Consider the following 72,089-nt stretch of genomic DNA (forward strand, 5'->3'; position numbering starts at 1 on the left):
GTTAATTTTTCACCATATTGGACAAGGAAGCAGAAGATTATTAATGAATGTAAAAGACTGAAAGTCCATTAAAACATGCATGGCCCTTGGTGAGGGAGTGCTACTAAAAAATGTTGCCTGTTCCACTCTGAAATAGTTATCTAGCCAGAATCTATCTGGAGACAATTAGTGATCTATCCTGATTGTATCAGCAATGCATTCTAGTGACTCTTGATAGTCTTTGTTGAGCCTGCTAACCCCATGCATTTGCCATCCATACTCCTTTCAGCAGACCAATATGAAGAGATCCATGTGTTATGCATTGTGGATTTCTCCTGATTCTCATCAGAGTTCCTGCAAAGGCAAATGAGGGATTGCAGGATAGGAGGAAGCCATGGATTATGCAGCAGATAATTTCAAAGAGTCTTGACAGTTCTCATACTGTCAAATGTCTGCATGCTGTTTTAATTACAGCGATTCCGCTCCTTTAGAGTTCCACGACAGATTTTCCCTCGGTTTATATTCTGACATGCATTTTACATTTTCACCATGGTAACTTCAATGTGCTACAACTCTGGAAAATCCTTCATTACATCCTCATTACCTTTCTTTAGAGTGGTACAAGGGAGGGATAATGTCATTCGACAGTTTCCATGAATAGTTGTGCTGGGCTTCAGGCCCCGTCTTTCAGTATTGAAAATGTTCAAGGGGAAACTACAAAGCAAACAGCAGGCATTGCCAGACCTCACATATTTCTTTTTTCTCTTCTCTTTTTAATGTGCATTTTTGAACATCATTGCATGGAGTACTTTGTATTCATTTTGGCTTTGCTGGGAATGGTGAGAATGGTGTTGTCCACCATGATCTGAGCAATAGTCCAAGTGCTGCACCAGTTACAACACAACTAATCATTGCCAGCTGAAAACACTGCAAAGTGATGCTCAATAGAATTAAATGTTTTTAAACAAAGTTACTAAATAATTTTCTGCACTGACATGGCATGTGGACAGTTTAGTAGACATTTTGTACATGTTCTCAACTTTTTTCTGTCGATCTGCGCAGTGCTGTATGATATTTGGAGATGAAGACCCCAGATGACCAGTGGTTAGTTAAGGATAATGATCTTTCAGCCCTCTGTCCATGTAATTTCTAGGCTCTGGAACAGCAATGTCCTTGACTTAACGACACCTTTCATCTGTTTTGCAGTCATACGGTTCCTTGATTAAACCCGAATGGGATTTAAATTGGCTCAAGTAATAGACATATATCGGTTTAATTTAATTTTAATTAATTTCGTTTATGATTTCCTGAAAGACACAAACTTTGATTTTTAATCCTACAGTTTGCAGTTAGTGAGTTGTGGTTATTCTGGAACAGCGAGACAGTTACACAGGTGATTGTATCAGCGTGTCCTACATTTTCAAAGAAATTATATAAATCTTTAAGCTTTCCATTAATGTAACCTGACTATGTTTGTTGTGCCGCTGGTCTCACACTCTCTTTCTCAGAAATCATATTAAAGATTGTTGATATGACTAAACATATTGCAGCTTGTGTCATGACACTCATGTCAGCATCAGCCATTTCTCAGTGTCTTTTTCCTTCAGAAATTTGCCTTTGGTTTGTTCTTCATTCTTTCTGTCAAAAGAGAAATGCTGAAACTCCTCTGTTGCTGGAACTGAGTGCACTGACTGAGAGATGATTGTTTTATTTTACATTTACTTTTACATTTATTCATTTAACAGATGCTTTTTCCAAAGCAAAATTCGACTCCGAGTAAGCAAAAGTGCATTTCACCAACAAAAGGAGAAATACAAATGCAGAACTAAAGCACTTGTGAAAGCAGCTTCTCTCCATTCAGTTTTTAGATTTCGTGCAGCCAGTTGCACAGTTTACTTTGGTGTATAAACTTCAGGTGAATGACTTTTGCCAGCCAACAGCACCTCATCAATTAATAAAACATATTTAAATGTGCTTTTTACACCAAAATTATTTTTGTGATCTGGAAGAAAATGGAATTATTTTTGGAGAAAGTAAAACACCAGTATGGGTAAGAATCACAAGTGATTGTAATTAATTTTCTTGAGCTTTTGAGTTAATGACAGCTTTTATTCATAAAAGGCAATGCCAGAAATGATGCTGCTTATGATGATTAAGATTTTTGTGTTGCAATGGATTTATTATGTCTGATTCAGCAATGAAGTATAATGATTCCAAATGTTAATTTCAATTTCCCCACTGAAGCTTTTTCTGAAAAAAAAAAAAAAGAAAAACAATTCTTCATATTCATTTGATCCACTAAATCATTTACAGTTAACATTATGATTTCTTTATGTATTTTTGGTTATTTAATTAGGGGTTAATGTTGGTTTCCATCTGTCAGTGAGTATATTTTGGGGAATTTAAGACAGTAATCACTGTATGGTGAGACAGCTTTTGAAACTTCCCAAATCACCAGGAATGCTGACTGCCGAGGCTCAATGCCTCTTGTGTTCATTATCAAAAGATTTATTATTCTTCTGAAGGCTTTAACCGCAGGTTTGTGACTCAGCCATCGTGACCCCGTACTGCGGCTCCACCAGGCTGCTCAGGATGGCGGACTGATGACATGGGCGCCAGCTGGATAAGTTGCAGTTGCTATGGCCTCTTTGAATTCTTGAGATTTTGCTAGCATCACCCCAGAATTTTATTGTAAACAAATAAATAAATCATTGAAGACTGACCGCAGCCACTCGGGAGGTCTATTGGAGGTCCCTGGAGTGGAAACCTCGAAGCTGAACGACAGTACAGTCACATGTTTCTTCTTTGATGTGGAGTGCAGTAACCTTCATCTGCTTCCCCTGCAGGCACTCTGTGCTCTTTTCATGGAGGGCTCTGTCTTCTTTTGCATTCTTTTTGCTGAACTCTTGAGTTCACAGCGTGATCTTATTTAATGTGCACATCCCCTCTCAAGCTAGGTCCAGCTGTCACAGGTGATAGCTCGTCCATTGGCTTTGACCTTCCAAGGCAGCCATTATAAATGCGATTGGACATGGCCTCGTGTGTTACTAGGTTGGGGGCACGGACAGATCTCCAGAAGAGGACCGAGCAGAGGCCATCTATTCACGGCGCACCGCGGGTCATTCTTATGTGCTTGGTGCTCTGAAGCTGCACATTGGTGGCTTTCACGCTCAGGCTTTGTATCGCTTGGTGGTCCAAACAATGCAGCTTCAGGGTAACAATGTGGCAGAAAGACAGGAAAAAGGGGTTGTGAGCCCCACAAGTGGCGAGTGTGCCTGCGCAGGGCTGCCGCTCTGGCTGGGATTCGAGTTCCGTGTGGACTTTTCCACTGTTGGGTGGGTTTTTAATCCCATTGAGAAGGTTTCTGAAGTCAGATTTGTGCTGCTTTTACTGCCGAACAATGGCATAAAAGCACGAAACTCCAGTGCTCAGCATTTACTTGGGACTGATGGTGTTTGGAGAAAACTATTTGTATTTCAGAAAATGACTCATAATTACGACCTAGCAGCATTCTAGGAAAGAAACTAAAATATCCATAAACATGTAAAGGTCAAAAGGGATGTGTTAGATTATAAAAAACTGCTTATGGCTGAACAAGACCATACATCCTGTTAGACATTTACACTCTTACACACACACATTTTCAGAACCGCTTGTCCCATATGGGGTCGCGGGGAACCGGAGCCTACCCGGTAACACAGGGTGTAAGGCCGGAGGGGGAGGGGACACCCCCAGGACGGGACGCCAGTCCGTCGCAAGGCACCCCAAGTGGGACTCGAACCCCAGACTCACCGGAGAGCAGGACTGTGGTCCAACCCACTGCGCCACCGCACCCCCTACACTCTTACCTTCATTTACAATATTTTAATGCATTACTATGAAAAAAGTGGTTTTATCTTCACATTCTGAGTTTACTTACTCGGTCAGTTTTGTTAACTGCTTGTCCTGAGCAGGTTTGCTGTGGTCCAGAGTCTATCCTGGATTCATTGGGCACAAGGCTAAGTGGTGATAAACACCGGAAGGGCACCAGTCCATTGCAGGGTAGCCATACGCACGCACGCACACACCCACCCACCCACCCACACATGCACAATGGGCAATTTACAGCGTCCAGTTTACTTGAACTGCTTGTCTGTGAACTGTGGGAAGAAACAAGAGAACTTTGAGGAAACTTATGCAGATACAGGAATAACAAACTTCATCACTGAGCTGGACATTAACCTATGTTCACACAGCTCAGGCACTGCGAGGCAGGACCACTGTGCTTATACTGAGTTTACGTTGTTAAAATCTTTGAAACGAGCTGAAAATGAAAAAAATTGAAAGCTGGGGGGGGGGGGGGTGTGGTGGTGCACCTGGTTTGGCCGGTACCCGCTGTGTGGCGGGTCTGGGGTTTGAACCCTGCTTGGGGTGCCCAAATGACTGACTGGTATCCCATCTTGTCCCCCCCCTTGGCCTTATGCCCTGTGTTGCCAGGTTGTGAAATTTCTTCCAATGTATGAAGTTAATGGATTAAGCATATTGTTGACCTTTGATGCTTGCACAATTGTTTGATCAAAGGCCGTTGCCCGCATGTCTGTCAGCAGCATTTCACTGTGTGATACCGGCTCTAGCGGTTTCCAGCGAGGGTTGGTAGTTCATGGTTTGGACCCGGACGGGGTCATTTTTGGGCAGAGTAGTTCCACAGGAGCAGTGGGGAGATGATCAGGCTTTTAGAAGAAGGACTGTTTAACAGAGAGAAGCTAAGGCCTCCCATGATACTTCCATGCTCACCATAGGGATTCTGAGTAATGAAGACTGTTTCCTTTTTTATGTGTTTCCAGTAAAAATAATTCTGAAAAATATATCATTTCTTTCACAGCTCAGCAGCTGAATGAACTTTGTGACTTTCAACAGAATGATGTTCAGGACCGTGTGTTTTGCTTTTTAATATGATCTTAAAAAGAAAAAAATCTGATCTTAAATAAAAGGCCTTATGGATGCAAAGAGGAAAGTATACATTCTGTAGTCAGCAATAATTTGCCACTCTCAATACTTCAAGCCTGACAGGTCGCCATATGAACAGCTTTTTTGAGTCATTAGATTAGTAATTGCCAAACAATTTGGGTTTTTTAGAACAATGCAGTTAGGAGTAAGAGGTTGTGGTGCTACGAGTCATTGCTGTTTTAAATGACCTTGTGGGAATAATAGTGTGGAACATTTCCTCACATTTGACCTTTGAGTATGATGGCTTACTTCTCTATTTTGTAGAAACACTGGTAGTTATCGTTGACTTTGATTGTGTTGTCTTTGTTATCTTTGCCAGCTGATGAAAAGCCCTCTCTTTAAGCACTCTCCATCATTTTTAGTACCCTCCAGAATCCATGTACAGCATCACCGTTCACTTGTGTGTTTTCATGTTGTTGCTTTGAGGGGAGAAATTTTACAAGGAACTCTACATTTCCTCTTTGACTCATGAACATAGTATTTGTGTCTTTGTGTGTGTGTGTGTGTGTGTGTGTGTGTGTGTGTGTGTGTAAAACCAACCTTCCCCCCTTACTACAACTTCATATGACTGTTTTTGGATGCAGATGTAGGCGTGTGGTCCATGTGTCTGTGGTTTCATGAAATAACAATGAATATTTAGTAGGTCCCATTTGATGAATTCTGTCATTGTTCACTGTTTCCAGTCTTGTAATTAGTTGTTTTAATGGGTTTGAATTCTAAAATTGCAATGATGGAAACAAACCTGGAGCAATCCTGTTCCACACTGAACCCTGTTCTAGGGTCAAAACGAGGGAAAGTCCCACAGAGAGTTTCTTCCAACCCACAGTCACTGCTTCGGTCGTTGCCGTAGGGGCGTCCTGCCTGGCAAGTGAGGGAGCCCTGGCCTTGGTTTACGGAGAGCCAGATCACCATGGCAGTGGCCCAAACCCGCGATGGCCGCTTGCTTCCTTCCCTCCCTGGCTTCACTTCCTCCAGCTGTGCGGCATACCCGTGTCCTCATTCACCCTCCCAGGCAACCAGGCGTTCCCTTCATTGTGAAGCCAAGTTGCAGTGTCCCATCCATCCCACCCCCCACCTCCATGAACCCCCCCAGCCTTTGTGCATCATCATGGAAGGATCTGCCATAGGAAGCCTTTTTTTCTGGTCCAGTGTTTGAGCAGGAGCCAAAAAGAGACATGGAAAAGATGGCTCTAATGTTGAGTATTCAACTTCAGCAGAAAAGCAGTTATTCTTTTATAGTTTTTTGCTGAGAATTCTATTCACACAAACTCAGGTTCTCGTCGGATATTTTCTGGAAGAATACAAGGTTAGCAGCTCACTCAAAGTTAATCTTGCTTTAAAGCAGCAGTGGCCCAGTGCTGGTAACAACAGCAGATACAGCACATCGCGTCATGATCTCTGCCCTTGTTCACTAAGAGTGTTTTCTTTGGGATCTTGTTCTGGGCAATTTCCATGAACGCTGATTAGAAGCGAATATTTGACAAGTTCCACAGTTGTGATGGGGCATGCGTGAGAAACAGAAATGTTGGGTTTAAAGATGATGTTTTCCCGCCGGAAAGTTAGCGTACATGTAAGCGTAAAGACACAGATGTTTCCTCTCTTTCCTTTTTTTTGAAGTCTGAGGCTTCTTGATTGCGGTAAATGAAATGTAAAACCAAGAATAATGTTAATGTGAAAGTCTGGGTCGGAATGTTGATGCAAAATGTTGAGTAAGGTTAATGTCCCTTTTTTCAAGGCGTAAGCTCAAAGTTTAATTTTGTTCAGGTTTTGAGTCTGAATTCACTGCAATACTTTTCAAGTCATTAGTTCCCTTCTAACTTTCCTTTTGGGACTTTGTAAATATTTTATTATGAAAAATGACATTTTCAGACCCAGTTCACACAAAGTAAATCCAGGGCCTTGTTGTCTTAACACCCCCACCCCCCGCCCCCCTTCACAGAGGCCCCAGACAGGACCCCTGAAAGAGATTTCTGAAGCAGTCACCTCTACTCTGTAACCCCAACCCACCCCCACTTGCATGAAATTGTCCACTCAAAGAGAGACAGATGAATTCTGCTCCATTACTTGTGTGTGTGTGTGTGGTTATATCCCCTCCCCCCCTTGGGGATGTGGGAGGGCAGCCCTTCTGCCCAGGGCGGCTGGCATTTTCGACCCCTTTGTCCCTCAGCACGTGCGGTAGGACCACCTATACTTTAAATTAACAACACAATTTAACACTGGTTCCTTGAAAACAACAAAGTGCACAAAGGAGTGTTTGAAAGTGTAAATGCTCTGACAGTGTAATTAATTTTTAATTCTGGGTTATTTCAGTGGAGAAAATATGACAAAAAAGGAACAGTATATTATGTTAATGGATTAAGGGCGTTGATCCATAGCGTTTATGTGTTTATTTTATGGGTTCTGGAGCACTTCTAGTTCAGTACCTTGCTCAGGGGTGCAGCACCAGGCCTCCTGCTGGGACTTGTAGTGCAACTGTTCGTTTGTGGGGCCAGATCATTAACCACTGCTCCAACTCTCATCCCCTGAAGCTCTCTTCGCTTCCTCATTATTCTTTTACTTCCCAGGCACTGCAGAATGGGAACAAGGAGCTGTGTCTACAACCATGGCACAACTGCAAATTTCCTGACTTTTAAACAATTGTAGAAAATAACAATACACCCTTTCTCCGTGCTTTAACAGATCAGCCACACAGAATCAGAACCCTGGAATGGAATAGTCTCTGTACACCACCTTTGTCCAATATCCGTTTATTTGTTTGCATTTAATTATCAAAATGGAAATAATTACCTGACTATTTGGCTTAGAGGTGCCTTTCTAATGGTTTTGGAAGAATGGAAGTTTGCCAGAGAAAATGAAGTTTTTTTCTCCAAACTATTAATGCAGTTATTTTTTGATGTATTCCTGTAAGTTCTTGTAACTTAACAGTTTAATTTCCCTGGAGCAGCCAGTTATGAGTCCACATAAACTTACACAGTTTAAACTTCAAAAATGTCACTTCACTGCAATGTTGAAATAGTGGGCAAGAATTCATTGTGCAGAAACTGCAGCAAGCACTCCAAAAGTCATACAGCCTTCTTTGTTTATGAAATTGTAGGTAAGTTCCTGGAGTACTATGGTCAATGTTGAAATTTTCAGTATGTCCTGTTTGGAGTGAAAAGTAAAACACACGATTGCTGATCATGAATGATCAGAACAGCTACTGATGAATTGTTTGTTTCCTTATTAATTTGTGTAATCCATGTACATACAGAATTGATTTAAGTTGTTACAGATTCATTCAATTTCTCTATTTCAGTAAGAGGATAACAGCATAATGTACAGTTGGTATGTTTGCTGTATTGTGTAGCACTCTGTAGGTCAAGCAAGTTGAAACCAATCCACATCACCAAGAGAACCTCACATGTGTTTGCCTCCTCTCTCCTCCTCCACAGTGGGCCAAGAGGATGGAAACAGTGGAAAAGAACTGGGTTTGTAGGTCAGCGCTGTTAAACAGGAAGTGCAGGGTCCTGTTGGCAAGGTCTCTCTCTCAGACTTCACCACACCACCCTTCCAGCGCAGCATTCTATTTGTTTCCAGCTGCCATACAATCCAACAGTGTGAAATGAAATCTTAAGTCACTGCGGTGTTGCAAATTAACCCTCTCACTGCTGGAACAAATTTGTTTTACAGTAGGGGTCCAGAATGGGCTGAATTCAACAAGAAGAATATTGTTGGGCAGACAGGAATAAAAAAATGGGTGTTTGGCAGCCGCTTAGGTACCGAGCTGCAAGTGCTTTTGAGGTATTTCTTTGGAAAGTGCCAAAGTGCAGCAGGACAGTTTAAGCCTAGAGAAGGTCTCACTACTTTCACAATGGGACCAGTTTGTGAGAACAGTGCACCCACTCTCCGGCAATGTTCCCAGGAATGTCCGGAATTCCCGAATCAGCAGAACTGGAGGAGCACCTCACTGGGATGGAGACGCTGAGGATGAACCCTCCACCCACATGAACAAGTCAATGAAAGGACACGTGAGTGCAGCCTGTCAGGTCCAGTAGACACTGCCTAGCCTAATACAACCCTGCTGGAGGAATAAGAGATTCAGGCTCCAGAAGAAGGCAGTTCCATTGTCCAAGTGACAGGTACTCTTTGGTACACTGCAATGCATCAACATACACTCACCGGCCACTTTATTAGGTACAACTTGCTAGTACTGGGTTGGACCCCTTTTGCTTTCAGAACTGCCTTAATTCTTTGTGGCATAGATTCAACAAGGTGTTGGAAACATTCCTCAGAGATTTTGGTCCTTATTGACATGATAGTATTACACAGTTACTGCAGATTTGTCGGCTGCACATCCATGATGGGAATCTCCAGTTCCACCACATCCCAGAGGTGCTCTATTGGATTGAGATCTGGTTACTGTGGAGGCCATTTGAGTATAGTGAACTCATTGTCATGTTCAAGAAACCAGTTTGAGATGATTTGAGCTTTGTGACATGGCGCTTTATCCTGCTGGAAGTAGCCATCAGAAGATGGGTACACTGTGGTCATAAAGGGATGGACATGGTCAGCAACAATACTCAGGTAGGCTGTGGCATTTAAATGACGCTCAATTGGTACTAAGGGGCCCAAAGTGTGCCAAGAAAATATCCCCCACACATTATACCACCACCACCAGCCTGAACCGTTGATACTAGGCAGGATGGATCCATGCTTTCATGTTGTTTACGCCAAATTCTGACTCTACCATCTGAATTTCACAGCAGAAATTAAGACTCATCAGACCAGGCAACGTTTTTCCAATCTTCTATTGTCCAATTTTGGTGAGCCCGTGCGAACTGTAGCCTCAGTTTCCTGTTCTTAACTGACAGGAGTGGCACCCGGTGTGGTCTTTTGCTGCTGTAGCCCATCTGCTTCAAGGTTTGATGTGTTGTGCATTCAGAGATGCTCTTCTGCATACCTCAGTTGTAACGAGTGGTTATTTCAGTTACTGTTGCCTCTTTATCAGCTCGAAGCAGTCTAGCCATTCTCCTCTGACCTCTGGCAACAACAAGGCATTTTCAACCACAGAACTGCCACTCACTGGATATTTTCCCTTTTTCTGACCATTTTCTGTAAACCCTAGAGATGGTTGTGCAGGAAAATCCCAGTAGATCAGCAGTTTCTGAAATACTCAGACCAGCTCGTCTGGCACTAACAACCATGCCACGTTCAAAGTCACTTAAATCGCCTTTCTTCCCCATTCTGATGCTCAGTTTGAACTTCAGCAGATCGTCTTGACCATGTCTACATGCCTAAATGCATTGAGATGCTGCCATGTGATTGGCTGATTAGATTTTTGCGTGAACGAGCAGTTGAACAGGTGAACCTAATAAAGTGGCCGGTGAGTGTATATTGTAAGAAAAGAAGCAAACCAAAAAAAGTTAAAATAGTTTCATATGATATTTTTCTTCAGGCCTTAGTTTGCTGGCTTGTCACTTAAGGGTGACAAAAAAGAATTAACTTCTGGTAGACATATTGAGATGTTGCATGTTCTATTTGCCATGATTCTCCTTTTTGTTGTAGCCGATCTGTCATTCACGATAATTTGCAACATAATAGGATGGGGACAAAAATTTGTGCATCAGTACACTAAATAGTGGTTCTGCATGTATGTAAGATGTCATACGTATTTAAAGAAACATATTTTATTTGGAATAAATACTATGTCACAGAAAATTCAAAACATGAGAATAAAAAAGATATTTACATTATTTATTTGTAATTAATGTATACATAGTATACAACACAGCTGAGAAAGAACATGTAAATCTTTTGCTGTACAATGTGCAAAAGAAAAAAATACAGGTAGTAATAAAGGAGCCATCTTTTAGATGGAAGACTTAGTCCCTCTGGAAAAACTGCGACAGATGTACGAAGTGGCGGATTACAGGGTTTCCTACAACACAAAACATCATAGAAAGTGGCCACAGGGTCCACAGCACATAAAACTGAGTATAGTGCTTTAAAAATGTTTATTTAACACTGATTAACTTATTGATTCAGTAAAATACTAAATGGAAGCAAGGGCATAATTAGTCTGGACACCATCACTGTCTTACCACATGTACTGTACAGTACAACACAGCAAAAGAGCAAAAGACTACAATCCACCACAGAGCTCAAGGTAACAAGGCATACAAAGTTGGCAGAATAAGAATGGTCTTTTGCAGTACAAAGGCATTTTAAGAAGTGATGGGAGAATCACTGACAAACCATATTTAGCTGAAAATGAATTGTAACTGCAGAGGGAAATCCCAGCCGGCAGTAAGGGGATAGGAAACAACCCTTGGCAACAGAATCCATCTTGAGGCAGAAAGCCATAGCAATACTGAAGCAATACCACATCGGTTAAAGTTTCCATCTTCCCAGTGCCTTAACAAGACTCCGCTATCTTCATGACGTTGTGTTCACAGGGTAAGAACTCTAGTAATTCCCCATTAGAGACACAATAGCACTTGTCATGTAGGCACTCACTTGTCACTTGTAAGCACTATTGGGTTCCTGGATACTCTAGTAATACTGCAAAGATTTGTTCACATTCCTTTATCATGTCTGTGCTCAAACACAGAACACATGCATGACTTACCTGTCATCTGGGAATTTTTTCAGGCCAATCCATTGCTAATTTGGAGCCTTTATTGCCTCCTCTATTTCACTATAGGCCCATGTCTGAACCGCGCACATCGTATTTGCTCATTATGTTTGTTAATCTGCGTTCTCCCGTTTGTATGTGTGCGTTTGTATTTTCATGCGTTGTGAGAGGTAGACTTCTGTGTATAACTCCAGCTCCACATTGTTCAAATCCATAGCCGCTGTCATTGATTCCTGTGTTGAGTCATATTTCCCTCCTACTGATACCAGACCCTGCGTCACACAACTTTGAATCATTAAGGATACATATACGTACATTTGGAGACCTATAACCTGCAAAGTTGTTGTTGGCATGGAGACGTTGGGGGAGTAGGGAACCTAGCAGGATCGTATAGTACAGAAGTCCAGCTCCTGTGGCTTCTTCTTGCCTGCACACTGCTCTCTGGGAAAGAGCCCACCTGAGTGCGAGATGCATCGCAGCACCCGCCGTTTGAAGCCTTTCCCACAGCTCTTGGAGCAGGGCGACCACTCACCAATGTCCCATGTGGGGCAGGGTTCTCCGCAGGCCTGGATGGTGCTGGGCTGCTGTGAATAGTCACAGGTGCTGGCCACCTTGCTGCCGGGGCCAAGACATTGTACCATCCTTTTCTGGAGACCACTGCCGCAGCTCACAGAGCAAGCCTCCCAGGCACTCACTGTCCACTTCAGTGGTGTCTGACTGAGCGTCGGCTCCTTGGATGCTGCCTTCCGGCCACCTGGCAGCACGCTATTCTGGGATTGGCTCTGCCCTTTCTTCTTTAGGACCTTGTCCTCCTTGCTCTCTTTGGGCAGGTAGAAGGAGTAGCGGATGCGTGGTGGCGTCATCTTCCCGACGGAGAGCACCTCCACAGCCAACGCTTGGCGCAGGGGCCCAACAGCCCGCAACGTCTCGACTGCTGCTGACGTGCCGCTGTAGCGTAGCAGACCCCCATGCACCACAATGTCCCTCTCAACGGCCGACACCACGTAGTTCCCATTCAACAGGTAGTGGCCCAGGCTGTCCTTTATGGCCAGGTAGTTATCGTCATTCACCAGGCCTCTGTACCCCCGCTGCCTGATATCGATGTTGGACGCACCAACGGGCAACATCACCACAAAGTTGTAACCGTGCCTGAAAAAAGACACATACAATTAAATGTGTTGAACTTTCAGCCTTACATCATAGTAACGAACGTGTAAGCAGTTGCCGGTGAGAGGACGGAGAGGACGAGGTCACTCACGTGGGCTTGGTGAACAGCCCCGACACCTTCTTGCAGCTGCGGTTGTCCCCCCCGCACACACCGCACTTGTCAAACTTCTTGTTGGAAGAGAGCTTGCCATCACAGCCTGCCCTGATGCACCTGCCTTGGACGCAGACAGACGAGGTGTCGGGTGAGCAGGGTGTGCCGTCCACCACCTGTAGGTGAGGGCAATAAGCACATTAAAGCTGCTGGAAGACTGTTGAGAATGCAGTCCTCAAAAGCTTTTCCTTCTGTATATATTCTTTAAACAACAACTTGGATAGTCATTTATAAACCTCATATAGCCTTTTCTTAATTAACCAACTCAGTTAATCAACTTCCATTTCAAGTGCTGTATTCATCAAAATTGGTGGCGACCTTTTTTCCCAGGCCATTCTGCAGTGGAGCACGGTACACAAAGGAAGGCCATGTTCAGCTTGTAAACCTCTGTCTGATTTACCAAGACGTTGCTTCATGCGGTGGTGTAAACAGCGGGCTTTGACATGTTGTAGCTGCGGCAGGAACCGGGCGTTACCGTGGTTGTCAGTCCCACCGCCTGTCCCTGTCCCCAGCCCTCGCATGACCACCTGGCAAGTTTCCGCTCACTCCGTAGTTGAGCGCCCCACACTCTGCGCTTGGGAGAGCATTACTAGTGTGTGGAGAGCTGGTGCTTCTCTTTCTAGCTTCTGTTTGGATAGTGCCTAACGTCAGCCACGCTGTGTTTTTCTTTAATAGAAACCACTATTCCACTGAGGTCATGCCATTGGTTACAGACCATTTCCTCCACAACCACAGCTAATTGCATCTCTCATGTTGGTGATTTTAATGTGCTTTTTTAAGACCAGCGTTGAATTTTATGGATTTATATTAAACAATAACATTTTATTCTTTCTCTGTGTGATAATAATGAATCCGTGCCTTCCTATATGGAGTCCGACACCCTTTGTTTTGATATAATTAAAACCACGCAATACACCAAATTTATTCACCTGCATTTACTCATAAGCTTTTGCTGTATAGTTGAAATTTATTTCACAGCAGTTCCTCAACACGTAAAAGAAATACATAAACAAGTGTTTCTACTGGAAAAATGGCAAGAAATAGGAATTGCCACAGGGGTCGTAAATACAGATGCACAAGAGCACAGATGTTCCCTACATCAGTCAGCTCATCCTTCTCAGAAGATCCTAATTTGGAACAAAATACTTGCAGAAACTAAAACGTCATAAGCAGGTGTTTTTCCACCAGGGTGGTTTAATCTTCATGTTTAGTCTATTTGCCATCTGCATAGAATAATTTTGCATAATTCCTTTAAAACATCATTATTTTTAGTAAGGATACCTTATTCACGTAGCATCCGCAGCAGCGTCACCTTTTACTGTATGAATTTCTATCGTTAGCTTATCTGTTCAGAGTTTTTTTTCTCATTTTTACTGTTTTAATAGCGGGTGCCATACACAAGTATGCGAATAATTCATATTATTTAGCATCTTATGTATTTTTCAGTATGGTCTAGATAACACATGTTATTATTCATTTATTAAGTACTTTTGACAGCAGAAGTATTTCAACAATAAAAAAAATACATGAACAATAATTAAATAAATAAATACATGAAGAAGTAAATGCACCAGTGGTACGTAGCTCACCTTGGAGGCCAGGACATAGAAGTAACCAGTGCCATTTGCTCTGCAGATGAGTTTGCACTGGTCCTTGGGGGAGACCCCTGAGTACTTAGGGACCCATACCACAGAAGGAGCAAGTCTGTTGGTGTTAAGGCTCACGCTGTTGAAGGCCTCACACTGCTCCTCCCGGAAACTCTTACCTACAGGGAGAGAATATTTTACCCTCCACCGAACCAGGCATATGATGGCAATAAATATCCAACAATTTGCAGATGGATGTTTATTTGCTAAATGCTGAAATGAGATGTTGGAAACGAGATGTGGTGCATTCAGTCACACCTGTGTCTGGACAGGCCTCCAGGTTGCAGGAGCGGTACTTCACACGGACGCCCTGGCAGTACTTGCCCCCATTGGCGGGAACTGGACTGTCACAGTTTCTTTTAGCCAGCTGAACCCCTCCACCACACGTCCGAGAACAGGGGCCAAACTCTCCCCACTTGCCCCAGCGACCATCCACCTGCAAATGAAAATCCCAGCCCCAAAAATGTCAATGGGTCACTTAGTCCTACTATATGAGAAAAAAAAAAGAACTGGTAAGAAAACAGAGAAGAGAAGAAAACTCTTGCTAAATTCTACCTCTGGCGGTGATGGTGCTTACCCGGGCCTTGGTGGCGGCCCCCTTGTCTGTGCAAACCCCTCGGAGACAGAGACGTCCCTCCCCGCAGGCGGTGCCGTCAGCCCAAGGGAAGTGGCGTGTCTGGCAGACAAGTTGATTTCCGGCTTTGCCGGTGCACCAGAGCCGGGTACAGGGCTGCATGTAGGGGCAGGGCCTGGAGCCGGTGCCAAACGCCAGCTCACACTGCCGCGTCAGCCCGTAGCTAGAACCGGGGAGATCCTCAGGTAACGCCAGCGGCTTTTCGGGCTGATCCAACAGGCAGTCGCCTGGGAGCAGGAACAGATAATCACTACCGGTAAACATATTGCTCCGTTAGGACAGCCTGACCATCTATAATTACATTTAACCATGCCTGCTGCCTCCAAACATCCGCAGTGGAAAAAGCTGAGGCTACTTGCTTTTGCATCGTGGCCATACCAGCACCATTAACTCAATCATCTATAATTATTTCTCTTAATTAACACTTTTTTATCTCAACTGACTGAAAACATTTTAATTAACAGACCATTCCTCTGAAAGCACCAAAGCTCCCCAGGCTGCGTGGAAATCCTAGTAGAGCTCGGATTGCCTTTTTAGCCCCTTTCCTCTTTATCAGACCACCAGAAAGCAAAGCACTGCCTAATGCAAACTATGTTTATGCAGGATTATTATTAAAGTCCGCAAATATTTACTTGTGGCAAGTCAGGTTTTGGAGTCTTCAGTACGACAGGATAGATGTGGGAGGCCAGCAGGGTCTGGATTCTTAGAAGCCATATTAACAACCTGTTTGGTAAATATTATTTCAGACCTTCAAACTGGTGTTGGGTGTTGCTAAAGAGTTAAGTGAATGTTTCCCTTAGAAACAACTTCTTTGCTCTCTTTGACATGCTTTAGGGCAGAGATCAGGACTGAGGAGCCCTGTAATCAGGCGTCCTATTGAAGCTCAGCTCTCCGGCTTTTAATAAGCTTATCTGACCACTCCAAATACAAGAATACAAAAACTAAAACTTTAAGTTCTAAAAAGCATGAAGACTGGAAGTGTCTACTTTACGGTCTAGGATGGTCTTCTCAAAATTTTCCATTGAAAAATACACATTCAAAGTGAAGCCATAAAGTAAATACACTAATTTAAGGTCTCTTTGGTTCTCAGTCAAACCCATTTGTATTTCTGACATATAGTAAGAGCACAGACTTGCATAATTGCTGCTTGTGCATGAACTGTGAATAGCAGTGGAGAGCCACTGAGGTCAACCTCTGCCAGTGGCTCCAACTGCATGTTTTCCAGAGGCTACTTATGCAGCAGAACGGTTGGTTCTTGGAATGATGAAAACGTATTTTTCAAAAAGTCAATTTCTTGCGCTGCACAAAGTTAGGCTTCCATTCTAAGCTCCTTTCTTGGTAAATATTCAGTGAGGGAGGCTGACCGTGGCCACTGTCCAGGAACTCGGTGATGATGGCTGCGCTGCAGGCAGACCAAGGACTGCTGCGGTCGATCTTGATCAGCGTGGGGGACATCATGTGGTTCTCCTTCAGCTCCCCAAACACCTCCTCGCAGGCCTTCACATTGTCATGGGGCATGTTGAACACATGTCCTGAAAGAGTGTGAAGTTTAGCCCAGACTATATCTATGGTGCTACTTCTGATGTACCTCATATCTGGCTTCATCGGCAGCCATGGCCAGCTATGGAATGAAGCTTAATCTCAATCAAAACTGATGTTACTAGAGGGGGGCAACTGAAGATTTTTTTCCTCTCTGAGTGGAACTGCTCATCACAAATTTGTAATGACTGCGTGTTGTTTGAAACTAAAATAAAGCCCAAAATGTGAAAAAATCATTAAACACACAGCTTTGTAAGCAGATTTTGGACAAGAGTCACAGATGTGGCATTCTGTGTATACACTCTGACGGACTCACCTAACTCATGCGCTGTGGTGAAGGCCGAAGGCAGGCCGTCATCCTCGATGACAGAGCAGCTTCTTTTGGAATCACACATGGTTCCCACGTCTGCCATGCCCAGAGTATCACATGTGGTGGCTCCGCACAGGTCCTGGAAGACAGCACACAAACCAGAACTGTTAAGGTGAGAAACACGCTGGAAAGGATGCAGACAACCATTTCACATGGACTAACATGCTGTTCTGCAAGGCCAGCAAAATAATTTCCTCGGCTCCACTAAACTCGTAGCATTTGATGGGATGGAAACAACCTTGATCTAAAAATAAAAGCACAAACTACTGAAGATCAGACTGAGAGGTCCATCTTTCCCATCTGCAAGCTGTTGCTGAGCTGGCAGCATGTTACGTGCACTCATTTCCCCCTGTTGAATTTGGAAGACAAGACAGAACATACAGTGCCACAGCCCATCCAAAGACGACGCTGAAACAGACACATGACTCACTCGTAGAAGAAACCATGAAAGCGTCCAACATTATGGAAAGGATGTCTTGGATCTAAAACTTTTCTAAAACCACAGTTTAGTCTTCGCATAATGCAGAATGATGCACTTCTGCAAAAACTGTAACGATGTGCAGATTGACCCACTTTTGACTTTAGGCTTGGCCCACTGGAACTCTGTGTGGAACTTTTGTTTTACAGGACACTAGATGCTACAAGTAACATATTTCAATGTAATTTTATGTAAGTTAAACATGTCATAATGATAAGCAGTACACTAAAGTAGTTCAATCACTACAACTTCAAGAGGTGACCTAGACATTTTTCACAATATTTCTGTCGTGCAGTTTCTTTGTTTTAGACCACTTAGACGTGCACTGATACTGCATGTTTACTGCCAAAAGGACTGAACTTCATGCAGGAAGAGGTGGAAAAGTGGGAATAGTTATAATGGATCCGGGTGGCAGTGATGAATGACAGTCCAGTCCTTTTTAAAGCCCAGCAGCCCAGATCCCAGTGTGAGAGGCAGCCTGCAGTTGAAACTGCAGGTGCATAACTATTACATAACTGCTGAGAATGTCGTACATGCATATTAGGCTCAGGTTTTAGGACACTGTACTATACCCGTAATCGTTGTTATTGTAACTGATTGTTCCTTCTTTAAAATGTTACTTAAACTAATTCCAGTTGACTATTTCACAAACATTCAAGCATTTATGTCATTGTTATGCCTGGCATAAATACAACAAAAAAATCAGAGCTTACACCCTATGACATCATCATCATGATCATGGGCCAAAGAACACCTAAATACATTGGCTCAAGCCAGAGTAGATGCCTCATGGGTAAGTATGTTCAAGGCCAATGTGTGGTACATTATGCTTCAGTGGTATGCAAAGACGTACTTTAAGAGTTTGCCTAGACATTATGACATATTTGTTTCCTTAACAATTCTTGGAAATAACTGATCATAATATGCAGAAAATTATTCTGTTTCTGTTTTGTAAACCTGCTGCTCAGCTTGCCAACACAACTGGCACCCGAAGCCTGTTCACAACTTAATTTGTTTATAACTCACATTTACCTTGAAGTAACAAGCAAAAAAAAGGCATCTGGTAGTGTAGTGATTAGAGCTGCTGCCTTTGGACCCAAAGGTTGTAAGTTTAAGCCTCACCTCTGGCTGTAGCACTCTTGAGCAAGGTACTTTCCCTAAATACCTGCAGTAAAATTACCCAGCCTTATACATGGGTAAAATAGTGTCAGTAGCTTAACATTGTAAGTTGCTTTGGAAATAACCATCAGCTACGTGAATAAATGTAAAAGCTACATAATAGAGACATACCTCCATTTATTCACGGGTCATGTTCTGTAGAACGGAACCTATCCGTGAAGCAGAGTACATCTAGCACTGGACATCTTTCCATAGGGAGTAACCCTTTTTTATTTTATTAACTTCAAACTACATTAAAATTGAAACGCATTTAAAATTACCTAAAATAAAATTATGCCATCCCTGCATCCTGTTCACTCCCAACTGCTGACAATTTGTAATTCAGATATTAGTGTTCCTTCTAATCTGGCTGTGGGCCCAATAAAGTTGTTTTGACCATAACTAAAAGATGCATGCTATGACCACAAAGCAGTTGAACAATCTCACATAAACTATGACTTTTAAAAGAAATGGCATTTCTAGAAAAGAAAGACAAAGAAAGTAACAATACTTTCAAATAATGGCTGGATGCTGAAATGCAGATCGCTTTCGTTCTGTAACAGACAGAATTGACAGAATATAGAAGAATGAATAAATGCGCAGCATGATGGCAAAATGGATAGAAGCTGTTCTTGATAGCCCCTCTGTGTTTGGATGCAGGTTTGAATCCAACTCTGTCTACGTGGAGTTCAGATGGCATTTATAAAAGCAAGCTTGGGTTTCTTCCCACAGTCCAAAAATGTATTTCTGGTGAAATGGATGCCCACAGAATTGCTCCAGTAATTGCCCCATAATGTGTGAATGTTTGCTTGCCCAAGGATGGGTTGATGTTCTGTCCAACGTGCAGCCTGCCTTGTGCTCTTTGATTCCAGGATAGGCCTGGGGCTGCAGCAACCCTGCATTAGGACAAGGTGTTCCTGACAGTGAGTCAGAATGGTGAAGATTATACAATTATAAATAAACTAGGAAATGTTTATAGCTTTGAAACGTGTGACACAATGAGCCAGTGTATTACTTTTTTCCTGGCCATCATCCTACAGAAGGAAAGCATAGTGTGCAGTGAGGTGTGGTGCCGTGTCAGAGCTCCTGGGATATGGGTTAGAATCCAGCCCTATCTGCGTAGAGTGCCAAACCGACAACTCCAGTTTACTGCCACGACGCAAATGTATGTGATTCAGGGGAATTTGTGACTTAATTGCATTTGGTGTAAAGGCGTAATAAGGGGGGCACTGAGATTTGCTCCTCTCCCCAAGATGCAAGCAAGCCTATGTACCTCCCCAGTATTTGTGCAAAACTCTAGTGAGTACTACTGAGAATAGTTTTAGTCCTTCCCAACACCTGGCACATTGTTACACTGCTTCCTTGGTGTGTGAAAGACTGCAGTATCTTACACCATGTGCTTCCTGGAAGTAACTTCAGATCACTGTGACAACTGGTTTGTGAAAATGGATAAGCTCAGATATTGTAAATGCTTCTGAAGGGAAATCCTAAGGATTCTATTTATAGTTTTATTATCTCCACACATTGCATGACGACTAAGGATAATGACAGCTGCAGAACTGATCCTGTGAATAGCAGTCACACTCTTGGACAGAGAGCTTGTGCAAGATCCTGCCAAGGAAAAGAAGAATCACAAACAAAGGCTGGTCTTCTTTTTTATGGGTGTTTCTGCCGTAGTTATTCCAAATTCCTAAATACCACAATATGCTTTATCTGTCTGTTAGCCCAGAGGCAGAATGCACTGTTGTACTCTACCAGTGGGACTCAAATCAGCCTGTAGCTGGATATGCCCCAAGATGTTCAGAGATGTTCTGCCTGTTGATATGAAATAGCTAGTGGGCCCGTTCCCTGTGCATTCCCACACGACACTGGGATTTCTATACTTACAGCTCAACACACACTAATAAGAAACAGATTCACATACAGTAAAGGCACAGGGCTGACGGCTCACAGCTGGATATGGGAGGGTCATGAAGAAATGGATACTTCCCATTGCACACAACCGAACACAGACCTCTGACCTCTGGCCTGTAGTATTCATAATACCTAACAGAGAGATGGACCAGATCAGCCAAGCTGAGAGAAGGTTTTGCGATGTTAAAAATGCATACCCTGATGTAGTTTGTGCAAATTCTTGGTATTTCAGTTTCCTATATCTTAAAGGGTGGCAAAGTCTTTGCTGAAGTCAGTCCTGAAATACCTTATCGCCATTTAATCCTTATTGAAGTGTCCCTCTAAAGGATACCCGTAGCACCATCCTCCACCTTGTCAACACACCCCACCCAGTATGGAACAAGCACTATAGCAGCACAGTCCAGAAGAGACAGCAAAATCCAGTCCCTGAAGGGGTTCTGCTGTTGTATCACAGAGTAAGGTAATCTACTAAGCAATATGTTACCATTTGGAATTGCATCATTAGACTCTTGGGGTCTTTAGCCTGGTGATCCACTGAACACTGAACAGTGTTGTATCGCTCTAAGCTTGTATGTTGCCCTGAGCAATAGGAGACCTCACACAATCTTATAAACATTATGGTTATGCCAACAATCGCAATTGCCTGGAACACAGTGAAACATTGAGAACCTGAATCTGCATTGCAGACAGCAGAGTGTGCTGTCTGGCTCCAGCCCTGCTGTCAGCCTCATCCATGAATTGAACTGCATGGTTTAAACTCATTTGCAAACCCATTAAAGCGGCAACAGGTGTAGGGGATCTGCTGCCCAATGTGAGTTCAGAGAGTTCAGCAAAACGCATGCCATCACATATCCACTATGCAGGGGCATAAATACCTGTCAGGTTTTGGGGGGGACAAAAATTATCACATGTTCAGGACATTTAGGACAGATGAGACTTGCCTGAACACTGGGGGACACATCCCTTCTGACCTTCTCTTACACCTCATGTTGTTTTGCAGCATAAATACATTTCTGAGTAACACCATGAAGTGTTATTAATCCCCAATTTCCTCCGGCAAAGTACATTTTTAAAGGTCCTTATTTCTCTGTGGTTTTGTACGGTCCATCATCCCATTTTCACAAGACTTGCAGTTCTCAGAAAACACACACACATTTTCAGAACCACTTGTCCTTTACAGGGTCACGGGGAACCGGAGCCTAACCCGGCAACACAGGGCGTAAGGCCAGAGGGGGAAGGGGACACACCCAGGACGGGACGCCAGTCCGCCACAAGGCACCCCAAGCGGGACTTGAACCCCAGACCCACCGGAGAGCAGGACTGCGGTCCAACCCACTGCGCCACCGCACCCCCTCTCAGAAAACAATTATCTTCATTATATGTTTAACAGATCCTTAAAATTGCTTTAAATTAACTTTCCAAGTTCAGTTTTATCCTGTCTTGCCAACTGTGCAGTTCTGTTCCTGGGTGCCAGGCAATGCTGTTCTTATGATTTGGCCAGTGAGGCACCTATGGATCCCAATAATGGGATTTAAACTGGGTATTTATTTTGAAACAGAGCAACTTAGGCTGTTTATAATAATTTACCCATTTATACAGCTGAGCAATTTAGGGTAAGTACCTTACTCAGCTGCAGTACAACAGGAGGTGAGATTTGAATCTGAGACCTCAAGTCCAAAGGCCACAGCTCAAACCACTACACCACCTGCTGTCCCTTTATACCATCACAGTTAAATAAGGTAAAAAAAAAAAAAAAAAAACCCTATAATGCAAAGATGCTCACCTGTCTGGTGAACAGGACAGCAGTGTCCCAGTACTCTGGGTGTTTATCGCTGTTCTTGTTCATCTTTTTCTGCCAGGTGCAGAAGTTCCGCAGGGTCAGCGCCGCGTTACCCGACACTTTAGGCCCCTTCTCGGCTTCCTTGAGCACCACCAGCTTGACCACCACGATGTTGATGGAGTTCATGATGCTGGGATGTTTGTAGAGCTGGGCGGCCACCGCCATGAGAGTCAGGATGTAGTGCTTGACGTCGTCGCCGTGGAATCTGGCCATGGAGTCATCGGCCACCACCAGGGTCTCCACGTACCTGGGCATGGACGCGAATCGCTTGGACCGGCCCGCGCCTCTAGAAACGTCTTCCATCCAGTTCCCTGTTGTGTTCGGTGTCCGGTGTTTCTCTAAAGCCTCTAAAACATCGCCGGTGACGGAGGAGTTCACTCCGCACCTGGAGGTGGGACCGCTGCTCCGCTCAGAGTCAGACGCGTCTCTGCGCTGTATCGTGTGCGCGCCTGCGACGTGCCCCCGCATCCCCGATGTGGTGACATTCCCCACTGGACTGATGACATACTCCCTCCCCTGGAAACCAAAGGCCCCCCGCAAGCCTTTGCACAGGCTGAAAGCCGCATAGGAATCGGGGTCCGAATTAACATGACCGGAGTAGAAGCAGCGGCTCCAGTCGGGGTCGGACGCGCGCCTGGATGCCGGAGCGCCGCGGTGCGCGAAGAGGGCGCGGGAGAGGAACGCGCTGTCAGCCATCAGGCTCACGGTGAAATCCGTCCTGAACGCGTGTACTTTAATGAGCACGCGCCGCCCGCCCACGTCTAGCACGTCGTGGGCCAAGTTCTGCTGGTCAGAATTCGGGTGCTCGAGCAGAACCGGAGAACAAAGCTCGCTTTCCACTGAGAGGCTCAGCGCGACCCGCAGAAGCGCGTCCACAATGACCAGTGTCCCCAAACACTTCATCGCTCGCCGCGTCGAAAGCTCTGCTCTGTAAGAAAGTTACACAGAACGTGTTTATCAATCGGGTAGTTGGCTGCGGTGTCGGTGAGATGATGGAGCGGATCGTGCACGCGGCGAGATCCTACAGCGCTGCAGCTGCGCGCGCTTCCCGTGCCAAGAGCCGCGGCGCGCGCTCCGTGCCCATCTTGTACCTGTCAGCTGGAGCGCGCCTCCGGCTCTCTGCGCTTTTATGGCCCCGCGTAGTGCTGAAGGCACACACGAGAGATGTAATCAGAGTTTTGGGGAGGTGCGTGAAAAAAGTTCACCAGAACATGCCTCGGTTTATATCCTCCCAGCCCACTTGTGGCTCTCAAAACATTCAACGTTACATTGTCATCGCTGTCTGTGCAGCACGAGGAGCGCGAGCCCCGCCCACTGCTCTGTGCAGCCCGGGACCCGTAGCCGTGGGTGAAAAAAGGAGAGCGCTCCTCCAAAAGCCCCACAGAACAGCAGCACCTTCCAGTGACAGTTATTTGTCATATTTCGCTCAGGAGCGCAACAAATAGGGAACTGAATAGATTATAATTTTGACAGTTCCCTGTTTGATGTAGGTATCAATAGACCCACATGAATAGTCCTCTATATTTAATCCGAGTGCCCTAAATTAAAATTTCGAAGGAAAACGTGTTGTGAATAGGCTATAGCCAGACTTATTTTACTGCAAACATAGACAGTGTCATTCACTGCCGCAATGTTAGTAGATGTTTAAAGTTAATAAGCAGATCTACCTGCTATAAATGTGTTTTTTCCGCAAATACAGAAGCAATAGTATTACATTGAGAATGACTAATAATCTTTATTCATCTTATGCTTTTGATTAAAGCGACTTGCAGGTTCATACAGCGCGGAATTTTTACTCTATCAACTCATCGTAAGTACTTACAATACATCACGCCTGCTAAAGGAATGGGAGGCGAACCCACAACCTTCGTAGCCATATGTATAATAAGTATAACTGTCCTACCAAGGACAGTGCTGTTAGAGGTGGCTTGTACGCCTGCTCGCTTCCTAAAATATCCCATTTAAAAGGACGGGGTCACTACAATGTCCTGTTAGTCTTACATGGTCTGCAGAGCTGCGATGTAGCTGCGAAACATCCACTTTCATGCAGATTATCCCGGAGTTAAACTACCTATCTTTTGCTCGGTATGTAAAAAAAAGTGTTTTTGCTGTCATTTGACCGCAGTCTTATTTTATAAAATTAACTGTCGTATAAAGATAAAAGAGTATTTAAATTGCATTCATTTATGATGAATAGCCGTACCAAGCATTGAAATTATAACGAAGAGCTGTGATTTTGGACGGCATGGTGGTGGCGCCTCACCGTGGCTGGGCTGTGCGATCAGTGTAGGTTCGATCACAATAAGTGTGGAGTTTGCATGTTCACTCCGGTTTCCTCCCACAGTCCAAAGACATCATTTTTAGGCGCTTTGGTTATTCTGAATTACCCACAGACATTCTCTCTCTCTCTCTCTCTCTCTCTCTCTCTCTCTCGCTCTCTCCCCATTACAAAGAACAGACCTCCGATCCAGACTGTACCTCGCCCAGCCTAACTCTCCGTGATCTGTATACACTCCAGATCACCAAACCCTTTTGCAATTCACTCACTCACTCACTCACTCACTCACGTGAAACTCTTATCCTTGTCAAGGTCGCAGCGGTGCGGAGCCTGTCGCGGAATCACATGACACTAGGCTAGGGCGGCATAACCTTACATTAACGTCATTTTCTTTAAGCATAATTTTATTTTGATAAAATGTCTTAGAATAAACAAATTACAGCAAGCGATTTAATTAAAATGTTTTCACATGCAAGAGAGACCCCTGGTGGCGGGGGAGGGCTGGTACATCTTCATCCATTCATCCGTTTCTCCAAGATCCCACTGGCGATGAACGTCTTTGAAATGTATGCGTGACAATGTCGCCGCTGTGTGGTAAGAGTAAGATGTTATCCCTTCTCTATCAATGTGATCTGGCTTGAGAAAAAGTTCAGTGGAGCCTTAAAAAATGTTATTTTACCTCCGAATCTCTGCAAACTGAGTAAGCCCAAACTTTGCTTTAAAATTAAAACCAAACATTTCTGTAAAAAATGACTTAAATGGGTTTCCACTGCTCTAAGTCACTGACTCTTCAAGTGCAGTTCGTATTAATTGAATCATAATTCTGTTTATAATTTTTATAGAAACTCTCCCTTCATATATGATGGGATACAGACTGTATACTTTCTATAAATCAAAAATAATCTAAATAACATAAACTTTGTATTAACTTATCCTTAGAAGAAGAAGGCCATGCTATAAATAGTGAATATGAATAAGGATACGGCAGATATGAAACGATACAGGCAAAGATCTGCTGCACTTCACATCAACGGCAAGCCAGTCCGTGATAAACCCATGTTACTACTAATGTTCGTCATGGTCCTGCTTATATTATTATGTCATAAACTATACTTTATATATCTCTGAACTGAGGCTTAAGACTTTTACGTCTATTTTCAGTTTACCGCCAGCTGCTAAAGCATAATGAATCATTAAGTCCTCTTTTGCACTGTCGTAAAGACTGTGCTAAAGAGGACTTACACTACATTTACATTTATTTATTTAGCGGACGATTTTCTACAAAGTGACTTCCAGTGAACTCTATGTAGTGTTATCAGCCCACACACCTTATTTACCAAGGTGACTTACACTGCTAGTACTGTACACTACTTACACTACTTACATGGGTCACTTATATATATATATGCAAAATTTATACATATCTTACATATATATTATAACACACTGGAGCTAGGCTATATGTCCACATTTTTTGGAATCGACTTTTGGGGGGTGAAAGTCACATCAGGCCAATACAGATTAGTCATGTGGGATAATGATATAGCACTTCTCAATCAATATATAATTGATCAATCATAAAGTTCCGCATGTAACTTGAATGCAACTGTCGAGCAACCTGTCATGCGGTTCTCAAGTCTCCCATCCCATCCCATCCCTGATCTCATCCCATCCCATCCCATCCCATCCCATCCCAGCGCGCGCTACTGTGTATTTTCGTCGGGAAAAAAAACGCAAGAGTTTTTTGTTGCCGCGATTTGGCACAGAAGTGCACGCTACGTACATTTTCGGAGCCGAGGGTCGTGCGGCTGCTGCACGAGTAACGAATCGGACCGTTAGCCATGGATACCACCGGTGTCCGGGAGCACGAGAGCATCTCATCTGCAGCGTGGGTTAATAATAGCCGCCTGCGCTCCCACTGATGCTATTTAAGACGGGGGGGAGTGTCGGGCTCGCGCCCATTGGGTGCTGTGATCCAGGCCCTTCGCTTCTACTCGCAGGGGGAGGAGAGAGTCCGACGGTATCCAAAATAAACCTCTTCAAGTCTTACAAGGGCAAGAAGGTATAAATACCAGCGCCGTGCCGGCGAGCAGACAGTAGGACACAGTAGGACACGGTAGGACCCGGTAGCACCCAGTAGGACACAGATTTTAGCTCTTTTGTACATACAGCGCTAGTTCACAACACACAGTGACAGTGCAGTAATAATAATGGTAGAAAACCTCAGACCAAGACTGGTTTTACAGCACTCATGACATGATACAGTCATCAGAGACAGCCTCCTCCGCACTGGAGTCCTTCTTCTTCTTGTCTTTCTTTTTCGTTTTTCCCAAGAGTCGCTCAGAGAGCAGCCAGCGCGATATCATCATAGTGCAAAAGAAGTAGACAGCAACCGAGCAAGTGAATTTTAATATCGTTTCTGTGGACTAGCACATGCGTGTAAGTTTCAACGTTTAAAAGAGGAGAGCAAAGCAGGCCGTTCTTCTTCGACGTGCGTTAAGTTACTTTCCGGCCAGAGCGCGGCTGTCACGGTGCGACACCATGTGTCCCGGGTGGTGTGCGCTGCTCCCGCTGCTCTCGCTGCTCTACGCGACACAGTGGGCGCTCTGCGAGCGGCTCTCAGGGGCTGCGTCCCAGGAAACGGTGCCCGTGAAGCTGCGCGGCGGCGGCCGCCTGTGGAAGCGCAGCGAGGCGGAACCGAGCTTCAGGATCGCCGCGTTCGGCCACAACTTCACCTTAAATCTGAGGCCGGACGACAGCTTCGTGTCTCCCGTCCTCAAGATCGAGCGTGTGAAAGCAAGACGGCTCCGGGGCCGCGTTTTTGGGGCTGAAGATCATGAAGATGTCAAGGCTGAAGCCGACCTACTCGAGACCACGGACTGGACGGAGGAGGGAGAAGCGGCTCTCAGGGGCTGCTTCTATTCGGGCACCGTGGACTTCAAACCCGACTCCGTGGTGGCTGTCAGTCTGTGTCATGGGATCCAGGGGTCGTTCATTACGGAAGGAGACGAGTATCTCATTGAGCCGAAAGAGCCCGTCCGTGACAGCGCCAGCCGGCAGCCCACCGCACAGGTGGTCCATGTGGTCAGAAGACGGGCTTTCTCCAGCACACGACGAGCTCACACCAGAGGCAGAGCCTCATCGGATCCAGAGGCTGGAAGGAGTCATGATTACGGAGCGCAGCCTCAGGCTGGCGTGGATGCTGCAGGGATGGCGAGGAAGAGGCGCTTCGTGTCCGCGCCGAGATACATAGAGACCCTGGTGGTGGCGGACTTCTCCATGGCCCAGTTCTACGGCGACCACGTCAAGGTATCCCGCTCGCAGGTCCACTGAACAGCTCATTCATTGTATAGCGACATTCCGCAGTGTACTGTACTGCAGTGGTTAGCGCTGGACTCGGGACTCCGTTCGAACCCCTCTCCTCTGGTGCCCTTCGTGGTCCTTACTGTGAACGGGCACAGTAAGAATGCCTGCTGTATGAATGGGTCAATCAGTGTACGGTAAAGTTACTTTCCTAACGACGTAGCAAGTCCCAAGTCGTCTTTTTAATAATAATAATAATAATAATAATATAACGGTTCAAGTTAAAACTGACAAATCTGTTTGCTTACATTCTTTCAAAGATCAGACGCCAGAACAAATATAATAAAGATTCAACGAAAATCCTACCTAGTCCAAAAGTACACAACTTTGTGTCTCGAATGAACTAAGTAGGCTCGGGCTTCGCGTAAATCAGCGTCTGCGTACAGTGAATCAATTATCAAGCCGAGGGTCCCCGACACAGCCACCTTTACCGTGTTATTCACATCGCTCATTCACTGCGCGACACTCAGTGTTTTATCCATTTATAGAGCACGCTGTTCCTAGTGCAATAACTTAGGTTCCAAGGGTGATTCGGTAGTAGCAGGATTCGAACCAAGTTTCATTTCAATTCAGTTTATTTTTTACAGAGTTGAACAAAGACAAAAGACAAAAGGTTCTTGGCGTTGGCGTTACAAAGCCTGTCCCAGGCTTAACCCCTGTTTTACCCGAGTTTGAGGGTACTGTATTTCTCAAATGCTTCTGAAACTGAGCATCCTGCCAGGGATCCGTGTTCTGAGCAGATCTTGGACGGAAAGACTAGTAGGACAGATGGAAGGAGGCAGGTGGAAAGGGTGCACAGGATGGAAGAGACACTGCATAGTTTCACATGATGCTTCTTGAAACCCTTCCTCCAAATTACCTTACCCTAAAACCTCTAGAGCTGACATATCAGAGAAAATTAACTCTAAGGATGAGAAAGTGAATTTCACTCTGCCCTCCTAGCTCTCAATCAGCCAGAAAGGCTTTTTGGTTAAAATTGTTCATTGTAATCCTCATTGGGACATTGCAGTAGGCTACACACACACACACACACACACACACACACACACACATTGTCTGAACCGCTTGTCCCATATGGCGTCGCGGGGAGCCGGAGTCTAACCCGGCAACACAGGGCGAAAGGCTGTAGGGGGAGGGGTTCATACCCAGGACAGGACACCAGTCTGTCGCAAGGCACACCAAGTGGGACTCAAACCCCAGACCCAGTCCAACCCACTGTGCCATCGCACCCCCAGTAGGCTATACATTCCCCACAAAATGAGACTACATTAGCTTTAGAAAAGCTACATGAAATTACTTCAAAGTTCCAATCTAATTCTTATTTATTTATTTATTTTTTTTAAGTGTTCTTTCTTTCTGCTGCTGTTGTTCTGAAGGCTGCTACACAAAATGTCATTGTATTGCACTGCATTCAATGACAATAAAGTATCTCATGTCTGATATTTTGTATTTAACAGGCAAGTTAAAAGGTACTGCTGTGCCATATATATTATAGTTTTTATATGTTAAGTTGTTATGATGTCACCTTTCTACACGACCCCACAGCCACCTCAAGGAAATGCTGCACCGATTTCCTGCACAAGCAGAAAGGGCTAACACAAATTATCTGAACTCTTCTGAAACTGTAACTTTGTAGTTTGCTTATGTTTCCACTCTTTTTATGAAAATGTGAGAACACTTAATCCCCTGGTTATAAACTAGAATATTTAAGGTCATGGGGTGGTTCCAAGCTTTCTAAAAAAGTCAATACTTTATGTCAAAACTGCTTCTCCTTAAGAGGAAAGAGAGCAAGATTTGGGTTCGTTTGTTTGTCAGATGGATTTTCTTAAAAAATCACATTTTTTTGCAAAATATGAAATTCTTTTGAAGCAACGAAATGGAATGGCTTATCAGCCACACATATTTGGAGATCCAGTATGAGACGTCTGGTCTGGGTGTTGTGTCCTCTTAAAGAAATGGCCCACAGCTACAAGGTCATTTGCTCTAGAGTGCAACAGGCTATAATCCAGTACAAAGTTGATACCAGTGATTTTTCTTCCCAGAATGACCCCTTGTACCACTGTCTCTAGAGAGAAAGAGAGAAATCATGTTCAGAATCATTAATAATAATAATGACAGCTGCAGTTTAACATGTTCTCTGAAGGTTAACTGAGGGTTTATTCCTCCAGGGAGGGAAATATAAACTGCAAGATCTTTGATTCCCACCAAGTTTGGTTTGGGAGAATTCTTATATTCTCATTGGTGCACACAGTGGGTTGGTTACCTTTCTGCAAAGCTTCTGGCACTGTTTGCAGTTCTGCTTTGCACAAGTTGAGGGAACGATTACATAGAGTGATGTTACAACTTTGGCTTGATAAAATAGGCCGAATATTAGATGACTGATACAGATGTAGTGTATCAGGAAAAAATTTCTTTGGGACTGAATTCCGGTGGTTTGTCGTAAAGAATTTAATAGAATATTACTTTTGTTTTGTCAGTGCGTTTTCTACGAAATCCAACATATTGTTGGCCAAAAGCGACGTGCAGCCTGAGGCTGTTACCAGTATACAGTAGATCACTTGGTGGTGGTCAGTAAATGCAGAGGTGCACCTAGCACAGTGACATCTGTGTCCTGACAGACAACCTTGCCTTGCCTTCCACAGCACTACCTGCTGACACTCATTGCTGTGGCAGCACAGATCTACAAGCATCCCAGTATCAAGAACTCCATCAGTGTGGTGGTGGTGAAGATGTTAGTCGTGGAGGATGAGGAGGTTGGCCCGTCTGTTTCAAACAATGGGGGTGTGACCCTCCGCAATTTCTGTGCTTGGCAGCAGCTATTCAACCCCCCCAGCCAGAGGCACCCAGAGCACTATGACACTGCCATTCTTTTCACCAGAGAGGTGAGACATCATGGTAAACTTACTGTGAGCTCAAACTGTTATCACTCTTTGAAAGTCAATGCATGCCAGACTGAGTACCTGTAGAGCACCAGTTAATCTCTTGTATTAGTCTAGTTGGGGCGGGAAAGTTTGCACGATGTATTGGTCCATACGAACCATTTTCGGATCCATTTCAAACAAAACTTAATAAAGTTCTACTCCTGTGCAAAGTGGCAGTACAGGTACAGTGACATGGTATTTTGTACTGTACTGTACATCCGCTGCCAGAGAAAGTGTACAGCTTGGAGGCCTGTTGGTTTGTCTTGTCTCTGTGTACACATGGTGGATTTGAACTGTTTGCCTCTCTAAATCCAGATGTGGTTTGAATCCTGTGTGGATATGTCCTGCGGTCTATCATGGGCCCAGTAATCGTTTGTATCCATCGCAGGGAAGTCGACACAAGAGGGGAAACTTGCAGGCACGTTAGTCAAAACACATTCTAGACAGCGAGCATTTAACGTCTTCTCACGTCACAAGTCTGCTGCCTGCCAAGAATATTTATTTGCTTCATTTTACAATGGAAACCCTGACAGATATGCTTTGTTGGCAAACCTTTGCTTGGGGAGGAAAGCTCTCCCAGGAGGCAGTGGGGAGTTCCTTGCAGACACACGTCTGAAATGCCTCTTGCTTCAGGACATCTGTGGACACCAGAGTTGTGACACCCTGGGTGTGGCTGACGTCGGCACTATGTGTGACCCCAAAAGGAGCTGCTCTGTCATTGAAGACAATGGCCTTCAGGCTGCATTTACGGCAGCCCATGAGCTAGGTGAGCCTGTTGTTGTAACGAAAGATACATTTTTCTTTCTCTGTGTTGTGTTTGTGCAGAGATTGGCTTAGTCTGACTGCCACCTGTTCATGTGGACATGGACCTGTTCCATCTCTCTTCCTGCAGGCCATGTGCTGAGCATGCCCCATGATGACTCAAAGAACTGTGAGGGTCTTTTTGGGCACCTGGATCAGCACCACATGATGGCCCCCTTCTTTGTGCAGCTTAATCAGACCCTGCCCTGGTCACCCTGCAGTGCTCTCTACATCACTGAGTTCTTTGATAATGGACATGGTGAGTGGGCCTGTCGGAGCTTGGTAGGTGATCCCTGTCATGTGTGCCTGGTAGCTCTGTGGATGATCTTCCTTTGATAACGCAGGCAATGGAGAGATCAAGAATGGCTCTGACTCCAGTTATTGTAGTTGTATTCATTTTAAGTTTATATTTGTTCAATTGTTCCGGCCCACACCCACACAGCTTCTAGTAAATAATTTATTTGTGGCCGTGAAAAATAAAGGTGTAGCAGGTTAACGCTATGCAGAGTGTAAGTAAACACACATTCTGATACATATAACCTTAATAAATGAGCAAACCATCCCATTGAGCCAGACCTCTAGCCTCCTCGTTGCAATCAAATTAAAAACTGAGCACTTGCTGGTAGTTACGTTTGCATGAATCTGACCATGGCCAGATGGACCACTGCCACAACCAATGTGGTCTGTAATTTTGGACTGGAAAGTGGATAAAAGAATCCCTCGTTACCACAAGCCATGCTTCCACACGTATATTTTCCTTCACAGTACCTTTCCTGCCTTAACTTGCTTCTAACCACAAATTACAGTTTCAGAAGCCACAAGGCGAATTCAGCTGGGAGTGCAACAGTAACCGTCTTCAGAATGTGCTTTGCTGTCCTTTCTAGTTTCCAGCTCCTGTCTGCTACTGACACAGTACAAGTGCAGGGGAGCAGCAGGCCAGGCAAAAAACCTGTGGGGCGGGTTTTTACATTTACATTTTACATCTATTCATTCAGCAGAGGCTTTTCTCCAAAGCAGTGTAAATTGAAAAAACAATGCAAAAGTGTATTACAGCAACAGAAGGAGAGATTTGGGTGCAGACATGTGATTCTTGAGGTCAGTCAGTGAACATTAAATGAGTAGCTGCTTATAAGGTTTTTAATTATCGAACAGATCGTTCTTGGATGTTGAATGAGATCCAGCAGTTCTGAGTGAGAAAGGACAATCATTGCACCAAACTGGAGCTAAAACCAAAAACCTTCATGCTTTTGATTTTTTTTTATGGACCTGGAGTGGGACTGACCTTTGAGTACGTTCTGCATGACAGTGACTATGTAAATGATGGTATTTTAAGTGACAAGTTCAAGGCGTGCTCTTCCGAAGGACAAAATAAGTTGTTCTGTATTGTAAAACTGACGTTTTTTTATGGGTCTTTATCCGTCAATTTTTCAATTTGTCTTCAGTTCAAGCCTTCTTCTCTTTGGAGTCATCTGTTTGGAATTGCAGTGACCACATGCCAGGTTTAACAACTGTTTTCCTTCATAGCAAAACCAAATTCTAGCCAAGCTCAGCTTCTCCTTATCACTGGACAATGTGCACAGCAGTCTGATAAAACATTTCTCTGAATATCTGTGCTGTGTCAGTATATCCCAAGAAATCCTGGTAATCAGGGGTTGGTTGCTAGATTTGGTGGTTACAAAAGAATTGAAGTCTTTAGTAAAACTGAAAAATAATGGCTATATCCAGGGAGAGGCTTGACGAGTCAAAGGGTTTGGCAGAGTTAACAAATGCGAGCTGACACCAAGCAAGAGTTACCATTAGCATCCTATCGCTAATGGCGGAGTCCCCTTGTTTTGCTTCTCTCTGTGGACTCCTCCAGATGTGCATTCCTGTGAAGGGTTCCAGAAATGTCAGCCACATGAGACAAATATCCTTTCATTGCACAATTCTCATACGTTATAAGCATCCCGGCATTCAAAGCGTTACGGCAGCAGGTAGTGCAACCGGAAAAAAACACTTGTGCCAAACAGGTACTTTGAATGAACCCACTGGTGAGCTGAAAGGCACTGTAACTGGACACCCTGTCTCTTTCCGGGCTGCAGGGGACTGCTTGCTCGACATGCCAGAGCAGACCTTGCCACTGCCCACTGAGCTCCCGGGGGTCTTCTACAATCTGGACCGCCAGTGCCAGCAGAGCTTTGGTGAAGAGTTTTCCCATTGTCCCAACACCTCTGCAGTGGACATCTGCAGTCAGCTGTGGTGCCGTGAGTGGGGTCAGCTGCACTGCACCACCAGGAATGGCAGCCTACCGTGGGCCGATGGCACGCCATGTGGCAATGGCCACGTGTGCCTGAATGGAGCTTGTGTCATGGTGGACAAGGTCACAGAGCCCAAGGCGAGTTTGTTGTATCATTTAGCTATAAGCATCATAGCTCTGTGTTCCCCAACCACAGGGAACTTGTTTCATATTCCCATCCTGTTTGCATATCCTCATCTGTAAGCCCTGACGGACTCACTGCTTACAAAGCAAACCGCTGTCTGGTATTTTTTCAAGGTTTTCATTTTAGAGAGTCCTGAAATTCATAAAGTAAAGTTAAATTCTCAAATGAATCTTCAAAATGCTCATCTAAGTTTGAAGATTACACTTGGAGAGGTGCTTAAAGAAAAAGGCTGATCTCAGATCTGTTGGCTGCCCTCACTCCAAGAATTCCTGGGAAACACGTGTTAATTGTACATCTGCCAAGCTCTCAATGGATTTCGCAAGTGATGACACATGGGGACAAGAATGTTGAGATGGCAGATGCGTGTTGGCTGGGGTGGAGTTGCCTAATTCTCAGCCCTGTGCTCTGTATGATGCTTTCTTCTTGTCTGTCTAAATTGTTAATTTGCAAAAGTGACATTTCCATCCTACACTGTTCACATGCAGTAACTATTTTTGTACTTTTACAGTTGGAAACTTATTGAAGCAGTGCAGGGTAGTCCCGCTGCTTGAGAGCAAAACCACAGTCCTTGTCTGGTATTTTTTGTGACCAGAAGTCCTGTTCTTTAAATGCCCTGCAGCTCATGGCTCCAGTAAAATACTAACCACTCTCAGCCTTGATGGCCTCCTCTGTGTGACATCCTCCTCTGTCTCGACCTTGCTGCAGGTAGTAGTGGACGGCAGCTGGGGGGCCTGGGGGCCGTGGGGACAATGCTCCAGGTCATGCGGCGGAGGGGTGGAATTCTCTAACCGGGAGTGCACTGCACCTGAACCCCAGAATGGAGGAAAGTACTGTGAAGGCCAGAGGGTCAAGTACGAGTCCTGCAACACTCAGCCTTGTGAAGAAAACAATGGTAATTGCTGGCCCTGCAACTCATGCATGCGTGGGGATATCCGGTGAAGGATACGTGCTTATACACACACGTGGGAAAAGGATCCCTACACTTGTCATGTAGTAAAATGGGTTTGGTGTATTCTGTCAAGTACAAGTTTTGGCAGAACAGGGAAGTCTTTATTACTATTGAAAAGGGGTTTTTCAGGTGCTGCAGGAGAAAACTTTTTGCACATTTTCTGTATAAAGGTTATCAATAGAGGTTTAATAAATAAAATGTGTTTATTAAACACACACATTGTCTGAAACTGCTTGCTCTGGCAAGCCAGAGCCTAACCTGGCAACACAGGGCACAGGTTAGTCAAACCCGCCGCACCACCACACTCCCCCTTGCTGTTTATTAAACACCTTCCCTAAATTACAATGAAATGTTTCCCTTCCTTTTGATCATGTCAGGAAAGAGCTTCAGAGAAGAACAGTGTGAGAAGTACAACAGTTTCAACCATCTGGATATCCATGGGATTGTCAAGGAGTGGATCCCCAAATATGCAGGCGTTTCTCCCCGGGATCGGTGCAAGCTCTTCTGCAGGGCGAGGGGCAGCAGCGAGTTTAAGGTGTTTGAATCTAAGGTACTAAATGCCATGTTTATGACAAAAATGTGTGATCCAATTGCATTTTGTCCTGGCTTATTGGGCTGAAAAATACATGGGGAATTGTTTATGGTGGACACATGTTTCTGTAGGTCATTGATGGTACCACATGTGGCCCAGACACAACCTCCATCTGCGTCCAAGGCCAGTGCATCAAGGCCGGCTGTGATCTGGAGATTGGCTCCAGTGCAAAGCTGGATAAGTGTGGTGTGTGCAATGGGAATGGTTCCAGCTGCAGGAAGATCACTGGCTCCTTGAACAGAGCTGTGTAAGTGCTCATTGGCAGTTGTGCTCAGGAGGCAATATTGCCCCTCAAAATAAAATGCAGCAAAGCAAAGATCTTTCCAGATGCATTTTTATTTGGCAGAACTCACTGCTGATGACCTAATGCAATAATATCGGTGTTTTATTTCTGTTTTTTCAGTTATGGCTACAGTGACATTGTGACTATACCAGCTGGGGCTACCAACATTGACGTGAAGCAGCGAAGTCACCGGGGCGTGAAGCATGATGGCCACTACTTGGCCATCCAGGGCGAGGACGGGACCTACATCCTGAATGGCAATTTCTCCGTGTCCACTGTAGAGCAGGACATCCCAGTGCGTGGGGCAGTCCTCAGGTACAGTGGTTCTTCCACCCCTCTAGAGCGCATCCAGAGCTTTCAGCAGCTTCAGGAGCCCATCACAATCCAACTGCTAGCCACAGCTGGGGAGGCATCCCCCCCTAAGGTCAAGTACACGTTCTTCCTTCCAAAGGACGTCTCATTCAGCAAAGCTAAAGAGAAGAAGGGTTCCCTCCATATCATCCATCCATTTGGGGTTCCCCAGTGGGCCTTGGGAGAATGGTCTGAGTGCTCCAAGACCTGTGGTTCTGGTTGGTCCCGGAGGACAGTGGAGTGCCGGGACAGCAGTGGCTTCCTCTCCAATCTCTGCGACAAAGACCTGAGGCCCGTGGACATCCGGGCATGTGCTGACCTGCCCTGCCCTGTCTGGCAGATGGGGCCCTGGTTATCTTGCTCTCGAACTTGCGGTGTGGGGGTTCGGCACCGCGGTGTCTTCTGTACCGACTACTTGGGGAAGACGGTGGATCCCGAGCGGTGCGACCCAGCCCGCAGGCCTGAGCCCGTTGTAGGAGAGTGCATTGTCTACAGTGAGTGCTGAGGCCTCAGGGCCAAACGGTGGGAGAGAGTCAGGAGCAGAATGGTGCGGAGTAGCAAACTACTAATCCCCTGACCGTGCTTCAGAGTCAAGCAGGGAAGCTGTAGTTTAGAATTCAGTAAAGAGTGCACTAACTTTCTTGAACAAGTTACAGTGCACGGGCCTTTTTCAAGAATAACTTAATAATAGTAATACTTTCGTTGTTGTTTTTTTATGTTTCTTTTTAATAACCACTATTGAAGTTTCTGTTTTACCCAATAGAAATCTACCTCAAAGGATGTAAAGGTGTTATTATGTAGACATTAGGTGACGATACTGTATGCAAATTGTTCTAGCCACAAAGGGAAACTACCTTAGCATGAAACCTACTGACAAACACTATTGGAGTATTAAAACTCCATGGCAGAATCTGTTGTCTGACAGCTCAGGCCAAGAACAAAATTTTTACTTTATCTTTTTTTTTATTATAGCCTGACCATTCTTGCCCTTTCTGGTTTGATTACTGCTATTGCTTTTGCAGGAGTGCAGTTTTACATTTTAACTAAAATATATCTTTTTGTTTTCTAATAATGTTAAACTATTGCTGTTGGCTGAAGAAGGTGGCGTATCACTGAAGTGTAGTTCCTCATAAACAGCCTAAACTGCATGAAACAAGCCTAGAAATATGCAAACTAGTCTGGTGGCATTTTAGCTTCTGTTGAAGCTGTTTGATGGAGTAAGCAAGATGTAGTTACCAAGACGATCATGTAGCCTTATGGACTGCATCTGTTTTTAAATCAATGTGGACAAGTCTCTCAAAGTCAAGCTGTTCCATGGGACAGGCCAAAGTCACATAAGGCCTCACTCCTAGTCTACACCCAACTGTACTGAAGGCTATTACACAGTGCCTTGACATCTTTTTACCCTTATTTTCAGCATATTCCCTTGAATCTGGAATGGAAGCTTAGGTTTAGCTTAGCTGCTATCACAATACAGGATAATATGCTTTTGATACAAGCATTGACAATGATGGGCCAAAACAAGCTGACAAGCATGTATTTATTGATATATTTCCAGTTGTTTATAGGTGCAAATCAGTCTAAAACATGTTTCTCTGTTTTGTTATACAGTTTAGAGTTTGGAAAGTGATACCTTTTGTTTGCTGCTTTCAGGCTTTAAAGAAACTATACACTTAATTTAGCTTCTTTTCATATGATTTTAATAGTAATGTTTACAAAGTTCTTTCCTGCCAAGCATCAAAACGCCCTTCAGTTGGATAGTGTTTTAACAGCGCAGTCTGAGAAACAAGGCTGACTTTACAATAACCCTCTGCATGAGGATGCAGAAGTCGGTTCTAAAACGTAGCTTTAAGAGTTTAAGACCCCTTTGTGTCAAGAGCACAGCAGATATAGTATACAATAGCTGGAGCAAATTGTTTATTGATTTTTCTATGTGTTTGTGTGTATATGTGAGGACATTGGGATTTTTTTTACAGCTGTAGAAGTACGTACAGCTTAGATAATGACTTGCTCCTTGCAGAGGTGTCGGGAGTCAGAACTAATGCTAGCCAGTGTGACAGAGTCGGTGGGTTCATCTGCCTTTTCTTCTGTCCAGTAGAGTACTTACATCTGAAGTGTTTTTAAGAGAGACTTCTGCTGTTGGAAGGAACATGATTAGAGATGTACTGGAGCGCAACCAAAGAGAGTTTAATGTGAAGAGGGCACACTGAAGAGCTGAACCGCTGAGCATTATGTCTGCAAGACAGAGAAAAGAAGGCTAGCACATTTTTTAAAAATGTTTTGTGTTGATTACAAAGAAATGCAATTCAAAAGTCAAACTGAATACAATGCTTTCTTTATTTCTATGTTTTGTATTTTGATTATCTTTATATGGAATTGTGTGCTATAGCATTCCAGACATGTACAAAAGGATATTAAAAACAAAAAAACAGTTACATAACGGCATTGTATCCCTTCAGTGAAGGATCATAGTATTTTATTGTTATAGCTTCCTGTCAAAGCTATTTATTTTTGTAAAGTTTATACATTTGGACATCAATTTATAAAGCTATGGTTTTTAAAATGCTGCTGTCTTCCAGAATGATATATAATTCACAAAATTGTCAAGTAAAGTAAATAAATAAAGATGCCTCTATTAACATAACTGATCACATTTTGGGCCTATTGTCATCCTTCCAGAAGATCCAGTGAAGAAGAGGTCATGACCAGACAGTGTGAAATTAATACTTTTTTCTTTTTATCTGTAATTTACTTCTAAAAATCCTTTGAATTGCTTTAATGTGTTGTCTTGATTAGTGTAATTTACCATTGCTTACAGTTACCAAAACTGTATAGTTAATAAAAGTTGCATAAATAATATCCACCCAATTTCAATAACTGCTTTGTCCTGAGCAGGGTCATGGTGTTCCATTACAGGGCAGCACAAATAATATAAAAAGCAATTTTTTTCTGTAATTTAAGGAGGTTTTTCCTTTTATAAAACATAATTCTTAAGTCAATTAGGTTTTTTAGGAACTGTATATATGCTATGCTTATAATAACAGGAAAACAGGAAAAAAGGAGACAATATAAGTCCAATAGAAGGATTATACTTTACTCAAAGACACTCTATAACAATTTATTTTGCTTGGCTGCAAAATTGTACATTTACTTATGATAACAGGCTCATTATGTTTGACTGACTACGAGATATATTCAATAGTCTTCTTGTCCAGTCACGAAGCAGTTGGAAAATTTGACATCTTACATCTGGTCAGTCAGTTGAAGCCCATGAGAACATTCGAAAAGTACAATGGGTTCCTTTGACAAAGACAGTGACAAACAGTCTGCTTTGTGCATTACTGTAGTACCCTGTCTACCTGACATTTCCCTCTTTGCACAGTAAGGGGACATACATTTCATTCTGTCCTGGAAAACAGCTTCTTGGGGCACACCAGACATGCAGCAGAGTCCTGTCCTTTCATGAAGTGAAAGAAACAGACCATAAATCCCAGGACTGCTGTCAATATGTACCTGCATGTTTTCAGGACTACAAAGAACATGACTGGTTTGGTGTTAAACCCTGGCATTCATTCATCAGAAGAAGCCAACGCCACACAGAGCCTCTCCAGAACCTCTTAATGATCAAAGTGTCATCTGTATGTTCGCTCCAGAACTCTGTCAGGAGGAGCAAAAACAAGCTCAGTGAAGAACTTCAGTTGTACATGGAAAAGTACAGCTAATTGCATGTGATAAAAATGAAACATTGTTTTCTCCAGGAATTTCCAATGTGACACAATCTCCCTGTCTTGAGACAATTAAAAGGCAATAATTTTATAACTTGGGATTATAAACCAGAATGTTCCTCATGAGCTATTAGTACATAATATTAAAATGACCAAAGAGATTTGAGTGAAAATGATATGATTATTGATTATATATATGATTAAGATATGTATGGCCATGTGGAGTATCCATTGCTTTGAATTGTCATTTGTATGTGGAGGTTGAAGAAGAGAACATCGCAACATCTTCTTGTTTTGTAAAATCTGGCAGGGAAGAATAGCACTGTGGTTTGGCACCTTGGGATGAGTCCAAAAGATTCCTAGTGAGTCGAGGCAGGAAATCCCGCAGTGAAGAGCACTGACATGTCAACTAAAGATTAGCTGTTGATGTCAGACTCCCACCCAAAGTGCTAAAACAGAATTATTCCAGTAAAGATGTGCAGTAGAATGAATGAGTACACTTTTGATTGAAAGGCTCAATAATAATAATAGCTTTGCCTGATCATCAACCAGTTACTCAGATAGATCATGAAGACAACAGAAAGGCTAGTCTAGATATACCTCACACCTCTGGTCAGGATTGCAATAGGCACTCTATTTTGCCGCCCAGAACCACATTGGTGTAAACAATGCTGTCATCCATCTGATAAATGGATCCTGCTACCACTTGGATAGTTCAAGCAGCATTGTGATGATTATGTATTTTTTTTTTTTTTTTTTACTTGCACAGTACAAACACCATACACCTTGGGCTATGGGGAGAGAATGAACAGTCACTGCAGGTAGATATAATCATTTTGTCCTGAATTATGGTGTCATGCCCATAAGCCAAGTAGCTGCACCTGACGGTAATCAAGGCCGGGGATAAAGGCAGTGCCGTCCCGGCACAAGGTTGCGGAATCTTGCAACGCCCTGGCTAGCAGGTTCAATGTTTCATCCATTGTACACTGTTCCTCGTTCTCGTGTCTACCCGGCTTTCCACCTCTGCTTGCTTTCCCTTGTTCTGAGTACTGTCTTGCCCTCCCAATGATGTTTGCACCTTGATCGACCTACACCTGTTCCTGACCACCAATTTCGCCTGCCTCTCAGTGTTGGATGGAATCCGGGATGACCTCACCCGTGCTTGGGTCCGAACCACCTACAGTACCTCCTGTCTCCCATCCCGGACTGTGACAGAAGATTCCGCCATCTTAACGGACCCAGTGGAGTTGGAGCGCTTGCAGAAGGCAGTGTCTGCGCAGCAGGTACTGCTCAGTTCCCACGAACAGACCCTGCGGCAGATCCTATACACACTCCAGGGCTTCATACAGGCGCAGCCAGTGGCTGAACGTGCCCAGGGGAACGCACCTGCAGCGGCAGCTGGGGACGCCCCCAGCGCCGCATCCACAGCACCCTCTGCGTCATCAGAAGCGTCCCCTGCTCCCTCGGCATCCCGAGGAGACCGATTTTCCTGCCATCGATGCCTGGTACCGGACAAGCAGGGAGACATGGCAGGTGGTGACAACCCATCTACAACAAAGCGCCCGCCAGTACAAGGAACAGGCCGACCGTCACCGTCGCACCGTCTCCTTTCATCCAGGCCAGTGGGTCAGGTTGTCCACCATGGACCTGAAAATGCGACTCCCCTCCCGGAAGCTCAGCCCAAGGTACATCGGCCCCTACAGGATCATCCATCAAATCAATCTAGTCACATATCGACTGCGACTGCCATCATCCCTCCGAGTCTGTCCCTCGTTTCACATATCCCTCCTCAAACCATATAAAGTGTTACACCTCCAGGCCCTTTAGGACTCGGGGCCCCCATCGCCAGTGCAGGTGGACGGGGCCCCGGCGTATTCGGTACAGGAGCTCCTCGACTCCCGTCACGGCCACATGCAATACCTGGTGGATTGGGAGGGGTGTGGCCTGGAGGAACATTGTTGGGTTCCTGCATCCGACATTCTCAACCCGTCCCTGATCTCCTCGTTCCACCAGGCCCATCCAGATCACCCCGCTTCCCGGCCCAGGGGGCATCCACGCCAGCCCAGGCAGATGGCTGGAGCCGCCCGTAAGGGTGGGGGGGAGTAATGTCACTGCACCTGACAGTAATCAAGGCCAGGGATAAAGGCAGTGCCGTCCCGGCACAAGATTGCGGAATCTTGCAACACCCTGGCTAGCAGATTCAGCATTTCATCCCTTGTACCCTGTTCCTCGTTCTCGTGTCTACCTGGCTTTCCACCTCTGCTTGCTTTCCCTTGTTCTGAGTACTGTCTTGCCCTCCCAACGACGTTTGCACCTCGATTGACCTATGCCTGTCCCTGACCACCGATTTTGCTCGCCTCTCAGCGTTGGATGGAATCAAGGATGACCTCACCCAAGCTTGGGTCCGAACCACCTACCTCCTGTATCCCATCCCTGACTGTGACATATGGACTGCTTGACTTGTACAGCACTGCTGAAGCTCCCTGACTCTTAAACCAAGCTGAACATACAGGTTAGAGAGCACTAAGGGGGGATTTAGTGTTTATTTTATAAAAATTAGTTTTTAACATTACTCTGTTGGTTTAAAACCAAAGACCATACTGAATTCACTCTAAACTAGTTTGCAGTTTTTATGTCAAATGACCTGCAAGATGCAATGTTGGAAGACAATGTACAGGTTAGCTGACACCTTCATCCAAGGTGACTTACTGCTATATGCTACACTAAACTCCTGGCAATCATTTACCCATCTATACACCAGAGCAACATAACACATACGTATTATGGGCAACGTAGAGTCACCAGTTGACTATGAAACACGGCTTTTAGACTGTGGGAGGAAACTGGTGCACTTAGACGAAAGCTATGGGAACATGTGGAGAAGACCAAAACTCCTCACGGACTGAGTGGGACTAAACCACATGCAGACGTTACTTATTACTTACCAACTCCTGTCTGTCTAACTCAGAACTTTTTCATATGTCACAGGGTCCAAAAATGAATGAAGAGGTGCAAAGGAGAGAACTAGAGAGAACATACAAAGCAACACCATGATGTTTTAGTGTTTTGGTTTCAATAATCTTCAAGATGGACAACTGCCTGCTCTGCTTTCGATTTGTTTTATTAATAAATGGACTTAAAGGACTTCACCTAATGAGTTAATCTTTTCCTGATGATGTAGAGAAGTGAGTTATCTTTGATGTGCACTGACCTTACACCTGTAAAGAGGTTACAGTTACAAGTTGCACCATGAACATTATATTTCTAAAGTGCTACTGTTTCAAACTGCGTATGACAATTCATCTCAGCAATGGCCTTTGCTTCACATATAAGTATTTGGTTTGTTTCAATACTAATGAAGTGATGTTACCACCAAAGTGACTCAGAGAATTCCTGCCTCACAGAAAAGACAAATGCAACATGTGCCTGTCAATCTCTTAGTGTTATTGTGGAAGATTCTTATGAGAACTGGCTATGCAGTTATCTGTTCAATCAGTGCTATGTGAATAAAACTTTACAATTTTTTGCAATGGTTTAATAAGAGCTGTCTTAGCTGAACTCATGTACTGTATATCTTTCAATCTGTCATAAACATTTGCCTTTGAGCTGTTGAGATATAACTCTTTTTTCGCATTTCAGCAAACCTTTTAACCTGAAGATTTTTCAGGGAACATGGTGAGTTTATATGTTAACTTGTCTCGAAGACAGCTGATCTTAAATTTTTGATATGATGTCATACTTCAAATTACTTCTATGCTTAATATACAACATTTTGTAACCTGGTAGAAACTGGATATGTAATTTTTTTCAGCTTCCCTGAAGGCCAGGTAAAAGCATAAAAACTGGACAACATATGGACAATCCAGGTCTGTTTCTTCTCTTCTAACATTATTTATGCTGTTACTTGCCATATTGTCATTCCTCTCTGACAACCACTTAAGAGCTTTTATTTTAAATGGATTAGTGTGTAATGTTTCACTAATAAGTTTATCTAGGCTGTGCCTTGGTGTTAGTGGATGAGGGATTGGAGGTCTCACCTAAACACGCATGCAGGCAAACTGACACAGATACACATAGCCTTCTACTAAAATTCGGAAATAGATTTCAGGTGTCCCAGGGAGTATTGTGATGTTATGTTTAACTGTGGAAGATATTGCTTTTTTAGGAAGAGCAATGAGGTGATGGGTCTGGCCATCATTCAGTCAAAATGTAAGGCTGTGGCAGAGGAGCAATAGTAGTGACTGGTCTTTCATATTGGCTTTGCTATCATTGTACTCTAATGTACTTTGTTGACCCCTGTCTTAATACTTCGTTACTTGCACATTTACAGGTCAGCATCACAGAGCTAGCGAGTAAGACATCTGACAAGAAATGTATTTTATCAGCATATCACCATACGGATCCAGAACCTTCTGTTCCTTGTATATGATGTGTTGCTGGGTTCATGCAAAGAGTTCTTCCACACCATGCAGGTGCAAGGTAATATGTTGGACCTACATCAAAACATTATCTCTGTTACATCTGCACAGTCTTCCTTAGTACTGAGAATAATGTAACGACCCGTGTTACTGGGAGTTTGAGCGGGAAACTGGGTTTCTTGTAAACAGGTGAATTGTGGGTAACATAGGATTGTATTTGACCAGTGTGGGAACTCATGGGGACTATACTGTTTGTCCCACAGCAACCCTAAGGATTCTAGTCCCTGAGGTGGCAAGGAGGCAATGTCTGGCACTAGCTATCTTCATTTGATTGTAAGATTTACACTAGTGTAAAGACATTTGTGTTATTAATACTGTTTATAGAAGTGTGGCACGTGCAGGTGGCCACCTGAAGAGGGGAGCAGAAAGGGAGGAGGGAGGAGGAGAATGTTCCCATCAACCTTTATTGAAACCTGCCTGGGCAGTAGGAAGGTGCATGACCCTGCCAGAGAGAATCCAGTCTGTTGGGAAATCAACATTTAAGCATGCAGAGGCAACTGAACAAACAGCAGAGCCACACAATCATACTCTCTGAACATTCTTTATGACGGTTTTCTAGCATGTGCTGGTTAACAAAATATTGTCAGTGTCAACTGGTCATACGAATGAAATAAAATTTTTAAAAAAATTCATGTGGGTTATATATTGCTTTCAGCAAGATTTTGCAACCTAGTCACTCAGTTTATCTGGATGACTGTTTTAAATTACATTCCCAGTGTAAATGTTGCAAACTGATGGCGAAGATTGTAGCAGTCAGTGCTCATACCTTTGGACGATGTTGCATGACAGCCATTGGAAGCTGTAATTTTTGCTTAGGTGCAATAATGAGAGATGAGGGAGGCCCTGAAGGGACCCAGAGGTAGTGTACTTGTGGTATAGAAAGAAAGATAACTGCTCATTAGTTAAAATATCTCACAGGCTTGGGACCACTAGTCACGCAGTCACACTCCCTGAACTTTATGTCAGGTTTTTAGCATGTGCTCCCCTGGAAATATGTTCCAGTGACATTCCTACTCAAAGCCACAAAATGCATTGCCGTTACAACTGTTCATCAACAAAACATGTCGATGTCACAAACAGACAATCCATCCCTCTGTGTTGCAACTACCTTGTGATAAGGATTAAAATAAAATTATAAATAAAAGTCCACCTCTCCTTAAAATGTACCTTCAATGACAATTTTATAATTCCAGGGCTTACTTAAGGACTTAGTCTTGGTAACTGTTCATTAATGAAGCATTGCTGGGGTCATGTACTAACAGAATGGGATAAAAATACATTTCTGCATATGCCTATATTATTTTTTGGAAAAAGCAGAATAATGAAGAGTAATGGTTAACAAAAGCGCTTTTGTCACATTATGAAGATCTTAAGTATGCCAATATGATTTCTTTTTCACGTCAACTGTTTTGTACATAAAAGTGTTTAGATATGCATTGAATTTATCTTGTGCTTGTTGTACTCATGAGTCTCTGGTGTCCTGACATGGATCTGTTTTGGTTGCTGGTTCCAGGTGGCAAAGTACTCAGTACCTGTATTGTTTGTACATTAGTCCTCCTGCCAGGCTTGGTTCCAGCAGGCTTGGACCACCCTTCTCCGTATCCCACGTGTCAGGTCCATTTCACACATATCCAGAACAGGAAGCAACACATGTTCATCCTTTCAGATGTGTGTCTCATGCTGTGGTACGCAGTACACCCTTCCCTTGTGTGTGTGTTTGTGTGAAAGGGTCCTCCCTCTAAGAAGCAGGAACAGAAGGGGGTGGCATTATGTTCCTCAAAGCCTAGCTATGGTGGCAAATGGACTGCGGATACTTTGCTGGGAAAATTGCTTCAGGGTGACTATTTACATTGCCCTGTATGTTCAAACTTTCCCTGTCTGTTGGTGGGAACAGGTCCATTATTAATGGAACAAATGACTTTGTTGGTTGAGTCATAACACAGCGTGGCCAGTGCATTCCAGGATACATGAACTCCTGAAATGCTTGTGACTGGAGAGGCTCTCCAGACAGCGGACAGTGGAATATCTCAGTAAGGCTGTGTTGTAGGATTGCTGCATGTCTGCCTTCGAGTACATTTCTCAAACTCGCAGGATGAGAGAGTGAAGGACAGGACTCTGTTGTGTGTCTTGCCTGTCCTGGAGAAACGCCACAGCTCAGCAAAACACTTCAGTGCCTTGCATGCCTGCAGATGTTCTCTCTCCCACGCATCGTCTGTCATGGTCCACGCTCATCCAGCACTTGCCGCTTTCCCGGATACTACAGCTGTGGGATGATGAAGGTCAGCAAAGAGGTCTGAAGAGAGGAAAAAAGAGAAAAACAAACATCCAGAGATAGACAAATTGAGATAAGCAAGGGTGTGCCCTGTGGTCTGTTTACCTGAACATAAACAAGCTTACTTCAATAGTGAGAGGAAAACTGCTAGATGATGACTATTCATACCCTGTTTAAAGTGAGGGTTTCAGAAACATACCACCACAGCATGTTTAAAAAAAAGAAAGTGAAAAAGCAGTTCAGGAATAGTAATAATTTGTAAAATTCTGCATGACATCTGTATCTGGAACTAATGAACTCGAGCCCAGGTGGTGTCGCCTCTGATCCTCGTGAACATCGTGCTTGTTCATTAAGACCACCACAGTTTTCGCCTTTCATTGAGTCAAAATGTTTCTTTCTTATTTAAACTACAAGGGTCAGGAAACTGCAGACTCACAAGGCTCTGAGAAGAATTCTGGAAATTTGGCGATGTAGGGCTAGTCATGGCCCTCAGCTGCTACTTGCTGTTCTGGTATTCTCTTATCTCGTTATTCTTTTAGCTAAAGCTCTACCGCAGTTAACTCAGTCTTACAAGTTCAATCATAATTCAGTCTTTGAGAAGAAGGGAAGTTGTGTCTTCATGGTAATAACATCCTGAAGGGTGGGAAGCTTCCGCTCACCCTATAATTCACCGCAACCTATGTCGACCTAAGTCAACCTAACTCCACCTCACTTAAATCCCTTTCAGTTCACTTCAGTCCACTTCATTCCATCTCACGCCAGCTCACCTTTCTGGTTAAGTGTAGTAGGAGGAAAAGGGTGGAAAAGTCCCACTTTTACTTTTGCCTTTGTTTCTGCAAATAGTACACAGGCAATTCGGTACAAGGGTAATAAAGGAAATTTGTTTTGTTCCCAGAAGGTAATAGCTTATATGGGATCCAGGAGTTGCTTACTTGAGGTCATACTTGCAATTTTGACAAATGGCTAAAACTAAAGTGTGGTGTATAATTGAATGAAAATGCTATGTTTTTAGTAATATATTAGCTGTAGCTCCAGTGTTATTTTATAAGCGAATTGGTCCTGTTACATGTGCAGCCAAGCTGGCTGTATTTCAATTAATAGTGATACAAGGAATGGGGGGGGGGGGGGGGCAGGTTTGGCTGGTGCCCGCTGTGTGGTGGGTCTGAGGCTCGAGTCCTGTTTGGGGTGCCTTGCGACAGACTGGCATCTTGTCCTGGGTGAGTCCCTTCCCCCTTCAGCCTTGTGCCCTGTGTTGCCAGGTAAGGCTCTGGCTCACCGCCACCCTGCTTGGGACAAGCAGTTGTTGACAATGGATGGTTGGATGGTGATAGAAGGAAGAGCTGGTAAGAATCAGAAACGTTTGTTAATGGATTTGTCTTTACAGTGTGATACTTATTATGCAAAAGTATATGTGGCCTTTCTGCATTAATATCAATATTAGTCCATAACTTTCAGCCCAAATTCTTTTTTTCATGTTGTGTTCCTCTTACAGCTTAATTTTTTTGGTCTTATTCTGTATTTCACTTGAATACTTTAACCAAATTACAGTTTTCAGAGAAAAATATGAAGTAGCTCATCTGTGATGACAATCTGTTGTCTTCAGAGTCAAATATGTAATATTAACAATCAACATTCAATCATTTTTTTAAGAATCATAAGTAAAATGGAGTAAATATCACACCACTGATTCAAAGTGTGAGTTAACTTTTATAAATTTGGGTGGCGCTTTCTGTGACGAGGCATTTCATGATCCTGGTTCACCAAAGTCGACTCCGGTAGCACACTCTCTGCATACCTGAGCACTTCAGAACATTCTATTCGGAAAACAGCAAACGCGTCCATTTGAAAAAATATATATTTTTTGAAACGAAGCACACGTGTGCTTGGAATGAGCTGGAGAAATATTTTTATATTTTTTCTGAAAAAAAGGAAAAAACTCAGGGCTAATCTTTCCATCCTGGCACATTTATAAGGACCATAAATAACCTGCTCAGTCCGGTTCCCGATCTTTCTGTGTGCCTCAGACTCGGCACTTTTGGAAACACTGTTCGTGAGCCAACAATTTCTTTTCTTTTTTAAATAATTCTTAATCTCCTCTTCCGTGGTTACAATATGTCTAGTGGGTAGCACAGTGTCCGGTGTATGACATGGTTGAGCCAGATGTTAGAGCTGTCAGGGCCAAACTGGACCTGCAGATCTCTGAATGTGGAGCCCATCATATTGGACATGCTGCCTGAAGATGATTCATTGGGTGCTACCGCCTCACTCAGATACCGAAATCAAATTTCTGTGCCAGAACATGAAAGCGCCATCCAACTGCTATCAGAACCATTTGCATTTGGAAGTTAAACCTTACAGTTTGTTTATTAGGATCAGATCACAAAAAGCAATATATCTGTTCTTCTGTTTAGGACTAAATGTTACTTGATGTACAATGAATATATACAGTAATAAGGGGCTGAGGCTTGTGAGTCTCAGTTTATATTGCATTAATTTTGAAGTAAACTGCTTTCTTTTCGAAAAGATGTTAATTCCCTACACTGATTCTTCTGTTGCAAGAAATTCACAAAGGCCTGTTCTGTTAAGATGCATGACCTAAAACATAAAAAAGTGCCAGTTTTACTAGGACATCTATGAGACTACATTGATCTTTCCCATGTGAACACATTGTGGTATGTCAATGTACAGGTTTGCTGGCCTACGCTGTACAGTTGTATACCTGAAAAGTGTCTATTGTAAGGAATTTGAGCCCAGCAAGATGTAGAACTTAGCTATTCATATGCACAGACATCTCAGGCTTATCTAATACCTCAGCTGTACCTTAATAATTTCTCATTCATGAGAATGTGTTGGATATGCCTTGCCTTGTTGGTCTTGCAATTCCCATTTCATTGTCACTTTCCATTGAAATAAGGTTGGTAAGATCTCATCAAACGAGAGATGGTACTCTGAATTAAATTAAAACCAAAGCAAAGGCTCACATTGCATTCTCACAAGTGGAAAGTCTTCATATCCCAATGCGGGAGAAGGTCATGGAAAGTGTTTGGGTTCCAAATTTTAAATGAAACCCAGCTAATCCCACAAGCAGTATTTAATTAGAAGGTGCTGTCTCTGCCATATGTATAAAGTTGTACTATGTCTTCTGAAAGTCAAGACAAGTTAGGGCTTACTTTGGCTGTTATTGATGTTGAGTTAATACATGACCCAAAAAAACAGTTCAAACCAATAGTGAGACCATATATTGACATCATGTCATGTATCTATACACATACCTTCATACATGAGCACTGCATTCTCATTGTAATTTATTTAGAGCATTTACTGATTGGTTTAATGCAATTTGTGATTGGGATAGATTTTTCTAATTCTACATTTTTCCTCTTAATAAAGTTTTTTGCAGGTTTCAAAATGCATAACTTGCTAGCAAGATTTAATGTAGCTACAACGAACACAAATATAATTTTACTGTTTGACTCCTTCTACTTAAGGAGGCTGAGGTCCTTCCTAGGTGGTAGGACCCAAATGGGCCATTAAGTATGAAGTTTTTATTATACATTTTGGTGCCAGAGAGCATCGAACCATATGGAAACTTTGTAGGCAATCCACTTTCAAAGATCCAGAACTGTGACTTGTGTGACTATCTGTTTTTTGAGTTAGGGGCAGCTGATAGCGTAGTGGTTAGAGCTGCTGCCTTGGGATCCCATGGTTCGAATCCCACCTAATGCTTTAGTACCCTTAAGCAAGGTACTATAAATTACTCTAGTAAAATTACCCAGCTGTATAAATGGGTGAATAATTGTAGGTATCCTAACATTGTAAGTCACTTCGGAGGAAAATTAATAAATGTAGCTAAGGCAAGTGGATCCTGGGACATTGTGTGTTCATGGGCTGGCCTCAGGTTTGTAAATTATTTTGTTATTTCTTAATTATTTTTAAGTGGACTTGTTGGTCCAGGGGCCAGTCATCTTCTGGCCCTCTCAAATGAAGAGGGGAGACATTGAGGAAACACTAAAGGCAATCCAATGATGGCATTTTGGAAGAGACGCAAACAAAGAGATAAAAGTTGGTGTCCTTAAAATCAGAAACACATTTTGTTCTACTCCTCAACCTGTGCACACCAAACCCTGTTACTGGAAAGGGCCCAACCTAGCATCCCAACAAGCGATCAGTCTGCAGTTGTATATTGGTGATGTGAGCCATAACTGAATTTTCATTTCCGTGACAACAGGATTATGTAGCATGTCACTGCTGCTTTGAGAGGTCATATATATCTGATGTGTGCATATTTATGCAAACATCAAAATATACACATATATAAATGTACACATTTTATTAGTTGTGTATTTGACTGTATGTTGTGTACTAGATATATGATTCTTAAATTATATACTGAGTACATAACATACAATCATATACACATTAAAAATTTGAACAGAATGATCAGTACAATGTAGTCCTGTTCTCATTTAGTCATTTTCATACATTTCCATATATTTCTTCCTTAAGCCTAGGCCTCCTCAACCTGATATGATCATGTGCTCCTGGGCTCAAGCTCCCTGCTTACCAGTGTACCTGTCTCAAAACAGGTAAGAAACGGGTTTTGTTTTGCACACAAAGCAGGAGATCCACCAAGAAGCCTGTGCATTCAGAAAAATTTCCTGAAACAGGGCTACTACAGGCTACGGCTATGAAAAGGGGAAAGGAAGAGCACTGGAAACTTAGCTCCCATACATTTAATGCACCTGCTTGTAATTCAGTGTACTTTCTCTGTGGACTTCATGTCACACCCATTGGAGAGAGAAACTGGGCCAGCTTCATTGCATCTTAAGTTATCTATGCTATTTCTATGGACAGATTACTTGTTTAAACCCAGCTGTAAATAATATGCCCCTTTCTCCATTCCAATTAAAGAGATGAATAGATGGAAAATCTAGAAGATCAATCCAAGGAAAACATCTATGGCAATTTATGTCCCCGTAGAGCTGTGGTGTGTTTAGTTTGTCATTGCAGGGACTCAGGGTGTTGGACCAAGCCCAGAGCTTTCAATTACGTATCTGTTTTACGGCTGCTCTCCTGTTGTTATTAATTACTTTGATGTGAAATGAACTGTACAGTACATTTCATTTCTTGCAGATCTGTTTGCTTGTAAGCCGGAGAGCTTGGAGAGGAAAAAATGCAGAGCCGAAAGAAAAGAAAGAGATAAACCATTTGTCACTGCACACAAATTTAAATTCCAAGTTGTGACAATAATATTTACATAATTCCGCGGTCTTGAAATGGCCAGATAACATGTCAGAGTGAACCACATTTTCTCACAAGTTTTATTTCTGAAAATGTGAATAAAGATAACTGGTTTATTGCGTCACCACCATTGTGCCACCTGGTAAAAATAGCTTCACCAAATTCTGTTGTGTCCTTTGGTTTTCAGCGAATGTCACTGATATGAGTGTAAATGCCTGTAGATTGTGAATAAGCTAATTAAAAATGTAATAATGTAAAAGAATAGTACAGACAAGATTACGAAAAAACTTACTATTCTTTCTTATATGCTGTGTTTTTATGTCACACTAATTTTTGCCACCACATCTCCTGTGGTTTCTCTAGCCTGTATCTTCACAAAAAATGAGGATTAAAGTGATTTTAAAAAGCATTAAAATCTTTAAAGACTTTTTTTGATATTCACATTGATTCATTATCGATAACCTTTTGTCTAATGTTGGCTCATCGTTGTTTGTAGCCTATTGTGGAAGCATAACATTGCAGCCAGGGCGTGCGTTGAGCGCTGCGCACAGAGTATTATGACCATTATAGGACAATCGAATTCTGATTCTACCGAATGTATGTCTGCGGAAGGAAAGTGCGTTATCCAGAGGAAATCCATGTGAAAATGGGGAGGTCATTCAAACTCCACACAGACCAAGTCTGATTCAAAACTACTTCAGACCGCACAGCCCAGAAGATTTGAAGTACAAGTGATAAAATCTGTGTTCCACTGTGCTTCCATAAATGAGACAATTTAAATGACACTGATGATCAGTTTTCTATGTATATGTACAAGTTCTAAAGCGCAGTAAATGAGACAAACACATACAGCTAAAGGATTGTAAAAAACATAATTTGAATTACTTTCTGAGAATTAATCTACAAACTATATTGTTGGGAAATGTATCCCATAAAATACTGCAATAATGCCGATAACTTCAAAATCTGGACCTTTGGGCCTAATTGAACAAGTGATCCCTGAACATTGATTGATTACTTATTTTGAGTTTCTATCATATAGATTGCATTATAATTATAAAAATGTTTTATTGCTATTTTTCTAAAGAAAATATACTACATTTCTACATAAAATTTAGCATGCTAGTTGCATCTTACATTTAGATTGAATGATTTAGCAGACATTTCTCCAAGGCGAATTCCAGTGAACACTATGTAGCAGTATCAGCCCACACCAGTTCATTCAAGGTGACTTACAATGTTTGATACACTACTTACAATGAGTCACTAATCTACACACCAGTGAAACACAGTCTCTACCACATCCACACACTGTGGGCATTTTAGAGTCATCACTTCACTTGAAAGCATGTTTCTGGACAGTGGGAGGAAAGCCACACAAAAAAAGGGGAGAGCAAGCAAACTTCACACAGACCGAGCGGGGATCAAACCCACATCCTTTCATTCCACCCAGGCGCTGCGAGACAACAGTCCTACTCTCTGCACCACCACGCTGTCCACAAGTACAAATGTACATCTGACATAAAAATGTGAAATACATGTTACAGGCTCACACATTGTTCTAAACTGTATGACACTGCAGCTGCTGGGTTTGATGAAATATTTTCCTGGTGTGGATGGGGGGCTCATAGCTTCTCTGTGTAGAAGGTGATTACATGTTCCTGTGCTAAGATCCAATACTAGACACAATAATTGGATTTGCAATTTCATTCTTTCCACTACAGCTAAGTATGTAACTCTCTACCTCTCCTTGGAAAAAAAATGTCTATTCAGTTACAAATGGAAAAATGAGATTTCATGGCAGGCTCAAGTCAGCCTTCCACATACGCATGATGTGAACAGTCAGACATTCTCACAAAGTTTCAGAGAGGAATCAGAATCACCACTTGTACATTAATAACAATGATTAGGACTACACTCAGCGGTTGATTTTCTTACTTCCTATAATAAACGTTCAAGTCATTGCACATGTATTTTTCCTTTAAAAAAAAACATACCTGCATGTCTAGTCATATTGTCTGGAGTTGTCTATCACTATTTTTTATTGTAACATTAAATGATATGGTCCAAAGGTAGGATTCTGAAGATGGCAGAGGTCAGAACCATTCAAAGACAGTCTGCGATGCCATATAAGAGCAATTCTGATACCAGTTTTGTATTTTATATATCAAGGCACTGCTTCATTAGCATCAGTGTGATATGGAATATCTGCTGTTTTAGCTGTTTGCATATATAATTAGATTTTTCTTTTCAATTATTCCATTACGAGGGACAACCGAATGTATTATAAAATCCCTTGTTGTAGTCTAAACAGAGAAACTGAAAAATATAGAAATGTTTACTCTTTTTCAGTTTCATAATCATAAGTGAATTTCATGAGTCAACATTTCTGTGTAGACAAGATCGAACTTATTTTTCAGAGTTTTGCACAGCTGGAGGCAAACTGCAGAAGACTGTACGCTAAGAACTCACTAAAAGGGGTGAAGAGATGACTGAAAAGAGTGGGTATGTAAGCTGACTATGGCAAGAGAGCAACTCCCTATAACACTGCCTGCTTGGAATCAAAAGTACTGATTCCATTCCTGTTAGGCCTTTACGCATATAACACAGAAATGCAGGTTGCACTGGGGAAAATAATAGTTTATGCTGATCCTGGAAAAATTAAGTGAGTTTACACTTGGACAATCTTGATCATTTTGCCTGGTTTATTTAAACGCTTGGTTTTCCGTTGACAACATCAATCCCATTTTGCAAATGTCACAGTGCACTGGTTTTGGGTGGTCCCTGGTTTTAACGTTTAACCACCTGTGTCACTGAACATAACTCACAACTATTACAACAGAGTAGCTCTGTTACTTTTCTAGAAGCAGAGATGATCAACAGACACATTGCCCATTCAGCCCAAGGAACCTCCTTTTGCAGTGTTAATATCCCAAGTCAGCCTGACCAGCCCTTGGCTCGTGTTCTGCTCACTACCAACTCACACTGTCTTCGCAACAGTTGCACAACTTGGCTATGTAAATAAATCATAACTATTTACAGTTCAATTTCCACTCCTACTCCTAAGGGAGCCGTAGAGTGGCAGACATTACTGCATTTTTTCAGCCTCATTGACAATGGCTAATTTTATTAGAACAGCACATTTCATATATTGAAAAGATATTTTTTCCATTAGTTAAAACTGTGTATTTAAGATTACACTGATAGTAGTTCAGAGCATTAATTTGAGCAAAAGTAACTTGATACCTGAGTAATTTTTACCGTGATTTTTTTTCCTCTTTACTCAACTAAATTTACTTATTTTTGTTGTTTTTTAATTTGTAAGTAATAGTAATTTTGCCTGAGTACTGTTTCTGGCTATCCATCTCAGGTTCTAGTACTTCAGATAAATGATTATAATCAAGGAATAGTATAAATGATGATCACAGGTAATGCTTGAAGAGCTGTATTTCTGAATGAAAGGTTAGGCCAAAGGAGAAGCCTTGCTGTATCAACAAGGGGAGACATTATTTTTAACCTGAATTTCTTCTGTAAAATATCCAGATGTAAAAAGAGAGTTGTGTTAGCTACTTGGGGTAATGGCATTTACTAAGTAGTTGAATAAGGAATAATGAAAACAATAAAATTATAACTCACCTCATTCCTTTTTAACCCTGATGTCTCAAAAGATGAATGTGGGAACTGGGTTGGTCACCTTTTGAGCCCAAGTCATGGTTTTAATTCATAGTTCCCACGTATGACTTGTATGTTCACAATAAGAATTTATATTAATAAACAGTATAAAATTTTACATGGGAAAAATTACACAGAGAAGTTCACAGCGCTTAAATATTTGCACAGACGGGTGAAGGCAGGTTCTAACAATACGAGTACTTTCAAACATCTTCTTGAAGCTCATTAAAGCTAATTTATGTTGGAAGTGTGGTAACTTCAGGCTAAATACAGTCAGTGTCTACATGAAAATGTGTCTGGTTTTTCTGTGCTTAGGGAATATAAAACCCAGATTTGGAAGAAGTTCCATGAGTCATTTTGGGAAAGCTGTGACAGACATTTCAGGTGTCACACCAATTGGAGGCGGACCCGACCCTGATGCAAGCACTTCAAGGCACACTTGCACCTGATCACCATCAATAGGACATGGAAAAAGGCATCACCCTCACCAGGACTCACTGCGAAACCTCAACAGAGCATATGTTATATTTCATCTAAAAACAACCTGCCTAGTTGCCTGTGCTATGTCCTACCTGGCTGTGTCCTTTCCTAGAAAGTGTTTCGTCTGCGTCATCATCTTGGAGGATCCATATTTCACTGGTGGTTCACAAAAAATTCTTATAAACTCTGCACCTGGGTTCTACTGTACCCCAGTGTCTGAGTGGTCTGTGACACCAGGTGACAAAAAGAACAAAAGTTCAGAAGACTCAACTTCAAAAAGAACTTGCTCCCATAGGGTTGTCAGAAAGCCATGCCCCTCACAATTCATTCTCAAAAAAAAGTGTACCCCTGATCTCATGATGAACAAGAGACTGACCCCAGGGGCAGCAGAACCATTCATAATGACAACTTGCCTGAAAATCAAAGTCTTCCACTGACGTCATTATACAGATGGAGATCTTCTTAATACCATGAAAAGGAGTTCTCTGTAACCCCCTCCTAATGGAAAATGACTCTTGTTAATACAGAATGGAACCTGTTTTTTAACACCAGCACACTTTGTCTTATCAATATTGTGTTGTGTTATACAATAGGACTGGCATTTATAACTATTGCTTCTACAGGCACAATACTCATCAAAAGAATGATGCCTTTGCACAGACATCTATAAATATGAGTGATGCAAAGTCCTCATGTGGTTGTGTCAGTGATTTTCCTGATTCATGAAATGTGTTCCTTTGCTTTGTTTAAATTTGGTATCATCAGACCGAAACTAAACAGCTACCACGCTGAAAATTTTGTTTTAATGCTTGTTCAGTTCAACTAAGTTCAGTAAAAACAAACAGAAATTATTCAACTGAAAACTTAGGTTCAAAGCAGCCTGTTCTTATTGTAATAAGTCTTTTTCAATTACAAATGGAAAAAAAAAACTGAAAATATTTGGTTGATTTGTACTAAGGGCAGGGTAACAAGATCCAGTGAGTTTTAATGGATAACAGTGAATAATGACAGCATTCAACAGAGGTTACAGTTGAGAACATGACTGAAAGATCTGTGTCTTTGGATAAGCTGTGCTGATGTCTGGATTTGGGCCTTGGTCCTGTGGACTTGGACCCGAGTGCTGGAGCCATTTGGGAATGGAAAGCAATGATAGGGAGAGAATGTTAGAGACTTTTAGTAAAGATGGAACAAAACAACGCCAATTGTTTTCACACCTGCCTGCTGTAATGTAATCAAAGGAAGAAGCCAGACAACAACATTTTCAGAGGATACTTTTGTTAATTATCTTACTGTCAGTACTCATCACATTTTATTTACCTCTCAAAGTAGGACGTCTCAATACTCTGCATCTAAGTTGTGAACACATAAAACTTTTCTACCGTTGAAATAAAAACCTGGCCTACCTACCACCGTCTGGCTAAAATAAGAAAAATTGTCTCAAACTGCAACAGATACTTTGTGAAAATATAAAAATGCTTAGTCATGGTTTTGTAAAAGTGATTTACTTTCCTTGTAGTCATCGACTACTCTCCCACTTCTTGATCCACTCATTTTAAGCTCCTCTTGATGCAGAGTTTCAACATGTGCTCTGATTCCCTTTGTGTGCACATATATTGGGCTGTTTTCTTTTGTAAACATGGCACCTGGTCTATACAGAGCTTAGGAAGTGAACCATCACTGCCAGTGAGATTGAGCAAGACAGTTGCTTGTCCAACGGCACTCTTCCAATTTATAGAACTGACGCCAGTCAGATTCCACAGATGCCCGTGGCTCCTGAGCTGCCTTCCCAGCCTAAGACCAATGAGACAGACACATGGTTGCCATATGGGCTTAGCAGACAGCCATTTTGCCCTATAATTTTCAAATGTTGCAAGAAATCAGCTACTAACTGCAGAAAACTCATTTTCTTTACATGCACTGAATTTTTTACAAGACTAATGTTTAGATTGGAGTGATTAAATTAGTGGAATAAGTCTTTCAGATTTTAGGCACTTAGCAACCCCAGAGTAAGACCGGATGAACTCTTCCTTGATGACAAACTGAGGTTATTTTAAGTTATATGGACACTGTACAGTTGTATGGGTGCTATGTTGAGACTAGCAGCTCCCGCAATTAAATGTCAGTACAGTTCAACACCATGACCCAGAGATTATAGTACTTCGAACACCCTGATTTTATTATTGAATGTTAATCAGTATCACTGTATGCACATGTATCCCTTGGTTTTAAAATGCATCAAACTGAGAGTAGTAACAGCACACATAATAACCTCTGAGTGTTTGTATAAACAAGCTGTTACAAATGTTGCACGTTATAAATGTTCACTGTATTACTATAATCAGATACTGCTTTGAAAATATAAATATTACAGAACAATGGTTAAACATGTAATGCTGTTTGCTGCCAAACTGAATACCAGTACGTCAAGTATAAACAAGTGCGTGATTTAAAAGCTCCTGAAGCTGTATGCTGCTTAATGTGCGGTATGTCTTCTTTCACTTTGGATTGGAGCCATCGAACAGAAAGATGCCTCAGACTGCTTGAATTGAATGAATGGAAAGTAACATAGCTCTGTTTTAAATTGAGAAGGTTGAGGAAGGTGGCCAATGGTTGTATACCTGTTAGATGACTTTAAATTACAAGAAGCTGTCCCATAAATGTGGAGGGAGGGGCAAGACTAGTTCTTGATCAGTATCTAGTGACCAAAAAATTGTTTGATACTGGGATCACCAGGTGGCATCATTTGCTGTGGAAATACTGACTTGACATGTGACATAGGCCGATAAACAGCACACTTTTCAGTGCTCAAGGGATGGAAATCTCCATTCGTACCGTTAAATTCAGTCCCTCCCCTGTCCTTCACAGCCAGCTCTGTCTCGAGTCAAATGACGCCTAAAACAAAATTTTCTCCACAAAACTTATTTTGTGTGATATGCTAAGTTGAATCAATTGGCGTGTTCTCCATTAACAACACTGAATATTTATTCTCACAGAGTTCTTCAGAAACTGGCATCACAATAGCAAAACGGTGAAAACCTCTTGATGTGTAAATATCAAGCTTCAAAATGTTCCAAACACTTACGACAAAGAAGCTAAAACAGGACTAATAAAAACACATTATTAAAATTGTACAATTCACAGGGATATATTTAAGGACTAGAAGGAAATTTAAAAGAATGGTGAAGTGATTGACTGGTATTCATTGCTCCATCCAAGGATGTTTCATTTCTACAATAATGCAAATTTAAGTGTCTGGAAACTATGCTTACTATAATAACGTTACTCAGAATAGTTCACTGTTTACAGCTGTTGCTATGGAAGCTGCCCATATAGTTTAGCCTGGAACTGCCAATATAATTTAGTTAAGAAGCAATCTCATCTCTGCATAATCCTTGAAGATGGAGAGGATTAAATATGCCTGGACCATGAAAATATCTTTCACAGACAAGATTATTTTTCAGCACCAAAAAAAATTACTTACACTCTGCTTAGCCTCCTAAAAGTACAGCTCTTCTGGATGGCATGATGTAGTGCGATGCTGCAACCATTAACGTTTGTTAAGAAGTTTAATCGGATGAAATGCAGAAGCAGAAAACAAACACAGACCATCTAAGGTAGGCCAGTGTCAAACTAAGATGAATTCAGAGCTTGTGCAAGGAATGTTGGATTGTGAAAGTAAACATGTTATTACTACAGAAATGCTGGTGAACTGTATCACAAGTATCTTTTTGGATTGATTTTGTACAATCTGTATATCAACAAAACAAATTGCAGGAAAAGGCTGAGACACTGAAATTGGAAAAAATCTGGTTTTCCGAAAGAACAGAGGTGGAAATAATAAAACACTGAAAATATTGGAAAATTTGAATTCTTCTAGCAGGTATGCAAGAAGAAAATGCCCCCTCATTGTGATTATCAGAATTGTTCAGTGATCTTGGCAGCACACTGTATGTGGAGGCAGGCAACAAAAAGAGCAGTGACTTCAAATTCCACAAGTCTGAACAGATTTTCCATTCTTTCATTGCAGCCGATTTCCATTGCATTTTTTTGGAAGTAGTGGAACAGTCAAGTCGACACCAGCGACGGTCACAACCAAGTGACACCCCTAACATTTCCCAGTAGCCTTTATGTCAGCCAGCAGATGTGGCCAGTTCATCTTCTCAATAGCTCACTTTAACTGTAAATTTCATTTACAGGAACCGACGCAAGAATCCTCTTTAAAGAGACATTGCTGAATTTTACAGTATTGGTGCCAAGTATGAGTACAGCACGGCTATAGCAGCAAAGACGGTGGAGCCTGTGAATAATGAATGCTTAATTTTTTATACATTTTACCTGGTTTTACTAGTATTTTCCTCCACATGGTCTATGTTTTTTTTTTTTCTTGTGTCCCACCTCTGATTACAATTGTACTTTGTCAATATTTCTCATTTAAGAGAATGAAAAGTCATTTTCATTAAAATGGAAAGCCGAGATCCTTGTACTACTGAGGAATCAAATCAAACAAACACAAAATCAAAGCATAGTGACTGTGCATCGTCGCCAGATGGGTTTTGATTTAATAAGCTGGCGTTTTCTACTGAAGCAGGTCTTATGTAAGAGAAATATTTGCGGAAAAACTGCACAATTTATGCTGCATTTAAGGTAATGCTTTCAAAAAGTTACTTAAAATATCATTCTAACATGCTTCCCAATCTTGAGGTTCTGTAAAATGTAACCATCTAACAATTCTGTTCTTGTGACAAAAGCCACAGTTTACATTCTACAAAAATTACTGTATGAAAAGAAATAAACAAGTAAAGTCATACCTTATGTTTCACAGTAAAATAATTAGATTTTGGTAAAATTATGAAAATGCAATAACATTTTTTTAGAACTGAATAAAATGGGCTTTCCTATTAAGTGTACATGAGCCCATCTTGGAAAGAGAGAAGAAAACAAATCAAGGCCAAGTAGTTGCTTTAAATATATGTTACACTGCTTATTTATGTCCCGTCTATGTGGATGAACGTCAGTGATTTACGGAACAACACGGCCAAACACAGTTAGCATCTTTTCATTCTGTCAAATATAGCTGCCCAAATAAGACCACTGGGAGATAAGGAATTCTACAAGAAATCCAGAACTGGAACGGAAGTCACTAAAAGTGGTCCCTATGATAAAATGCTGACTCATAATTCTTTATATTGTGTTAGACATTACATTTCATATTATACTGAGCACATAGATTCTATAGCTTCCATTATTCATCCCATGTAATATTAAACTTCCCATATTTCCCCATGATATACTGTATTTAGTGCATCTGCTCAGGTTAAATAAGGTATTGTGGTAAGTGGCAAAAAGCACACTGATTACTAGGATTTCAGCCCACATATGCCACATCTTTTTGTTCAAGTCTATACCTACTGTTCTACTCACTATTCATGTTTTCCCACCAGCTCCAGCACTCGATCCCCTAAGCATATCCTCCTTTTCACTTGGTTTTAAACACCTGACAACTGCTCTTCATTTTAGACTTCATATTGACCAATTGTTTAAGTTCTGGATGCTGTACTATTTGTGTTATATCCAGAGGTGTACAGTAACAAGTTATATATAATCTGTTTCTTGTGCTAAAGTAGATTTCTGGTAATTTTTTTCCATTGGTACATTTTATTTTTGCTCAAACCCCAGACCCACCGGAGAGCTGGACCCGGTCAAACCGGCTGCGCTACCACGCCCCCTGTCTCTGAGGATTTAATTGGCCATTTTGCTCTTGATCAATTACAATTTTGTCCTTCCTTGTCATTATTGTCAAAGTCTTCTCCTAGTAGCGCTATGAGAGGTGTTTACTTATGATATTACAATAAATCTTTTACTAATTTTCTGAATTTCATTGAAACATTTTCAGGTACATTTTGCATGTATTCATTTGGCAGACACTTTTCTCCAAAGCATCTTCCAGTGAACACTGTGTAGTATTTAGGCCACACCTTTTCCACCTACATAATAACTTATCTCAAGGACAGTAATGCGAGCTGCTATGGTATACTACCAGTTGCTTGCATGGAAACTGGAATTTTTCTAAAGATGTTGTATTCACAAATTATGGAAGTCGTGTGGCAAAGTGTATAAATCACATATCACCTGCTAATATATATTACTGATTAATAATAACTGTAATAAGGACAATGTTATGACTTCAGTCAAAGGTTTTTGCAGATGTATACTGTTCAGCAAAATGCTGGTTGAAAGATTCTAGAAGAACAGTTGTCTATGGGACCAAGAAAAGTATTTACTAGGTGATTTACTGGTCTTTTAATGTATGCAATTAATGTTTATGTTCCCTAAAAGCCCTATACAACCTGATGTGTTGGAAACCATTTTACTCAAATGTTTTTACACCTTTCCTTTGGAAAAATTGCAATTAGCTTTTATACAAATTACAATACATTTTCCAGCGGATACCAGCAAAACAACAGAACAAGATCACGCCATTCTTTTTCACTGCTCGTCTTTGTGTTCCACTTGTATCCAGTGAAATAGATATATTGACCAGACAGCCACTCGGATGAAAATTTAAAAGACAGATTTTGGCTACTTCGGTTAGGATGGACGCACCGATTTTATTCTTAGCATTTAAGACCCCTCATAAAAGCAACACTGGGCCTAGGGAGCAGTGAGGATTCAAGACTGCAACCTTTCAAACTACGTGGAAATCCACACAAGACTCTGTAGTCATATGCGGTTTGTTGAATTCCATGGGAGTCAGACAGACAATGAGACACTAGCTTCACAAGACAGGGTGTATACCCCTCCAGTTCGTCATCCCACCTGCTATGGCTCAAAAGTCACTAACTCAGGACAATATTCATTTCCCGCCAACCATGTGAGAGTCAGAGCTGCTACCCTGGAGGATAACCACAGACACACCACACCACCTGCACAAAGCAAACTGTGATTCGGGGCTGCACTGACAAAACCAGCTGCAAAGATGGAGAGAAGGAATTATTTGGATTGCAACTGGAAAGCAGAGCTGTGCAGATAGGGAAACAGCACCAACACACAGTAACACTGTCAATCCTATGGTTCAGGAGATCATTCTATGAACTAACACTAATAACAACATCTCTACAAGATGCATTAGCTAAAAGCCTTCAGTTTGGAATGAATACAGTTTAGGCTAAGTATACTATTAGCAGAACCGCTTTTCTGTTTGTGCTAAATCGGGACAGTTTCAGGGGTCTGTATTTTAGAAATTGTGGCACATTAGATGGCTCACAAAAATGGTAATTTCCACCAGCAAATTTATAACTGAGCTTTGAAATGGGTGTATACCTTGCTCCACCGTAACTAAATGTCACTATACACCCAGCTCCTGAAATGTCACACTATTCACAGATCCGGTCAGATGTATATGCAGTGAAAGTAATGCCTCCATTCTGGGTCCTGAACAAAATAAGGAACTTGTCAAATTAAATACTGGCACAGAAAGAAAGTGGTGAATACACTCAGGTATACGTGCCAGGAAATGATGTCAGCTTCCCCTGTGGCACCTCACCAGTACCCTGGTGTCATAAGAAACACCTGTTAGGGATGGGTGTGGGAGACGGCAGGTCTAGACAGGGGAGTGAACCTACGTCAATGGGCTGTTTGAGACCCATCCATCAAAGTAGCAGAATCACCAGGGCTAAACAATCGAATCATCATAGAGAAACGACGGGGTTTCATTCCTTGCGCACACAAAGTTTTCATTTAAAGAATTTAAATCTCTGAGAGAACATGGAGAAGAAGACAAAGAACTGATAATGTGGCTATATATAAGAGTGTAAAATATGTAAGTCACTTATTTTTTTACAGGAAGCAGACATACTTAATTTTTCTGTGTGCAGTATGAAAATACGAAGCAGTGATAACAGCAAGAAAACTCGGAGCAGAAACCCAGGAATCCTGTGTTATTTATGAGGTGGGTTTTTTCTGAAAGAAAGACTTGGCAGAGCAGCGAGAGGGAGCCGGCCCCTGCCCTGTGTCCCCTGAGCTGACGGGGAGGCATGCTCCTTCTGCAGAGTAGAGTGGGCTTCGCTTACATAAGTCGCTGCAGCGAGACATCTGGAAATCAGCTCCTTCCAGATCGTGACTGTGCCAGCAACTGGAGCCGCAGTCGTCCCCCCGAGAGCCCAGCAGGAGCTGGACGCTCAGATTTTGCTCCGGCCTCAGCAATGGACAGGACTGATTAAACTGCCAAATTAGCCCTCCCTCAAACATAGCATTTGGAACAAACAAAACAGACGAAGATGTAAGGGACGCAGAACGGATGAAGAGAAACGAGTGGGCGAATGTGACCGTTGTTTAGGACTGAAGTTCATCCATGCTTGAGGGGTGGGCTGGAATGATCCCCACCCATCGTTATGTCCTCACTTCAACTCGAAATCCAGACACTGAGAAGCAGTTCAGTTGCAGGGGACCAAAAAAGGTTTAAACTGTTTGTGGACATTACTCGGGGTCCTTATGGTGACCTTATTTTAAAATAGATTCTTGGAATTGTATTACAAATTTACAAACCAACCTATCAGTTTACACACAATGTTTTGAACACTTACCAGATAAACTGGCGTTAAAGGGTTTAATGTTAGACTCTAAACAGTTTACCTCCTTCTTTTTCCATGACTTATGTTCTTTTAATCTGCTTTCAAAATATTTACCACCTTTTGCTTTTGTGGCTTTCCACCTCGTCCTGCCTAGAACTATCTCACTAATAAGGGCAAAAAAAAAAAAAAAAAACTGTCATTGCATTTGAACATTGTGGGGACTACAAGTAGGATATTTTATTTATGTTAGATGAGCTGAAAGTGTGAATGCAATGCTTTGAAATTAAATATTTAAAATTAAAAATTCTAGATGACAAGTATAAGATATGTGCCATTTTATCTTCAGCTGCACTAAAACCACAAATTTCCTATACTGAATTCATCTGTCCCGCATGTGTCATTCAGTATCTACATCCGTGAGGTGGATGTTCACTGTTCTTGCCTATGAGCAGATCCTGCTCCAAACCATGGTGATATCCAACCTAGTCTGCTGCTCTTCCAGACTCCGCCAGAAAACCTCCCCATCTGAACCAGAATGCTGCAGCATGCGTTGTGTTTCACCTGCTAAACAATTCGCACATGTTGCCCCTCCTCACCTCACTTCATTGGCTTGCTGTAGCAGCCCTTTCCAAATTCACAACTTTGGAAGTCCAATAAAACGGTCAAAGGATCTGCACCCTGATAGCTTCCTTCCCTACACCTCAGCAAGACTGTTGCACCTCTGGCTACTTTGTGGACCTACATTCAAAAGGTTCAGAACTGAACCTAAATTGTTGGTTTTGGTCCTGATGTAATAGAACGAGCTCTTTCTATCCCTCAGAACTGCTGACTCCCACTCAACATTTGAGAAGAGTCTCAGAATGCACCACTTTTGGATCCATTTCTCTCTGGATCTCCTAATTGCTCCATAAACTTGCATCACGTCATCTTTCTCAATCACCTTTGTACTCCCCTATCAATTCTATAGCTAGCAACCTGTGCAATATGTGCTAACAAAAGTGAGGGTATACTGACCATGCTTTGAAAACTCTGTGTCCATAACTTTTCACATGTTGTGAAATGCACATTTGTTTACTCTGAATTTTATGTGGCTAGAGAGAAAAGCACATGATAAATGAATAAATGTAAATTATATGTACATTGTGTTTTTGAAGATGATGTGGTATTTTGCTAGAGGTGGACTTCTGGTCAAACCACACAGTATTGTGTGGTTTGTAAATATTTGTATTTGTAATGCTGTGTAAAATCAGAATCTGCTTTTGTCTCTTTGAATAAGTATTTCTCTTATCAAATAAATATCTCAAGAGATAAAAACTGAAGACTTCACAAAGTGGTCAAAATAATCTCGTTTTTAAAAAAATTAATAACAGATTTTAAATACCATACAAAGGTGAGATACGAATTTACCATACAAAAAAATGTTTCATATGTAGCGTTTCTTTGCTGCAAACTGCATTTTTTGGGTTTTGAAAGATAGATCCAATGCTTAGTTTTCCAAAGCAACCTGAGGTTTCTCTGAAACATACAGCATAAGAGCAAGCTTCCACTGGAGGGCAACAAGGAACAAAACTTCACAGCTGAAAGAACAAAGAACAAAACCAGTTTCATAAATTAATCCCCAATATGACAATTTGAATTCATAAAATGAGATACGTGGAGATGTCCTCTATCACGCCACGATCGGCTCTGACATCTGACGTTGCAAGCCCCTGCTGGAGTTGAGTTTATCCAGGAAGGCTGTGTTGTACAGTCTTGTCTGGAGAGTGATGTGGAAGGGATGACATACGCGCCATCTATGTCATGGTTTACACAGATAAGGGCCAGCAAGGTGCAGCGCTGCCAGCAGCTTGACGTCACTGTTTACGAGAATGTTATGGATACCGGGTCAGAATGCAGGCAGCAGGCTGGGACAACATGCGCGCTGAGCTCCTGGAGGCTAGTAGACGTTGGGTCTGTGTACCTTTGGCCTAGCAAAAGCCTTTCTCAATAGTCCATAGGAGTGTATGTCTGATCTTTAAGGCATTAGTCAAAAAAAGTCCTAATCTATTTAAAAACAATAAACACGGCATTTTCAAGCAACACATTTTTTTTCACGGCTAAAGACTTAATCAACAATACAAACCAGAGCCAGCAGAAATACACTACGGGTAATATTTGAAATTAAAATCTATCCATCTGTACAGAACTGTGAATTCAACAACTGTGAGTAAACCCAAATTAATCTGATCATCATCTTATATAACATACAGTATATGTGATGGGCAAAAGCCTGCATAAATCATTTTCTTCTTTTTAACGCTGACAGGAAGAGCGATCTCTTCAGTTGCCAAGTGAATGATATCGACAAAGCGATCATAATCCCTGCCACAAATGAAGGTGTTTTAACAACAACTGAGCAACAGGTGGCACGTAGGACCGCAGAACCGCAGTGTGGATTTGTCCACGATGTCAACAAACTGCTTTTTTACATTTATCCCTTATTATTACTTAAATCCCATTCATCAGGCAGCAGCACAGACAAAGCCACCCTGTGTTTTGATTTAATGAAGCACTGACTGTTTAGGAGTTTCAAAGGGGGTTTTGTTTTGTCAAGACACTTCATATGACAGCCTGCATTCGCAGAGACAGTATGTTTGCATTACCTCTCCTAATAATTACAGTATTCTTAACCGGTTATTTTCTTACGAACAGAATTGTGTAAGTATGTTGGAACTTTTAGATACTGATGTTTGTCTATGACCTCATAGTAGTAGAAGTAAGAGCAATATTGACATTATTTGCACCTGTTATTTATGTTATCTAATGTAGACAATGCCAAATTAGAAGTGCTCTTGCACATGTGCCTGGGGGAAGATGTGAGCACAACTTGGCGCCGTTCTCGCTATAAAGTCAATGACATCCACAGTGTGCATATAACAACCAAACACAAAGAAACATTCACCCACACTTCAAAGGCACATCTGTTGCATCTGGAACATGGCTGAGCGCTGGTATGTCGTGGGACAAAGGTTCATACCTGAGGGCATCACTGTTCCGATGGAGTAGAGAAAAGATGTAATGCACACATTTATGGCAGAGACGGAGTGAATACAGTACTGGATACAGTAAACTGATTGCTGTTAGGGGTACAGCAGTTTTACCCACAGAGGTTCAGTCCAGACCCTCAGTCCGCCAGCAACATCCACTGCTACCCTTATTACAGGTCAGACTGCACCGAAGGTCAGTTCAGGATGCACACCACACCCTCACAGAAAACATCAAAAATGTAATTGACTGAAAAATCCAAATTAATCTGGGCACAGAGGTTCAGCTATACTGATGAGAAGTAGTCTTGAATATGCATTTTGAGACTTTTAAGAAATATTTGTGCAGTTTTACAGTTCTTCAAGATGAAGTTTCATGTCCTTCAATCCTTTCATTTCCCTATAATCTAGAAAGGCTTATTACAAATTCCATTTTAAGCACTTTTTTCTACTATTATTTGCTGAAAGTTCATGGATGATGGACTCAAGTCATGTCCACTGAAAGTGTACAAAGCGTATCCTGCTTAGCCTAGCACCCCAAGTTTCTGGATTAGGCTTTTGGAGCACTGCATCCCGGCCTGGGACGAGTGTTTATCAATCAAAAGTCAATGAGTGGATATATGGATATGTGTCCATCCATTAATCTTAGTCTTAGAGAGAATCTTAAAATAAATGTTCTTAAAGATAATGTATTATCTGCATGGAAGATGTGTTTAAGCTTTTTAGTTTAATTAATTAAATTTTTGTAATAAGGGTCCAAGTCTTAGAGGTAGAACATGTATCATAAATTATCTGGTTATGGAATATTACATAACCTGTAATATGATGCATGTCAGCTGTTCCAGAATGCAATAAATCTGCTAGCACAATTTCCTATAAATGCACTGGAAGTAAAATCACACCAAGCTTCAGCCTAACAAACTTAGTTGTAAAATTCAAAACAACTTAGTTGTAAAATTCAAAACAAAACACCAAACCCTGCATCTACCTGTTGGTCCTTCCTCATCTCTCCAGAAGCTTCTGTCTCACTGTCTCACTGGACAACTCTCTTCTCATCCCTGTCATCAGTCAAAAGCCTGGAGGTAACAATTAGTTCAAGTCTTTGCATCTGACAGCAGAATGAAGACATAACTCATTTGCAGTACTTGTTGAATCTGCAAATACTTTACACTCTACACACAGTAACTTGTAGTGTATTACTCCTGGGTAGGATGATATCTCACCAGGGTTGCTGCAAAATCCTCTTATCTGGTTATCATGCCTTTGCCATCAAACCTCTTCAACTGATCCAGAACGCTGCATCATGATTTGTGCTTAACTTGTCTAAGTGTTCCTGAGTGTCTGCCATCGTCAACTCTCTGTGAATGTATGGATCACTTTCATGGTTCTGGTTTCAGCTTTCAAGGGTGTCAAAAGATCAGCACCCCAGTACCTTCAGGACATAATCCTTACACCCCAGCACCAGAGCAGCACTTCTCTGTATCTGGCTATCGACTTGTCTCTCTCACAAAGGTTCCAAAATCAACAGCCTGCAGGTTCTCAACCTTGTCCCTGATGTGAAGGAACAAACTCCTTCCCTCCCCCAGAAGCATTGAATCCCTCTCAGAGTTGAAGAAGGGTCTCAGAATGATTCTCATTTGGATCTACTTCTCTCCCAGTTTCCTCACGGCTTCATAAATGTGTCTAACACCACTCGACCGGATGCAATTATGTAGTATTTGGTATTTATCACCTACTGTATATAGACAGTTACCTGAGTAATGTGAGAAGTGCTCTAGGAAAACGAAAGTAACAGAATTTAATGAAATAACATGTCCTGACAAAAGATGGTATCAACAAATAAGCTATAGAGTGCTAACCATGCGACAGCTGGAAGTGTAGTGGTTAGAGCTGCTGCTTTCAGACCCGAAGGTTGCAGGTTCAAACCTCACCTCTGGCTGTAGTACTCTTGATCAAAGTACTTGTTCCAGTAAAATTGCCTGCCTGTGTAAATAGCTTAGTCATTTAAGTCACTTTGAAGAAAAGCATCAGCACAATAAATGAATGTCAAATGTGACTTAACACTCAGCTGTTGAATGCAATTTTGTGTACTGTGATTTGTATGAAGCTTTGGAGAAGTCTGCCAAATGCAAAAATGTAACTGTGTGTGAACATAAAACCATAAAGACGAATGTATTACTTCATATTAAGTAAAAGAACAAAATTACACACTCGGATAAACATTTGTAAATTACTTTGTTACCCAAACTTCCAGACTGGAACCAGAAGTTGAATGGTGTTGATTAACCCCCCAGTGATGCTGATCAGCATCAGTCAGTGAAGACAAATGTAGTGGCAGAACACTTGCCTTCCAGGTCGATTTCTCAAGGAAGCAGTGTTTGTTTTCTCAGTCCTGCTTCCACTATCTGCCCCATGTCAGCAGGACTGGGGGCTTGGAGCCTTTCCCATAACACCATGCATTGTATAAATTAACTGGCTATGCAAGTGTCACCTGGTGGTATAAATCAAAGCTCTGGAGGTACGAGGAAAGCAGAGCCAAAAATGCTTTTAAAAGTAGATATCTGAATCATGCCCTTTCCAGGAAGACATGTGATACATAATTACTGCTTTTGGATTACTCCTATTCAGGCCTGCCTGATTCTGAACAATACACCATCTTAATGTGAGCAAATAAGGCTCATGGGTCCATCCGCCCAGAGAGACACCAAGGTCATTGACTTAAGAGCGCAGCGTGGCTCAATCTCATTTCCTAACACAGCGGAAGGTCTGTTCTGCAGCTTGCGCTCTCAAAACGTGGGGGAAATAATCACGCATGCATTCGTGTCAGATCATCAGTGTCAGGGACAGAGGACCTCCATATGGGTGTCCGGTCCAATCTACTCTGTCATTACTGCTCTGATTTCATTCACTGTCATCCCGTCTCTTATGTCTCACTATGTCATTTCCTACTCTAGGCTGTCGTGGGGAGTCTGGGGTGGGGGAGATGTGCTGCTCAGCGTCTTTGAAAGGAGGAGCTGTCAGCACTACTAGGACAGACAAAGGCAAACAAAAAAGCTAAATAGGGGGTGTGAGAAATGTGACATCTTGCCGGGGCCTGCTTTCCCGCTTCTTTAGTTCTTTAAACGCTCATTCTGTCATTCGGACTCTTTGAGGAGGACAACGCTTTATCAAAGCCTTGCGTTTCTTTCTCGTTATTCTCATGTGTCGCTCAAGCATTTCCCAAAACACTTTAACGTTTTGTTAATACAATAAGTTTATTCAATGTGAACTAGCACTTTTTCAAAGGTATTTTTTGTCTATTTCTTCCCTATAAGGTATCATCCCATTGAGACAATCACTGGGTTACAGAGATTTTTTGTCAAGATTTTTTGCCTCGCTCTGAAATGAAAATGATATTTTTCTTTAAAGGAAATTGAACACCATAGACCCAGTCACAATAAACACCGTTTATGGAACAGAACATACTCCCTGCTTGTGTGCATTTATAGGCACCAATAAATGTTTATTCTGAGTAAAGGGTACGGAAGACTGTCAAGGCAGCAGAGCGACTCTGAAAAGCTCTTCAGAGTTTTGCTAATGATGCATTAGTAATGAGTGATTGACGCCTGACACTAGAAACAGATGAAAGCCTAAGAGCGAGACTGTTTCGTTCCCTCCGTTGGCTTTTGAAGTGCTTTGGGGAGGACTTGCTTAGGTGCGGGTGCTTTCCCACCATTCATTACAGGGCAGTGGCTAAGCTGCACTGATGGCTCTCCCTCTTCCTTTCAGGCCATGTTAATAGCGACTGCTGGGTGGCCGGGCAGGATTAATGCGCCGCCTTTCATGCAATTATCCGTCCGCCTCACACACGTGAAAATGGGGCACTTCAAAGGACTCGCAGGGATAATGCAGGAAAATTTACCAGTATCTGATCTGACTGGTCAAGTGGATATTCTAGGATGTGAGGGTGTGGGATTGTCCTTGGGAAGCAGTGGCCTTTTATATGGTGTTCAAGAAGAGGCCGACACGAACGTTCACCAGCATTTGTGTACGCGCACACATACACACGCGCGCATAAAAACGCGCACGCAATCCTGCACGTGCAATTGGGACGTCCTTTTGTCACCGTGGTAACACCTCTGCAGGGCAAAGGTTGCCAGGGTTGGGACCTTCAAGTCGGAGAGAACCTCCGGCTCATTGTAAGGGCTGGACAGGC

General features: G+C 42.4%; 2 protein-coding genes across 2 annotated transcripts; one reads left to right on the forward strand and one right to left on the reverse strand.

Moving 5' to 3' along the window:
- Positions 1-10,741: 10,741 nt before the first annotated feature.
- Positions 10,742-23,689, reverse strand: LOC108928628 (A disintegrin and metalloproteinase with thrombospondin motifs 15-like). The gene is made up of 8 exons (XM_018742644.1): positions 22,419-23,689; positions 17,032-17,164; positions 16,541-16,708; positions 15,120-15,403; positions 14,801-14,978; positions 14,486-14,661; positions 12,837-13,012; positions 10,742-12,727 (listed from the first exon to the last, which is right to left on the reverse strand). Exons 1-8 carry the CDS (start codon positions 23,376-23,378, stop codon positions 11,956-11,958), a joined length of 2,847 nt encoding a protein of 948 aa, XP_018598160.1. The 5' UTR covers positions 23,379-23,689; the 3' UTR covers positions 10,742-11,955.
- Positions 23,690-26,868: 3,179 nt separating this feature from the next.
- On the forward strand, positions 26,869-38,900 carry LOC108928653 (A disintegrin and metalloproteinase with thrombospondin motifs 8-like). Its single transcript, XM_018742695.2, has 9 exons — positions 26,869-28,062; positions 30,759-30,998; positions 31,671-31,803; positions 31,930-32,097; positions 33,920-34,212; positions 34,964-35,150; positions 35,585-35,757; positions 35,871-36,046; positions 36,203-38,900. Exons 1-9 carry the CDS (start codon positions 27,295-27,297, stop codon positions 36,936-36,938), a joined length of 2,874 nt encoding a protein of 957 aa, XP_018598211.2. The 5' UTR covers positions 26,869-27,294; the 3' UTR covers positions 36,939-38,900.
- Positions 38,901-72,089: the final 33,189 nt, after the last annotated feature.

Source organism: Scleropages formosus, chromosome 10 (assembly GCF_900964775.1).
Source record: "Scleropages formosus chromosome 10, fSclFor1.1, whole genome shotgun sequence".
Classification (NCBI taxonomy): domain Eukaryota; kingdom Metazoa; phylum Chordata; class Actinopteri; order Osteoglossiformes; family Osteoglossidae; genus Scleropages; species Scleropages formosus.

What these genes read in the sequence shown, in the direction of transcription:
- LOC108928653 (XM_018742695.2), top strand. Translation starts at nt 27,295, where the DNA reads ATGTGTCCCGGGTGGTGTGCGCTGCTCCCGCTGCTCTCGCTGCTCTAC. An exon ending in TCTACGGCGACCACGTCAAG is followed by an intron (nt 28,063 to 30,758) that starts GTATCCCGCTCG and finishes TGCCTTCCACAG; the next exon opens with CACTACCTGCTGACACTCAT. An exon ending in CCATTCTTTTCACCAGAGAG is followed by an intron (nt 30,999 to 31,670) that starts GTGAGACATCAT and finishes CTCTTGCTTCAG; the next exon opens with GACATCTGTGGACACCAGAG.
- LOC108928628 (XM_018742644.1), bottom strand. Translation starts at nt 23,378, where the DNA reads ATGAAGTGTTTGGGGACACTGGTCATTGTGGACGCGCTTCTGCGGGTC. An exon ending in GTTCCTGGACAGTGGCCACG is followed by an intron (nt 15,404 to 16,540) that starts GTCAGCCTCCCT and finishes TCCTGCTCCCAG; the next exon opens with GCGACTGCCTGTTGGATCAG. An exon ending in TCTATGTCCTGGCCTCCAAG is followed by an intron (nt 13,013 to 14,485) that starts GTGAGCTACGTA and finishes CCTCACCTACAG; the next exon opens with GTGGTGGACGGCACACCCTG.